Source organism: Xenopus tropicalis, chromosome 3, assembly GCF_000004195.4.
Source record: "Xenopus tropicalis strain Nigerian chromosome 3, UCB_Xtro_10.0, whole genome shotgun sequence".
NCBI lineage: Eukaryota > Metazoa > Chordata > Amphibia > Anura > Pipidae > Xenopus > Xenopus tropicalis.
Window position 1 is genome coordinate 26,836,496 of NC_030679.2, and position 72,089 is coordinate 26,908,584.

General features: G+C 41.5%; 2 protein-coding genes across 2 annotated transcripts; one reads left to right on the plus strand and one right to left on the minus strand.

The window, feature by feature from the left end:
- Positions 1–1,484: 1,484 nt before the first annotated feature.
- Positions 1,485–30,058, minus strand: hars (histidyl-tRNA synthetase). Its single transcript, XM_031898744.1, has 14 exons — positions 29,975–30,058; positions 26,499–26,743; positions 26,162–26,236; positions 25,941–26,060; positions 23,351–23,446; positions 17,492–17,611; positions 16,296–16,403; positions 14,972–15,070; positions 11,568–11,661; positions 10,952–11,079; positions 7,253–7,507; positions 5,132–5,248; positions 2,263–2,409; positions 1,485–1,682 (listed from the first exon to the last, which is right to left on the minus strand). Exons 2-14 carry the CDS (start codon positions 26,607–26,609, stop codon positions 1,605–1,607), a joined length of 1,548 nt encoding a protein of 515 aa, XP_031754604.1. The 5' UTR covers positions 26,610–26,743; positions 29,975–30,058; the 3' UTR covers positions 1,485–1,604.
- Positions 30,059–30,169: 111 nt separating this feature from the next.
- zmat2 (zinc finger matrin-type 2) lies at positions 30,170–48,126 on the plus strand. The gene is given in 6 exon segments (NM_001005119.1): positions 30,170–30,200; positions 35,507–35,600; positions 37,875–37,998; positions 42,262–42,335; positions 45,223–45,368; positions 47,600–48,126. Coding segments are annotated over 6 exon segments (600 nt in total). The 5' UTR covers positions 30,170–30,182; the 3' UTR covers positions 47,744–48,126.
- Positions 48,127–72,089: the final 23,963 nt, after the last annotated feature.

A 72,089-nucleotide genomic window follows, 5' to 3' on the forward strand; every position in this document is an offset into this window, starting at 1 on the left:
TCACTTGTACTGAGAGCTATCTCCCCTACCCCTGTATTCCCTCACTTGTACTGAGAGCTATCTCCCATAACCCTGTATTCCCTCACTTGTACTGAGAGCTATCTCCCATAACCCTGTATTCCCTCACTTGCTAAGAATCCATCCAGCCCCTTCTTAAAGCTATATAATGTATCAGCCAGTACAACTGATTCGGGGAGGGAATTCCACAACTTCACAGCTCTCACAGTAAAAAATTCTCTCTGAATATTTAAACTGAACCTCCCTTCTTCTAAACGGAGTGGGTGCCCTCGTGTCCGTCTGAAGGACCTACTGGTAAATAAAACATTAGAAAGGTTATTATATGATCCCCTTATATATTTATACATAGTTATCATGTCACCCCTTAAGCGCCTCTTCTCCAGCGTAAACAGACCCAACTTGGCCAGTCTTTCTTTTTAACTGAGACTTTCCATACCCTTAACCAGCTTAGTTGCCCTTCTCTGGACCCTCTCTAACTCAATCATGTCCCTTTTGAGCACTGGAGACCAAAACTGAACAGCATATTCTAGATGGGGCCTTACCAGCGCTCTGTAAAGGGGAAGAATAACCCCCTCCTCCCGTGAATCTATACCCCTTTTAATACAGCTCAAAACCTTGTTTGCCCTTGCAGCTGCTGCCTGGCATTGCTTGCTACAGCCAAGTTTATTATCTACAAGGACTCCAAGCTCCTTCTCCATTATGGATTTGCCTAGTGCAGTCCCAGTAAGGGTATAAGTGGCTTGCATATTTTTACATCCCAGGTGCATGACCTTACATTTATCCACATTAAATCTCATCTGCCACTTAGCTGCCCAGATTGCCAGTTGGTCAAGATCCTGCTGCAAGGATGCCACATCCTGGATAGAATTGACTGGTCTGCAGAGTTTTGTGTCATCTGCAAACACTGATACATTACTTATTATACCCTCCCCTAAGTCATTTATGAACAAGTTAAACAAAAGTGGACCCAGTACAGAACCCTGAGGGACCCCACTGAGAACCTTATTCCAAGTAGAGAACGTACCATTAACAACGACCTTCTGTACCCGATCCTGTAGCCAGTTTTCTATCCATGTGCAAATGACTTCACTAAGACCAATATACCTTAGCTTAGAAAGCAGTCGTTTGTGGGGAACGGTATCAAATGCTTTGGCAAAATCCAAATAGATTATATCTACTGCATCCCCACTGTCCAACTTCTTACTTACCTCATCATAAAAAGCAATTAAATTGGTCTGACTGCTGATTACTGCTCATAATGGCATTCTTTCCACTACATAATTTTGTAATGTGCAAAACATAAGATCTGGTGTGCAGAACTGTAAATGGGTGCTTGCTGGTTGTCAGTACTGCCCAACTTTGAGGTCATGGTAATCTATAGATTCATTTTTAGTATTTTGTAGGAACACCTCAGGGTGCAGTCTTAGAGAATCACTTGGCTTTGATTCATAAATAGACACTTAAAATCTGTTACAAAATATTTTATTTTACAATTTTTAAACATATATATATATAAAGAATACTGTGTGTGCATGGAGCTGTTGTTCCCTCAAATTCTTTCTGATTCCAGGAGAAACCCCAGACACTCAAGATGTCACATCTAAGCACTGGTGGCTCGTAAGTTTCCGGATTTCTTCTATAACGTTTTCCTTCGAGACACTGACCTGTCAGATGATCAACAGTTATAGTTAACAGTGTAATCCCCTAGGGCTCGGGCACACGGGGAGATTAGTCGCCCGCAACAAATCTCCCTGTTTGCGGGCGATTAATCTCCCCGAAATGCCATCCCACCGGCGAAAATGTAAATCGCCGGTGGGATGGCATATGCGGCAGCGCAATTTCAGTGAAATCGCAGAAGTTGCCTTGAGAGGAAACTTCCGCAATTTCACTGAAATCGCGTATGCCATCCCACCGGCGACTTACATTTTCGTCGGTGGGATGGCATTTCGGGGAGATTAGTTGCCCGCGAACAGGAAGATTCGTCGTGGGCGACTAATCTCCCCGTGTGCCATAGCCATTATGTGTTGTCAGTGAATGTAGAATATAAGGCTCCACAGATTAGGTTACATAGAGCAAAGTGCCTGGCATAAAGATGGTTAAATTGTTTAGAGAGAAAGAGACATAGGAAGAATGTTTTGCTGTTTTTATGGCTTTTTTATTCCATGTTCCATTCTATAGAATAAATGGTGTCACTAGGGTTTAGGCCCCAGTATGACTGGCAATTTATCACTAATCAGCATTTACCTCTTCCCTGGTTGTTACGATTCTCAGCTTCACCACCCCAGCTTGCAGTTCCTGCTCTCCAACAATCACCACCAGTGGGATTCCTCTCTCTTCACAGTAATGTAACTGGCTCAGAAACTTTGGGTTCTCCTTGTAAAACATTTCAGCCTGGGAGGGGGGGAACATTTGCATAATAATCAGTAATTGCCAAGCAAGAACAGGAGTTATAGCAGGATACTATGCTTGTTCAAGAACTCACCCAATCCCCTCTTCTACCCCCTATCTATCTACAACCCCTAAATTAGTCTAACCACAGTTTAAATCTTCCACCCCCTTTACCAGTTTAGTTACACGTCTGCACTCTCTCCAGCTCATTAATATCCTTCTTAAAGGAGAACTTTACCCCCGGGCGCAGCAGCGTACCTGCTGGACATCATCTTAGCAACTGAAGACACCGCCGACATGGACCCTGCTTGCGCAATTTTTAAGCTGATTTCCTGCTACCTCCAACTGTGCAAGCAGATTCATATCGGCGGAGAGACCCGAAGTGTCTTCATTTGGTAAGAAGATGTCGGCCAGGTACACTGCTGCACTACTCTGCTGTTTTAGTTAGGGATAGGGACAGTTGTTAAACTTAGAAACTATGCAATAAGGAACAGGTGAGGGGGGTCAAGGCAGTGATAGTTAAGGGGGCTTTTGGTGCCCAGGGGTATAGTTCTCTAAGGACTGAAGCCCAAATATGCACCGCATACTCAAGGTGAGGCCTTACCAGGGACCTATAAATAGGCAAAATTACAATCATGGCCAAATTTGTTGGCACCCCAGAAATTTTTACAGAAAATCAAGTATTTCTCACAGAAAAGTATTGCAGTAACACATGTTTTGCTATACACATGTTTATTCCCTTTGTGTGTATTGGGACAGAACAAAAAAGGGAGGAAGAAAAGCAAATTGGACATAATGTCACACAAAACTCCAAAAATGGGCTGGACAAAATTATTGGCACCCTTAACTTAATATTTGTTTGTACACACTTTGGAAAAAATAACTGAGATCAGTCGCTTCCTATAACCATCAATAAGCTTCTTACACCTCTCACCGGGAATTTTGGACCACTCTTCCTTTGCAAACTACTCCAGGTCTCTCTTATTGGAAAGGCGCCTTTTCCCAACAGCAATCTCTCCAAAGATGTTCAATGGGATTTAGATCTGGACTCATTGCTGGCCACTTCAGAACTCTCCAGTGCTTTGTTGCCATCCATTTTTGGGTGCTTTTTGACGTATGTTTGGGGTCATTGTCCTGCTGGAAGAGCCAAAATCTCGGGCGCAAACCAAGCTTTCTGACACTGGGCTCTACAGTGCGACCCAAAATCCTTTGGTAATCCTCAGATTTCATGATGCCTTGCACACATTCACGGCACCCAGTGCCAGAGGCAGCAAAACAACCCCAAAACATCATTGAACCTCCACCATATTTCACTGCAGGTACTGTGTTCTTTTTTTTTTGTAGGCCTCATTCCGTTTTCAGTAAACAGTAGAATGATGTGCTTAACCAAAAAGCTCTATCTTGGTCTCATCTGTCTACAAGACATTTTCCCATAAGGACTGTGGCTTACTCAAGTTTTTTGGCAAACTGTAGTCTTGCTTTTTTTATGTCTCTGTGTCAGCAGTGGGGTCCTCCTGGGTCTCCTGCCATAGCGTTTAATTTAAATGTCGACGGATAGTTAGCGCTGACACTGATGCTCCCTGAGCCTGCAGGACAGCTTGAATTTCTTTGGGGCTGCTTATCCACCATCCGGACTATCCTGCGTTGCAACCTTTCATCAATTTTTCCCTTCTGTCCATGCCCCGGAAGATTAGCTACAGTGCCATGGGTTGCAAACTTCTTGATAATGTTGCGCACTGTGGTCAAAGGCGAATCTAGATCTCTGGAGATGGACTTGTAACCTTGAGATTGTTGATATTTTTCCACAATTTTGGTTCTCTTCTCCTCAGACAATTCTCTTCTCCTCTTTCTGTTGTCCATGCTTAGTGTGGCACACACAGACACACAATGCAAAGACTAAGTGAACTTCTCTCCTTTTTATCTGCTTTCAGGTGTGATTTTTATATTTCCCACGCCTGTTACTTGCCCCAGGTGAGTTTAAAGGAGCATCACATGTTTGAAACAATCTTATTTATCCACAATTTTGAAAGGGTGCCAATAATTTTGTCCAGCCCATTTTTGGAGTTTTGTGTGACATTATGTCGGGTTTGCTTTTTTTCTTCCCTTTTTTGTTCTGTCCCAATACACACAAAGAGAATAAACATGTGTATAGCAAAACATGTGTTACTGCAATAGTTTTCTTGATTTTCTGGAAAAAATTCTGGGGTGCCAACAATTTTAATCATGACTGTATATTTTCATCCCTTGAGTCAATGCCTCTTTTATACAAGACAGTGCTTTATTTGCTTTAGTAGCTACTGAATGCCTGGAATTACACAACTCTTTGTGGTGGTGGAGAGGAGGGTCACTATATGCATAGGACATTTCTACAAATGGGCTGTAAGTATATGTATGTAAGCTAGTTTTTAGTATTTTACATTACACTAGAACATTTTTATTGTCAGCACTTGATATTGCATCTCCAGGCCATGCCCCACTGCAACAACCCAAATGTATACCTTTCTTTTATGTAAATTGAACCTTTCCTTGTGGTTTAAATCAATCAGTTACAAAAATGAAGACTAATTGCAAATTGTCTCAGAATGTCAAAAAAGGTTAATCTTAAATTTAACAACCCCTTTAACTGCTCCCACTGGGCTCCAAACATTGGCATTTTCTATAAAAGGAATGAAGGTAGGTTATGTCACTGAAAGACTAAAGCTTTCACAAGCAGAAATGCACTTACTCTGATCCCAGAATTCCACAGGGCTGCAATGAGCTTCATCTTCTCTTCTAAGAACTTTTTCTGAGCTGAAACCACAAGGACCTGAGTGTCAGTAGTTTGGATTTTCTCCTTGGAATTCTATTGCAATAAAAAAGGAAAGTCTCTGTACATTTCATATAAAATGACATACTGTATTGCTTTTATGAAATGATGATTTTAGAGTGCAGTGCTGTAAGACTGGAATATATGAGCATATATGACAGGAGAGGCAGAGATAATCATTTAGCCAATATACACTTATATTTTTACTAGGAATAGTGTTCATCTGCTTTGAGCAATTTTGGGAGGGTGTTTTTGCTAATAAACATCTTAGAGAATTCCATTATGGTTATGCCCCCAGGATAGAACATTAGGAGAGCTATGGAGGTTAATAAGAATGGCCAAGATAGTGGCAGTGTAGAAAAGACAAATACTTGCAAATATCAACAGCCAACTTGGCCCCTTTCAGACCAAAGTGTCCGCTTAGCGGCTTGTCTGTGGAACACTTTGGAAGGCCTGTGTGTCTGATATCTGGGCAAAAATTGGCCAGTTCCCTTTGGGGTTGGTTTGAAAATCCTGCCACAGTCCTTGCTCAACCGGTTTCCATGGAGTTAGAATATGATGTGATCATTGGCCCCTGGTCCAACAAATCAGATTAGCCCCATTTTGGCCCAGTGCATAGGTAGCCAATTTGAGAAAAGATCCTCTCGTTTGGAAACCTCACAACGAGCAGATCTGGCCAGTATTAGTAAGTCAAGACAAATCAATAAACTAAACTCGAACAATGTGGGTACAGCACTTTTTGCAGTATTTGGAGTTGGCTAAATCTTTGTACAGTACAGGTATTGTTGTTTTAGCGCTTACCCAAACCTGGCACATGCAGAACTACAGCAGGGCTGTATTCTCTATATTAGTGCTGTCCAACTCGACCCCCCTCTGTGTGGCCCCCCACCTGTCTGGCTGCTTTGATGGCTTACCTTTGAGTAAGCATTAAATGGTATCAGTACTGAGATTAACTGGCCCCCTGCATGGTTCTCACCTCAGATTCAGGATGTAATCCCTCTGTATTGTTTAAAAATGTAATCCCCTGTGTTTTTCACACCTTTTTAATACCTGCATTGTTCACCCCCTGCAGTGTTCACACCTCAGGCTCATACTGTAATCACTCCCATTGTTCACTTCTTCACACCTCAGACATAGGTACTGTAGGCAGAGTATGGCACATACAGCCAGCATAGGGCAGGTAGAGTATGGCACACACAGGCAGCATAGGTCAGGGAGGGGATGGCACACACAGGAAGGGTAGGGCAGGCAGAGTATGGCACACACAGGCAGAGTATGGCACACAGAGGCAGCATAGGGAAGGCAGAGTATGGCACACACAGGCAGGGTAGGACAGGCAGAGTATGGCACACACAGACAGCATAGGACAGGCAGAGTGCTGCCTGTGTGTGCCATACTCTGCTTGCCCTATGCTGCTTGTGGGAGGTGAACTTGGCAGGGGTTTGTTGTGGGAGTTTGTTAGCAGTTGGAAATAGCCATTAAATGGTCCCAAAGGTGTGTAATTATGTACTGGGGGTTGCTCTGCTATCCACAGGGGAGGAAGAGGCATATGGAATTTAAGGATATATCTTAATATGACATAATTCTTTCACATATGAATGATGGTTGATATCCCCACAGTAAGGACCAAGCATTTGGGATTTTGCTGTGCTACCACCATTGTGATAAAATAGGTGTTGTTTCAAGTGGGTGTGGTTTCAAAAAGGGGAGTGGTCAAAACTGGCTTCGATTAGCGGCCCTCCACCAAGTATGCTAGAGAAATTCCGGCCCTCGGCACCGTAGAAGTTGGACAGCACTGCTCTATATACTTGCCAAAGGGCATGTCATAGCGCTTTAGGGTGAGTGGCATTTAGGAGCCTATATATGTAAAAAAAATCCCAGCTAAATCCAGAGGCAGGGGGTACCATACTGTGCATTAACCAACTGACGATAAGAGTAGTCGGTCTGAGATTTAATGTCTAGAGCAGCTCCAAACCCAAATACAGCATTGTACTGCAGGGTTTAACAAGCAGAAAAAAAGTTAGATTGAACTAAACATACCTTGTATTTTTTTTCTAAAAGCATAAACATTCTTTCGATGCCTATACTGAGCCCAACACAGGGAACTGCCCGGTCCTTAGGATCAAACATCCCCACCAAGCCATCATAGCGTCCCCCGCCAGCAACACTTCCATACTCTTCTGAATGCCCGTTCTGCCGAACGTGGGGTCCTCCTGGATTCTGGAGCAGCACTGCCTCGTATATCACCCCAGTATAATAATCCAGACCACGGGCCAAACCCAAGTCATAGACAATCTAATGGAAAATAGAAAGATGGTCAGCAATATTATAATACACAAAAGCCATGAATAACCTTGATTATATCTTCTAACATAGTGATTAGTCATGTCAACTATTATAAATGGCGTTTAGTGAGTCACTTTAGCCATCACCCACTAAAACTTGTGTATAGTAAATACTAATATATATTACAATGCAAAATAGTAGAGTATTCAGAGTTTCATTACCTGTATAAAAGCAACAGACCTGTAGCTTTGTGCCTTAACATGGTCAAAGAATTCCTCGGTCACTTCTAATAATATTCTGTTTTGCAACAAGGGGGGAGGTATTTTCCCTGTGTTTATCTGATTATTTTCTATATAGCAAAGTCAAACAAAGCAACATTCTGTATAATGAGCTGCTCTTTATCTTAAAGGATAATAGGCTGTAGCTGGGGAAAGGCAGGGATGTATTTATAAAGGGGGCTTCCCAGTGAGCTGCAGGACTTTGCTCTCTGACATCAGGAAGTAGAATGTGGTTTTAGTTTCATTGTCACGTTTTAACAAGTTTAGAGCAAGAAATAACAAAAATCATTGATATTTCCTAATTAAATAGACTAAAAGTATGTTCAGTGCAAACCATATTCATTGCACTAAGGTTAAAAAATGGGGTATGCTGTCCCTTTAACTTACCTGTGTGCATAGAAGGAATCCCAGAGACAGGGGAAACAAACAACTTGCAGCAAACTACTGAACAACCCACAACTGGGCAAAACCACAACTATTTTCTGCTTTTTGGGAGATATTCGGCAGTACTGGGTACCATTCTTTGCTTCCCGCTGCGGATTATGGGAATGGACCAACGATAAATAGCAGCTAGTTTGCTGCCTTCTGCCCCGTTTTTGTGTGCACTGCATACAGTGTACTCACAGAACAGATTTCGGCACAAATATTTTGGCATTTCCATGCCAAAATCCACATTTTGTGTGCCCTGGCAGTCAGATCCCCTGCCTGTCAGTGCCGACAAATACAGGGAATGGAAGGCAGTTGTTTTCTCTGTTGCTGTAATATTATATATACTTGGCTGCCATCAGGAACTTTGAGGCCCTGTACAAGTTATTTATGTGCCCCCCCACCCCCATAAACACAAGCATGCAGTACCAATATTTTGACCACGCCCCTTTTGTGTGCAATATAAACAGTTAATGTGGCTATTCCATTAATTAATGTACTAATTAATGGTCAGTTCAACGGGGGTCAGTGGAGTTTAAAGCAATGACAGTGCAGAACATGCCTGGGCCCCCATTCCGAAGACAATTTCACCAGGCCCGGTACAATAGTATACCTCCCACTGTATGTATATGTGTGTATATATATATATATACAGTGGTGTGAAAAACTATTTGCCCCCTTCCTGATTTCTTATTCTTTTGCATGTTTGTCACACTTAAATGTTTCTGATCATCAAACACATTTAACTATTAGTCAAAGATAACACAAGTAAACACAAAATGCAGTTTTTAAATGAGGGTTTTTATTATTTAGGGAGAAAAAAAATCCAAACCTACATGGCCCTGTGTGAAAAAGTAATTGCCCCCTGAACCTAATAACTGGTTGGGCCACCCTTAGCAGCAATAACTGCAATCAAGCGTTTGCGATAACTTGCAACAAGTCTTTTACAGCGCTCTGGAGGAATTTTGGCCCACTCATCTTTGCAGAATTGTTGTAATTCAGCTTTATTTGAGGGTTTTCTAGCATGAACCGCCTTTTTAAGGTCATGCCACAACATCTCAATAGGATTCAGGTCAGGACTTTGACTAGGCCACTCCAAAGTCTTCATTTTGTTTTTCTTCAGCCATTCAGAGGTGGATTTGCTGGTGTGTTTTGGGTCATTGTCCTGCTGCAGCACCCAAGATCGCTTCAGCTTGAGTTGACGAACAGATGGCCGGACATTCTCCTTCAGGATTTTTTGGTAGACAGTAGAATTCATGGTTCCATCTATCACAGCAAGCCTTCCAGGTCCTGAAGCAGCAAAACAACCCCAGACCATCACACTACCACCACCATATTTTACTGTTGGTATGATGTTCTTTTTCTGAAATGCTGTGTTACTTTTACGCCAGATGTAACGGGACACGCACCTTCCAAAAAGTTCAACTTTTGTCTCGTCGGTCCACAAGGTATTTTCTCAAAAGTCTTGGAAATCATTGAGATGTTTTTTAGCAAAATTGAGACGAGCCATAATGTTCTTTTTGCTTAAAAGTGGTTTGCGCCTTGGAAATCTGCCATGCAGGCCGTTTTTGCCCAGTCTCTTTCTTATGGTGGAGTCGTGAACACTGACCTTAATTGAGGCAAGTGAGGCCTGCAGTTCTTTAGATGTTGTCCTGGGGTCTTTTGTGGCCCCTCGGATGAGTTGTCTCTGCGCTCTTGGGGTAATTTTGGTCGGCCGGCCACTCCTGGGAAGGTTCACCACTGTTCCATGTTTTTGCCATTTGTGGATAACGGCTCTCACTGTGGTTCGCTGGAGTCCCAAAGCTTTAGAAATGGCTTTATAACCTTTACCAGACTGATAGATCTCAATTACTTTTGTTCTCATTTGTTCCTGAATTTCTTTGGATCTTGGCATGATGTCTAGCTTTCGAGGTGCTTTTGGTCTACTTCTCTGTGTCAGGTAGCTCCTATTTAAGTGATTTCTTGATTGAAACAGGTGTGGCAGTAATCAGGCCTGGGGGTGACTACAGAAATTGATATTGAAATTGAAAATTGAAATTGATAAACCACAGTTAAGTTATTTTTTAACAAGGGGGGCAATCACTTTTTCACACAGGGCCATGTAGATTTGGAGTTTTTTTTCTCCCTTAATAACGTAAACCTTCATTTAAAAACTGCATTTTGTGTTCAATTATGTTATCTTTGACTAATAGTTAACGGTTTTTGATGAGCAGAAACATTTAAGTGTGACAAACATGCAAAAGAATAAGAAATCAGGAAGGGGGCAAATAGTTTTTCACACCACTGTATATATATATATATATATATATATATATATATAGATATACACAGGTATGGGACCCATTATCCAGAATGCTCGGGACCTGAGGTTTTCCAGATAAGAGGTCTTTCCATAATTTGGATCTCCATACCTTAAGTCCACTGAAAAATCATTTAAACATTATTAAACCTAATAGGATTGTTTTGCCCCCATTAGGGATTAATTATATGTTAGTTGGGATCAAGTACAAGGTTCTGTTTTATTATTACAGAGAAAAAGGAAATCATTTTTAAAAATCAAAATTATTTGCTTATAATGGAGTCTATGAGAGAAGGCCTTTCCATAATTCGGAACTTTCTGGATAATGGGTTTCCTGATAACGGGCCCCATACCTGTATCTATATACCATCAGAGATGATAATGTGTATTCATTTCTAGGCTAAATGTAAATACTATAAATAACACATTGTACTAGTCTAATCCACATACCTTGTCTGTCACGCCAAAGATTTCTGAGTACTTATTTAGCAGCTTCAAGTCCCGCAATCCCTCCATTGCCAGGTTGTTCTGGGAAAGCTTAGGGTCATCCCATAAATGTTCTAAGAGAGGTAGCCCACCTACAGAAGTTATAAACACAGGCATATGCCCAATGGAATATGGTAACAGACACACACATACACTGTGCCATACTAAAACAAGTGGTCCAGGACAGAGATGGATGTGATGTCTAAAGACAGAGATAAAATTGGGACTACTGTGCCAGCTGGACACCATGCCAGTTAATAAGAGCCCCTAGAGCTGCGCATTGCTGTTCCCAGTAAAATGCTAGGCTAGCCTTGCTTGTGCATTTTCTAGGTTGTATTTATCTAGCGTGCCATGCTATCTTACACAGTATGGCAACCATATTCAGTTATTGCAACTATAATTTACGGTGCTGCTCCGCCATGCTGGGTTACGTTATTTTTCCCCCCGAGGTTACTCCATAGGCGGAACTACATTTTAATTGCCTTCCAAAAGATGAAGTCCCTATGTTTTACTAGTTCATAAAACCAATTATATGGAGTTGCAATGTAAGCAAAAAAAAATTGTTTTTCATGCTCCCTACCGTTAAGTCTGATGTATTTGCCAATTTGCTCTACAGTCTCAGCTTCCAGCTCCTTGTCTTCAATCAGTTCTCTCCTGACACTGTCCCAAGGAATCTGCAAGTCAGAAATATTACTGAGCTTTAAGTGTGACCCTGTGAAAAAAGGAAAAGGAAGCATTTGGGTAGTACGAGCAAGTCATGTGGAGTCAAGCTGAGTGTCACGGCCCTGAATGGGGTCATACACTGTATAACAACCCTGTTAGGAGGAAACTGCACCGGACCGTGGTACATGTGAGGGAGCAATCCTCTTCTTATTTCTTTAAATTCCCGACGCATGCACAGTAAAGTGAAAAAGACGGCTTTTTTGTTACGTTTTTCAGTCTACACCACAAGCACGCCCAGCAGTAAAAAAAGAAGCAGGAAGAAGATTGCTCACTTACATGTACCCTGGGCCTGCAGGTTCTGTGAACGGGAGCCCAATCTCAGGGTCAGGTAAGTGATTAAACCTTTCCTTCTCCTTTAAATTGAATGTGGCAGAACAAAATTTCAGTCAAGATAAACCAGCGCAGTTGGTGGGATCTTTCAAGATGGGATCTTGAAAGCTTATAATATCATATATATATTCCAGTTTGGCTAGATTCTTTAATAGTTTATATTATGTTAAGTGACCTATCTGTTGGTTAAGTATTCATTCTGGGGGTATAGTTTTCCTTTAAAAAAAAAAAAAAAAAAAAAAAAAAGGATATATGGATGCTTATACATACTGACATTTTCCAGCAATAGACTTGTTTAACGTATCTGAGTAGATTCCTGAGAGTGGTTAAAACCATTCATCTAATATGAAAAACTCATACAAAGACCTGGACTGCTAATAGGCGTATTGCACATTTTTCAATATTCTTCCTTCCCCATCAGATGCTTTCTATTTTGTGAATGGAAAATGTGCTGGCAATAAGGCACTCAACCTACCATCCAGTATTAAAGTCAGCATTGCCAAACAACATGCCCTTAGCCATCAAACCTAAGTGTGCCGCTGACCTTAAAAAACCTTTAGTTTCTCAGCATATGACAGGCTTGATCAGTTGATTGTGACACAAATATTAATATTACGACATTATTCCTGCATAAAAAGTGCTATTCATCACTTCACAACAAGACAGAATTCTGTAGCTCTAGGTGCACATTTTCCATTCTTGAATAAGCTATTTTATCTCGCCTTGCCACTATAACAACTCTTCCTACATTATTTATTCTAAGGGTTATTGAACCGAGCTATGAGTGGTTGTAGACACTTTGACAAATCCGCTCCACGGAATAACAATGTACCAAGAGACATCCTCTGGCAGATAATATCAGCTCTCTGATCAATGAACCACTTGCACTTGGAAGATGGAGGAGACTGCATGGCAAATCAATGAGTTCTTTATCACGGCTCAGGCTCTTGAATATTAGGCATCATGACATGCCAGCACAACTGATATCAACTAGGTGATCAGTCATGAAATAGTAGCCCGTACTGATGATTAATGACGACTTCCCAAGCTTAGTCTATAGCTGGCAACCCAGACAATAATTTGTGACATGCCCGTTTTGAACTGATTGTACTGAGTAATGGTGCAGCCAGTTTATTGTGAATCCTTTATGATTAATGGACTACCCATGTCTTCTTCTCTATCATTTGTATTGCTGAATGCTCTTTAGGTAGTTACTATATACTTGACATGTCTTCTCTTCCTGCCAGGCTACACAAGCATCTCTGTTGTTTAATAGCAAGATGGTACATAAGGCATATTTGCTAAAGAGACCCGCACACCACAGAAACCCTTAATATGTCTATCACTGCAATCTGTTTTTTTTTAAAGTATGAATAAATACTGGTTTGTATGCTGAAATCCAGCTGCAAAACAATTCTTCTCTTTCTGCATCACTGAAATCCTGGCAGTGGAGGAGGGACTAAAACACTGACGTTACAAATTGTAACAACTTCTCAGCTTACAGGCAGCATGCAGGAACTACATAACCCACAATGCATTGCAATGTGAAGTTCCTTTCCTTATTGACACCACATGTGCAGGGAATTGTGAGATTAGGAGAATGCAGGCTGAGGACAGTCGACTACTGTTACATTTTTTTGAGTCTCAAAGTAGTCAGCCAAATTAGGGCTGTTTATTAAAATATGCAGCTTTTTCATGATTGTAATGTAATAATATGGTTTGGAACAGTTACCTAAGCCTGCCCCCTCTGTTCTCCTGCTGATCTGGCTACTTTGAGACCCAAGAAAAATGTAACAGTAGTCGACTGTCCTCAGTCTGCCTTCAGGCTGCATCCTCCAAACCCCACAATTCCCTGCACATGTGATGTCAGTAAGGAAAGGAACATCACAGTGCAATGCATTGTGGGTTATGTAGTTCCTGCATGCTGTCTGTAAGATGTGGAGAAGTTGTTAAAATTTGTAACATCTGTGTTTTAGTCCATCCTCCCTTGGCAGGATAAACTGTTTTGCAGCTGGATTAAGGCAAATAAAATGGTATTTATTAATACTTTTTGAAGAAACAGATTACAGTGTTAAGTATATTAGGGGTTTCAGAAGCCGGAGTTCCCCTTTAAAGTGGACCTGTCACCCAGACATAAAAAGCTGTATAATAAAAGCCCATTTCAAAATTAAATATGTACCCCAAACTCATTTTTTTTTTATTAACACATCCATACCCATTATAAAAGCATTTAAAAATCCCAACTGTCAATCATATGTTGCCTGCCATGCAGGTGGGGCTGGGAGTTTTTTTCACTTTCAATTCAGAACTTCTTACATGTTGCTGCACTCCTCACATTCCCTCTCCCTCCTCACCATCTAATTTTGTAACCAGTGCATAGACATGGGCATCAGGTCCCCCCATACTGGCACAGAAATAAGATTTTGGCAGGATGCACAGTTTGCCTTAATAACAGTGTCCACAAAATGGCGCCTGTCTGCTTACTGCACCTGTGAATTCCAAGGCTGAAGAAAATAAGATTAAAATAATTTATATGGTGCAAGTGAAGTTTATTTTGCTTGACAAACACAACTGAAAACAATCTGGAAATATTGTGGTGACAGGTCCCCTTTAAGAGCCACTCATTTGGTGAGGTCACCAATAAAGTATGTATGTATCTGTAGTCTGTATATATGCTCACCAGTGAATCTTCTGTAATAAGTACCTATAGCTCTACCTGCACATATCCCTTTAAATGCACTTAGAACTTATACCCTTATCCTGTACTTTCTGCTAATTGCACTTCTGGTTAGACCTAAACTGTATTTCGTTGCCTTGTACGTGTACTTGTGTAATGACAATAAAGTTGAATCTATCTATCTATCTATCTATCTAAAGCAAATCTTTCCCCGATATGCCGGGCAATTGTATGGCCTAACTATAATTACTTACCTTATCAAGCTTGTCAATGGAAGTGCACACTGTTCTGAACTTGGCCTCAGGCACCCCACAGACTGTAAGAATTCCAATGAGAAGCCTTCGATCATTCACCTGAAATAATGACACTAGTTAGCCCCCTCTATACATCTTAACACTTACTAAATAACAGGAAAATCCATATGTGACTAATTTGTCACAAAAAAAAAAAAGATATATTGTGTTGCATGCTCCTGAATCAATACATCAGCGAACATCCTATCAGGGTAGAAGCATAAGTACAAGTGGTGCGTACATCCGGCTAGAGAGAAGAGGGTTTGCTGGAATGCATTTGTTCGTAGCAACAGTGATGAAGATCACTCCACTTCCTGAGCTTTAGCTGCCACTAAAGCAATAGTAAAATGTCAGAATGGAAGTCTGCATAGACTGAAATTGAATACACTTTCATACATATACTGTAGCACTGCAGCCTTTATGATCATAGGGGGTAGTGGCACCTTTAGGACGTTGGTACATGCTACTTTGTCACCTGTGCTTAATCTCCTGCATGACAATGCCCCAGTGTCCCAGTACCCAAGGAGAAGCATTTGTGTGGGGTGCGGGATTGGGGTAAGGATGGGCTCTGGTCTAGGGGCACATATTTTGGAATTCTCGGCCTGTGTGAAGGACACAATAAACACTAAACCAGTCAATGCAACTGAGAAATAGGCCAAAACAATTTGAAGAATCAGGTAGGCAGTTTTCAGGTTTTTAGCAGTCAGTGATGATGCCAAGGAGGAAAAGATAAACTGGTAAAAGGGTCTCATTTTGTACTTGCAAGAGATGTTACAGCTGGGGACAGTGTTGTTTGCTTTAAATTTGTGGTCTGTCTGTGACATCTTTTTTTATTATTAAGGCAATACAGAATAGCTGTGCCATACCAGTTCTGCCAAGGATTCATAGAAAAGGAGAAGTTGTTAAAATAGAAGCCACTAGATGGCATAGTTGTACAACAGAAATAATCAGTGTGGAAAATATAACTTAAAAAAAAAAAGAGTTAAAATCATCCTTTGTATTAAATATTTCCAATTTAGCAATCAAGTTTAAAGGGCAAATAAAGTGTAGGGTAAATATAGATTTGGTTATAAATATTATTGTAGGATGTTGTGCTGAAACGCATAGCCTGTATAATCTTCTATGATTTAGTGCATGCACAATGAAAAGAAGCCACAGGGTAATGGGGCACATGTGACTCAAAGGGCAAATTTTGGTTAATTAAATACTTTATCATGATCATTAGATGAAAAACATGGATGTTTCCCATTATAGCAGAGTCCGAAACTCTGAGATGAGAATTTACCTTGATGCGAAAGTTTCCCAGCTCCAGTTCTGTGAGTATCTCATGCAGAATTTTCAAGCACTCGGCATCAGGAATCATGGGGTCATGGTGTCCAGCAATGTCAAAGTCCTGTTATAAATGAGGCAAATACAATTGTAATGCATGTAATGCTGCATTCATTAACTTATTAAATGTGTACAACCTTAATATTGCACAGTTCTGAAGCATTTTCTCCCAAATAATGTTGCTTTTTAAAGAATAAGTAAATCTTTTTTCTTTTTTAAATCTGTAAAATTTCTCTGTATATCTCCCTAAAAAATGTACCCGTCTCCCTGCATCCAGATTTATTTTGTTTCTCTAGTACAAGCAGTGGAAATACAGCTCATTTACTGATGCCCTTGTCTAGCATGAAGCTCCACCCCTTTTGATTTCTGAGCACTCCCCCTCTCTCTATGATGACCTTAAGGACATGCCTAGAGCCCATGCCTGACTGATTTTAATTGGAGCAGAGGCAGTGAGCATGCCCAGTAGGCATCTCTTTGAGTTCTTCATAGTCAGAGAAAGTCGGCTCAAAAAGCAGAAGGGGTGGAAGTTAGTATAAAATACTGCTGTTCATCTGAGAAACAAAGAGAAACCTTTAATATTTAAACAACATTTTGTAATACTATACTTATATATACAATACAGAAAAACATACAAATCTGACATTAGCTCCAAAATGTTACCAACTGTTCCTATTTTAGCACTAATAAACCTCACCTTCTTTGGAAGGAGTACAAGCCTGCACTGAAACCCTAGGGGTACATGGATACTTGGGTGTAATTAGGCTCCCGTGATTTACAGAATATGGATTGATCTTAGGGACCATCAGAACTGTATTCTCTGTACCACAGTCCCAATAATAATATGAAAATACTGTGTGTGTGTGTGTGTGTGTGTGTATATATATATATATATATATATATACACATGTCAGAGTTACAATATTTGTATTTATATACAGTAAGTGAAATCTGCCGTGTAGAATTTGTTCCCCTTTAACCTCTTGAGGTTGACTGGATAGTGGCACTTTACAAGCTCAAATATTTTTGACTGGCCAAACAGCAGTCTCTAAAGATCTCTTTGTTATCCCTGGTAGGAATAAATCAGCATGATTATCCAAGCACCCGCACATAAAGCTCTCATTCATTTAGCTGATGGCACAGGTGGTTACTCACACACTGATAGAATTCTCTGTAGCGGCCTCTGGCCGGCTTGTCCCGCCGATAAACCTTGCCAATGTGATAGCGCTTCATATTGGTGATCTTGTTCATGGCCAGGAAGCGAGCAAATGGCACCTTCAGGTCACTGGGTCAAGGACTGAACACTTAGTACATGGAATGTGTTGCAAATTGGTTTGAAGGACTCTATAGCTTAAATCAGCCTGTTCGTAAATCACTGTTCATACAGTAAATATACAGCTATCGGGACCTGTTATCCAGAATGCTTAAAAGCTGGAGTGTTCTGCAGGCCTGGACTGGCAATCTTTGGATTCTGGCAAATGCCAGAGGGGCTGCTGTAAGATGCCTTGGACAGTCACTATTTAGTGGGATGGCAGGGGAGATTTGGGCCTCTGTGTACATTAAATGCCAGGGCCAATTTTGAATTCCAGTCCAGGGCTGGTTTTCTGGACAAGGGGACATTGCATAATTTGGATCTCGATACTTTACGTCTACTCAAAAGTCATTAAAACATGAATTAAACCCAATAGGATTGTTTTGCCTCCAATAAGGATTATTTATATCTTAGTTGGGATCAAGTACGGGTACTGTTTTATTATTACAGAGAAAAGGGAATCATTTAACCATTAAATAAACCCAATAGGGCTGTTCTGCCCCAATAAGGGGTAATTATATCTTAGTTGGGATCAAGTACAGGTACTGTTTTATTATTACAGAGAAAAGGGAATCATTTAACCATTAAATAAACCCAATAGGGCTGTTCTGCCCCCAATAAGGGGTAATTATATCTTAGTTGGGATCAAGTACAGGTACTGTTTTATTATTACAGAGAAAAGGGAATCATTTAACCATTAAATAAACCCAATAGGGCTGTTCTGCCCCCAATAAGGGGTAATTATATCTTAGTTGGGATCAAGTACAGGTACTGTTTTATTATTACAGAGAAAAGGGAATCATTTAACCATTAAATAAACCCAATAGGGCTGTTCTGCCCCCAATAAGGGGTCATTATATCTTGTATCTGATTACAAAGAAAAAGGTAATATGTTTTAAAATGTTTTTGATTAAAGTCTATAGGAGATGGCCTGTCCATAATTTGAAGTTTTCTGGATAATGGGATTCCTGAGGAGAGATACCCTACCTGTACTTCCCTGTTTTTGTTTAATTTGTGAAGCAGATTCTGGCTGTGAAAAGGTGACAAAAACCTTTTCTGATGCAGAGACTGGCAATAACAAGATTCACAAGGTCAGATAGATGGCAGAAAGGAAAAAAAGCTTACAGTTACCACAGATAGTAAATGAAGCACATACAATACATGTATAATTATAAGTGGCTTTTACCACCAGCTCCTTCCACTGCATGCAAGGATCGTTCTTTCTCGGAATATTTGGGTGCTCTTCATAAACCTATGGAGAATGTCCTTACCTTAATATCCCATTTTCAGATTATCACAATATGTAGCCAGGAAAGAGATGTTTATTCAAACAATCTAGAATTATTATCCCTATTAAGTTTTATTTTAGTTCTCTGTATATCATTTTAGAAAACATATACAGCCTGTGTATAAATAGTACCCATCATCATTTATTTCATGTGAAACAAACACGCAGAGGGCACATATTACTGTGTGGCTCTTACTCTGTGTATATTGTTTATCTAGGGACAAGTAAGGAGAATGCCTTGGTATAGGCAAGTAACACAGTTATTCCTCCTTGAATGCAAATGTGACTGAGAAATGAATGTCAGTTGCTTGAAAGAGACTTGCTGAAGGCTCTTTCTGTACCCACAGCACACCCACATCTTCGCTCTTTCTTTGCCTGCAGGCTCCATATCCTTGCAACCTGATAAATGGGGGCGTCTAAGGATTTTCTGAAAGGATCAGGATTCAGGATAGCTCAGGTGCTAACAGGACATGCCTAGCTTTCACAAATTAAGCAAATAACAGATGTGTGTAAAATGCAATAGATTTAATTCATACACAGGAATCTTTGTTTAATTTACTGTATAACAACTATTATATGTACAACACTGTGGAATATGTGGGTGCTTTATAAAAACTAACTATAACAACAGGAACCATTTGCAACTGCAGTTGAAGTTGCACAAAAACGGACAGAGTTGTTGTGGACATTTATAATATTAAAGATGTTTGGGTCCAAAGATGCTCCTTAAACTTCCCTATAGTTGAACTCGTCACCAGTGTGGCTGCCCAAGCTCATTTTTTTTGCATACAAGTGTGCCTATTGTGCATAGTGGAGCACTATTGTAGGCAGGAGCTATCGCCACCATCAGTAATCTAGGCTTTAGGGTTCTCTTTGCAGGTGCTGTCAACACTTGCTCCCAGTGAATAACACACAATTGTTATATTAAAGGAGAAGGAAAGGTAAAAACTAAGTAAGCTTTATCAGAAAGGTCTATGTAAATACAGCCATAAGCACTCACAGAAACGCTGCACTGACTTCTCTATCAAAAGAAACAGGATTTCTTGTCTCCTTCCTTGTCTCTGTAATTCCTGTGCCAAAGTCTGCACAGCTCTCTCCTCTCTCCTGCCCCCACCTCCCTAAAGAATGCTAAGAACTCCCCCCCCCCCTTAGGAGAGTGGATCTGAGCCAATCAGCAGAAAGCTTCCTCATAGTCTTAGAAACTGCGCATGTACAGGGGTCTTGGTGCAGGAGTGAGGCATTATGGGAACTTTCTTTACAGAGCTCAGTATTTTTTTTTCCTATGAGGCTTCTGATCATCTGAACAGGAAAAATATGGGGAGACCTAAGGGCACTATTGAGACAACTGAAGGTATGCCTACAGCTTGAGGTTAACTCTTTATTAGCCTTTCCTTCTCCTTTAATGACAAGGGCCAGCAATGATGCAGTCCCCAGTTTAACAAACTCTGGGCACAACTGCGGCTCAGCTACATGACACTGGAATTGGAAATAGAAATAAGCACTGCATTGTGGGTACACACATACTGATTGCATCTAAAATAACACTTTGCAGTTGTAAATAAGCCCTGATGTGTTTTGTTGCATAATTGGTTTCACTAGAAATGCTCCAATGGTTTTGCTGTGGGGCTCAGTATGTTCCATTCCCCCTATCTGACTGCATTAGTCATTGTCATAGCAAGTACATTTCCAATTTAAATGACCAGGAAGCAGCTGGACTGGCCAAGGGCACCAACATAGCAACTGTAGAAACAGCCGGAGTACTATGGGCTTAAAGGGACAGTAACACCAAAAAATGAAAGTGTATAAAAGTAATTACTATATAATGTAATGTTGCCCTGTACTGGTACAACTGGTGTGTTTTCCTTAGAAAGACTACTATAGTTTATATAAATAAAGCTTCTGTGTAGCCACGGGGGCAGCCATTTACAGGAGAAAAGGCACAGGTTACTTAGCAGATAACAGATAAAACCCCATTATACTCTACAAAGCTTATCTGTTATCTGCTATGTGCCTGTGCCTTTTCTCCTTTTTCCCAGCTTCAATGGCTGCCCCCGTGGCTACACAGCAGCTTATTTATATAAACTATAGTAGCGTTTCTGTTGCAAACTTACCAGTGCAGGGCAACTATACATTATATTTTAATTACTTTAAAACACTTTAATTTTTTGGTGTTACTGTTCCTTTAAGGCAGACAGCCCCCAACAGTCCAGCCACTGCAAATACCCTAATTAACCCATAAATAAATCCAAACACAAAATACACATGTACATATAGGACTTAATACTGCATTAGACACAAGTGCAAGAACCTTTACGACCCGTGTAGAGAGTACTTGCACTTAGGGCAACAGTCTGTGCAGCACGTGGTCTGCCTCAGGCATATGGTAAGTACAGGGCTCTCCTGCACCTGATGCTCCCTAACCTGTGCAAGTGAATGGCAGCCATTCCAGCAGACATATATGTGTCAACCACTCACTCTAAATGTATTGCCAGCAAATGCAGGCAGCACAAAATTCAGAGCAAGGTGTCACTGTCACCTTAGAGTGCCACCCTTCGGGCAATATGCAATAACAGAGCACTGTGCAGTTAACCTAGATGAAGAGTGGCATGCTCACGTACCTCAGATGTACCATACTAGTAAAGGGAAAGGTGGGTGGGAGGATTACTTGAATCACCAATGTTGTCCACTCTTTAGCATTACTATTTGCAATGAGAAAATAATCCCCCTGTGAGCAGCCAATAAGGACACAGCTTATGATTGCTTAAGAAGAGATTACTTTCTGTGCTATAAATGAAGTGAACAAAGATGCGGAAATAGGTATAATGGAATAAGCCAGGGTCGTCTGCATCACCTACAGTGTGGCACCAGAATCTCTAGTCCTGGTCTACAACCCTATATGCCATTATTATAATCTACCACAGCCTACACTACTACACTATAGCCTACACTTTATAGGGTTTTCTTCAGAAAGATATATCTCTTCCTTGTAAATCTATACACAACCCCCCCAAACATAATTATATAAATGCTTCCTGGAGAAGATAACTATACGACCTGGGGCATGGCCAACAGTAGCTATACTTGATGTAAAAAGCTGAGCTTGGTACTAAAGGTTCCCATACATGGGCCGATCGCCAAGCGAGCGGATCTTCTCCCGATATCCCCCACCTACGGATGAGCGATATCAGGAGAATCCAGGCTAATTCAATCGTTTGGCCCTGGGTATAGGAAAAGTCGGTCCGGCTAGATTTTTTAACCTGCCTGATCAAGATCTGGTAGATTTCATGCCAGATATCGGTCGGGCAGGCCCGTCGGTAGTGCCCATACACGGGGCCGATTAACTGGCGAATCGGTCTAAGGGACCAATATCGGCAGCTAGAATCGGCCTGTGTTAAGACTGAGATGTGCAGCTGCTTTGAATGAGCCTTGAAACACTTCACAGGGAAACTCTGATCTGGATGATAACATACACCCATATGTGTATAACATCACATCAGTGACCTTTACCTGTACAAAAGTGTGAGTAGCAGCTCAGCAGATACAAATGTATTGACAACTCTTAAGACAAAATACTCTCTCTCTTTGGGACACATTTTAAAATTGATTGTTTGGCTTTTCAGACACACACTCAAGACATAATTCATTGGGATACATAAATCCACAGAGGAGAAGTATTTCAGTTCAATGAATAGAGCTTGTGCTGAACATAATTTTTGTCTATTGTTTTTAAAAAAAAGTTTTTATTTTACTTCCTAGGAGCAGAGTCAAAACTAATCAGCAGTCCACTGAGAATCCATCTGAATAAACAAACCCCTTCCTTCCCCAGCTGCTGCCTGTTAGGCCATGACATAAGGAGCAGCTTATTACACAGGGGACTTCTCAGTGGACTTCGGACTTGATATGATTGTGCTTGAGCAAACAGGATGCAGAATGTGACTTACATTTTTACATTTCAGATTTTGCCCTAAAATATGCAAGAAATAACAAAAACCAGGCATATTTCTTCATTAAAACATGAGGTCAAATGTATGTTCAGCACAACCCCTATTCACCAATGTTGAAAAGTTTATACTGCCCCTTTAAATACAGTTTATTAAGGACTGATGTCCAGCTCTATCTATAAGCATTGTAACTTTTTATAAATGCCCAGCAACAGTCGTCAGGGAATGCCAACCCTGCCTTCTCCCTAACAAATGTTATGTTGTCCCTGCTCAGTGTAGCTAGCTCCTTTACAGCAGGTAACATCAGGTTGGGCCAGCCAGTGCTATTTAGTTGCCTATGTGGCACCCAGTACAATGTGATGTTTACTTGGGTTACATTGATTCCTTATTTTCTTTCCTTGACACTCTCTACTACCATTCTTTCTGGCAGGATTATCCTTACTTATAGGGAGAGAAACTTACTGAAAGGATACAGTCAGGTCATAGCGCAATGACAGCAGCTCTCCTCCCTGGTCCTTCAGATCATAGATCAGTTTAGAATCTTCTCCATATTTTCCAGTCAGAGTTTCCTGCAACAGACATGGGATATAAACTGCGCTGCACAATGCAAAGAACAAATCTAAATTATTTACTAAGAAGGCTCCATGAAAAGCTTTGCCATTTTATTGGGAGAACAAACAAGCCAAAATAAAGGCCCTCTCGTATGCATAAGCAACATAGCTCCATCCAGGACTAATACAGCTCCGACCCTCTGAGCTACAAATACATCTTTGGCTTCACGGAATAAAATATTTGTTAATGGCAGCTTTAAAGCTTCCAAGCCAGCAATAAAATGATAAGTAGCAATATCTAGCATGCGCCAACAAGTCTGCAGGGACTAAATAAATAATAAATGATACATGATGAATGAGGCTACAAGGGTGATGGGAACCTCGAGGGACACAACACAGCAAATTAGATTCATAATTATCTATAAACCAGTCCAAGAACGCTCCATGATGGCAAACTATCCTAATGTGATAGGTTTATAAATAATAAATTGTGATATTAAAATGCTTCAAAACCAATTAAAAAGGCTCTTTGTTTTTTTTTTTCTTTCCGAACTGTGCCCAAAATGTGAACCCAATGATATTACACAGTTTAGTTCATTTTACATATGTGTCTATGTAAACACTGCTGGTGTGGAATCTTTGGCAAGTTAAGGATGAGGAACATCTTCATTAACAATTTCAAGCAAGCACTATTCATGTAAATGTTATTAAACAGGTGCAACTCATGGGAGCAGTAGTAAATCACACCTACCGCAACTCTAGTTATACTATACACATTACCTAACCATACATGGTTTGCCAGAAGTAATACTTTAACTGGCTATACCTGGGCAAATTTAAGTTGCCGATCCAGCCCCTTCAGACCAAGTTAATGACTTATCTGCCCATCTGCCTATGTGTGGCCCTTTCCAAGTTCCTCCCTAACAGATATTTGGCTGAAAATTGAAAAACAAAAATCTATATATACCCACTTAAAGGTATGGTGTGCAGCTTTACATGCTCCTGGGGTTCCTGCACAGCATATGTATAACTCACCTCCGTACCGGACTGAGACACAAAATAGGCCCTGACATTTCAAGTACAAAGAGGCCCAAACCCAACCCCACCAGCCCAATATATAGTACAGGTATAGGATTCGTTATCCGGAAACCCGTTATCCAGAAAGTTCGAAATTACAGAAAGGCCATCTCCCATAGACTCCATTATAAACAAATTATTCTAATTTTTAGAAATTATTTTCTTTTTCCACTGTAATATTAAAACAGTACCTTGTACTTGATCCAAACTAAGATGTTATTAATCCTTATTGGAGCCAAAACAATCCTCTTAGGTTTATTTAATGTTTAAATTATTTGTAATCATCATTATCATATCAGTATTCATGGCTGTGCAGAACACAAGACAAAAATATATGTTTTTTAAACCCTAATCTATACAAACAGGATGCTGCGTTTACAGACTTTTTTTTTCTTTTTGTTAGCATTTTTGTAAGATTTAAATCTTGGTTTAGTGTTTAGCTCTCCTGCAGTAGGTGAAAGAGCCATCCACCCACCAGGAATATTCTGAATTCTGAAGTCGCTAGCAAGTACTGAGGCAGAACATGTGTTTGTGAGCATTTTCTGGATATAAGATGGCAGAAGGGGACAAATATCTCTGAACATTTCTCTTCCTGTTCTGATGGTAACTCCAACTTTCTTTTGGTAACAAGAATAGAATGAGTTACACTGGGTCTCAGAGGAGGAAACTTGTCTGTTATTTTTTAAATAGGAGAGAGGTGAAATGGATCTTTACATTGGGGACGAAGCAGCCTGTGGGTCTAAATTCCATTTTTGATGTCTCTTGCTATTATGAATAATGCTCCTGCAATTTTGTGGCAAAATGGTAAAATCATTATTAGGCTCAAATTGTCATCTAGAAGGCAAAATCTGTCAAAAAGACAAATTCACAAAAGTTGAGGTAGAAGTCTGCGAATAAGGATGGAAAATCCAACAAATCTACCTCCACTTTTATTTTGTCTCAATATACCACTTTTGTGAACTCCCCCCAATATATACCAATTGCTAACAGGTTTTTGGTCCCTTTTTATACAACCCAGAAGTTGCTCCACTATGGCTAAACTATGACCCAGATTTCATATACATCTAGATCCCTTGAGAAAAGTCCCTTGAGAATAAAGAGCCATGCTTTACCAATCCAGCAGTGTTCTGTGCTTGGAGCTTATCTCAGAATTACAGAATGAAATATCTCTCTGTCTCAACCAACAATATACTCCTCTGAAACCAAACTGAAACATATATGTTCACATACCAGCAATTTGTATATTACAGGAAGATTAGTAGAAATCATTGGATTTATAGTTCTGCAACATCTACAGTGCTAAAAGTGGTCTGTCCCTGAAGATACTTCAATTATAAATATGTCATATCATGTGCAAACACCTACACGATGAGGCACTTATGGCTGTGACCTGTGATGTAATTACAGACTGATATACATACACTAATGTACTCACTTTCAGTTCAAAGACAGGAGTGTCAATTGTCTCAGCTCCATGACGCTTAAAGCAATTCACAACAGTGCTGAGAACTCTCTCCCGGATCGCCATTTGTTTGGGATGAACATCATGGGTGCCCTATAAATGGAACACAAAGCATATTATCGGAATGTATCAATCATGTAAGCTAGAAGCATTTAGCAAATGCAAACTACAGCTATTCACTAGGGAATATTTACCTTTGGAGTTTTAAGGACAAAATGTTTCTGCACCTCTGGCTGGGCAATTCCATCTTCAACAGCATCTATTGTGGGCTGGAAATATAAACCTGATAACTGACTTGTTCATCTAACCTTAGAAATATGTAAATAAATACCCAAAGTGTTTTCACATTAACAGGACTAAAATATAATTCACATTTCAGCAATGTAAACTGTATTTCTGCAAATTTTTACATACTTATTAATTAACTCGAGATGACTTGTAGACATGCAGTGTAGACGTGATCACTTGTAGTTGGCAGCTTATGTGCAAGTGACAGTCAGTGATGCTACTGAATTAACAGAAAGCACATACCTGATCACTGGGGTGATATGATCTATATGGAACAGATGCCACACAGGCCAAAATCTTCCTGCCAACCAGCAGTGTCCAACATGATGACGACAATGATCTTAGTGATCCCATGACTTCTATTACTAAATCCCAATAACAAATTTCGGATTCATGCGACTATGGGATTGAAATAACAGCCACATGCTCAGATTCACATTTGTGTTCTACTCTTTAGTGCAATCCAAATTCCAAGATCCCAGCTGTAACTGCAAACAGAAAGAAAAAACAAGGATAATTGTATGTATGTATGTATATATAACTTTATTTATAAAGCGCCACAAGGGTACGCAGCGCTGTACAGTCTTACAGAATACAAAATTACACACAGGGAGGACAAGTGATATAATAAATAAATACAATAAATATATATATATATATAAATGCCATGTGGTATGAGACACAGTAGGAAGGAGGTCCCTGCCCTGTAGAGCTTACAATCTAAGTGGTTGGGCAACATACAGGCACAAAGTGGAAGGTAAGAGTGCACCAGGTATGGGCATTTGCCCTTAAGCGCAGGACTAGGCAAGATAATGTCTTAGTGCTCCAGAAGGTAACAGCTGAGCTTTATCTTAAAGAGAGTGGGTGAGTTTTCCCTACGGAGGGATTCAGGGATAGAGTTCCAGAGGTAAAGAGCAGCGAGATAGAAAAGTTTAAGACGAGAGAGCGCAGTGGGTGTGGATGGTGTAAAAAGACGGAGGCTGTGAGAGGAGCGGAGGAGACAACCAGGAACATGTAGGGAGACCAGTGAAGAAATGTAGTGAGGAGCAGAGGAGTGAAGGGCTTTGAATGTTAGTAGAAGGATTTTGTAAGCTATCCTTTGCTTAACAGGCAGCCATGCAAGAGAGTTTAATTGAGGCTGAGCAGGTTCCCTCTTAGGAGAGAGCAGGAGGATCCTGGCAGCAGAGTTTAAAATTGATTGCAGGGGAGAGAGGTGGGAGTCTGGGAGGCCGGTTAGTAGGAGATTGCAGTAATCTAAGCGTAATCTAATTCCCGATTCAACCATTACTTGCCTCAAATGTATTTTGTTAAACTGACATCTATACCAAAAAAAAATTATACGACCATGAAGCTGGTACAGAACTTAAGCTTTCAGCATTTTTCCATGTGCAGGGCCACCATTAGTAATCAGAGGGCCCCATACTACTCTGCCCCAGAGAACCCAACTTATTAGCCAACTGGTCATTTGTGCTCCCTGGGTGGTGGGCCCTACCAACAATCAAGAGCAAGGGCCCCAGATTCACCCTGGCCACTCCCGAATTATGCCCAAACTCTGCCCATGATCCAATCACAGCCCCTTTTCCATAGAGGTTCCCCTCTGCCATTGGGCCCCTGACTGCAGTACCCCCTGATGACAGCCCTGTCAATGAGATGGGCATTATAGTTGAAAAATTCATGTGTTGAAGATCCCTGCTCTGCACAGCATTGTTAATTAGATACTGAACGTCTCAGATACAAAACATAAAAGGGATCATTTAAGAATCAATCCAGTCCAATGTGCAAGATGCAGCCACAATGTTTACCCACAATGCAGTGTTTTCACCTAAAATAACAGGATCATTGCAGGTGTACCATACACTGTGTCTAATGCAGCCTGCCATGATGCTCCATTATCAATAATGCCCAATTCACTGGTGCAAGTCAGTTACAGAGATGTATGCAGCCAACTAAGGGAACCCTAGAATTATTGCTGCGTTCAGGCTGCTTTGGGGAGAAGAGGGGGGGCAGTCGCCCCGGGCCCTGAGGGTTTGGGGCCTTAAAGGGAGTCCTGCTGTCAATGAGCAGCACAATCAGGCAGGGGGGTTAGAGCTCAAGTACCTGCATCTTTTTTCCCAACACAGCCTGGGGTTGGATAGGTTGGAGGGTAAGTTCAAACTCTACCCTCTAGCTTATCCAGTCCCCATGCAACTTAACTTTGTGACAAACAAAGCTGTGTAGGGGAAAAAAGATGCAGAAGTCAAGCAAGTATCAGAGCAGGCAGCAGAAGATAAAATACATACTAAGGCCAAGGAGTTTAGGGCAGGTGGCAAATATTATAATCAGTGTACAGGCAAAGGTTAATACCAGGCAAACAAGTATAGGCAGTGGCAATATTAGGGCCAGAATTAGGGGTAGGCAGAAGATGCACGTGCCTAGGGTAGGGCGACCAGATCAGTTGAAAATTCAGGGACATGTCTAATAAATACATGTTGCAGGGCAGTACTGATTGCATTTAAAATAAACTGCTCAGTTCAGCCCTCACTGGTTTTTTTTTTAGATGTGTCCCACAATTTTCAAGTGATCTGGTCACCCTACCCTAGGGTGCAACAGGGGGGGGGCGCTAGGATAGGGTTATCAGATCACTTGAATATTCAGGCACATCTCTAATAAATACATGTTGCAGGGCAGCATTGATTGTATTTAAAATAAACTGCTTTCAGTTCAGCCCTGTTCACTGGATATTTTTTTTTAGATGTGTCCCTAAATTTTCAAATGATCTGGTCACCCTACCCTAACCTAGGGTGCAACAGTGGGGGTGCTAAGCTAGGGTTATCAGATCACTTTAAAATTCAGGCACGCATCTTATAAATACATGTTGCAGGGCTGTACTGATTGTGTTTACATTAAATTGCAATCACTACAGCCCTTGTAGCAGTTGGATTTTGTAAACTCGTCCCTAAATGTTTTAAGTGATCTGGTCACCGTACACTAGGCACAAACCTATTTTAACGCTTACCCCTAGTCCAGGCCCTTCTCCCCCCCACCATCTGCTCATTTCTAAAAATCCCAGCAAGCAGGGCTGAACTGATAGCAGTTTATTTTCAATCAGTACTGCCCTGAATATTCAGGTGATCTGGTCCCCCTAGCCGGCTTGGCCACTGGCAATAACCAAGGCTTTCAGCTATAAATATATAACATAAATGTCCCAATTCTGCGGCTCGGTGACAGCAGGAGAACCAGGCAAATCTATGTTCCTAGGGGAAAAACCTAGGTATTTGGTTATTAAGGAGAGCACCTTATATGTTAAACAGACTTAGCAACACTTAAAAAGTAACAAAACATATCTACTTAGGGCACTTCCTATTAAGATCAGAATTTACCAATAAGTTGCTCAGTTTTATGTCCATTTTAGCGCTTTGCACTTCCCTCGTAAATGAGCCCTAATAAGTTTCACCTTTGGAATGTAAAAACTCCTATAGAAAAGCCTGTTCTCTCTGGCTCTACAGAGATCACGCCCTATTGCTAGATGCCCACTGTACATACTAATTTACAGGTACCTGACAGTACATACAACATGATCCCTACATGTTTAAATGCACATGTCACCTTCACCATCCATTCAATGGTGTCTGCTCTCCTTTTCAACTCTATGATTCTAAAGGAGGGCTGTCTGTTACCACTCTATCTACTCAATGGTCACTCTGTCTTAATTGCCATTACATACAAAAATAACAATTTACCACTAGCGTGAAGAACCGGCAATGATCTGTAGTTTCACGTTCTCTAGTGTATTTCAGGGAATGTGCCCAAAATAAAGATGGCGCAAGAAGCCGATGACAGAAGGATGGCTCTATCATCTGATTGGTAGAAGGTGTAACTAAGGCGGCTAGTTACAAGGTTCTTCCGCTTGACGTCATTTAGCGCGACAAGAGGTCTAGGCCGGGCAAGATGGCGTCGGGAAGTGGGGTGAGTATGAGGGCTTGGTAAAGAGCCGCTGTTTGTTCTCTGTGGGGTTGAATTCAGACGGATAGTGGAGGCTGGTAGTGCCTCTTTAGTTTAGAATTTTCTAGCTTTTCCCAAAAAAACAGCTTCCAACATCCTTAGGGCGGAAGAGAGCATGTTGTGTCTATAGAGCAACACGAACAATAACAAGAGAGCCGTAGGAAGATGAAGGCTGGGCTATCATTAATTACCACCCGGGCATTAAAGCACTCCCAGTTGGTTCCCTTGTGTAATAAGGAACTTAGGCTGAACTACACCTCGCAGCACCAAATCCAGGGATTTCTAGGCTGCCTGTTGGGTGGGGTACGTTTTGGGTCTGGTGTGTGTAAATGTAAGTGTGGGTGAGTCTCAGGGGAGATCCCTCCATGGCTATTTGATTTCTGAGGGAATTCACATTTTTGATTTTGGATGAATACTGAAAACTCCACAAAAGGACTCCTCTGAATCACACACTGAATCCAGACCCTAATTTTCATGTGCAAATTAGGGAAAAACTATAAACTAAAAAACGAAAAATAAAAACTAAAAATGAAGTATGAAAAAATAAAACCACCTGCCTTTCATTGTCATGTGGTCTAAAATCACAGGATTCTTAAGGGCTTGGGTTTGGCTGAATACAATTCCTGGCAAAAAAGACTGATTTGGTTCATCTTTTTTTCTCGTATAATCTGGTTTTAAGAGGAAAATGCTTTGTCTTCGACTATGCTTCTGTTATAACCCCTACTAGCAGTGAAGACTGTTTTACCTTCCCTTTAAGGGCTCTGGCACACGGGGAGATTAGTCGCCCGCGACAAAACTCCCTGTTCGCGGGCGAATAATCTCCCCGAGTTACCGCCAGTTGCCATCCCACTGGCGACGATGTAAGTCGCCGGTGGGATGGCAAACGCGGTGACGCGATTTCGGGAAATCGCCGAAGTTGCCTCGCGAGGCTTTTTCGGCGATTTCCTGAAATCGCGCCGCTGCGTGTGCCATCCCACCGGCGACTTACATCGTCGCCGGTGGGATGGCAAATGGCGGCAACTTGGGGAGATTAGTCACCCGCGAACAGGGAGTTTTGTCACGGGCGACTAATCTCCCCATGTGCCAGAGCCCTAAAGGAGAAGAAAAGGTATGATCACTTTGGGGGTGCCAAATGATACCCCCAGTGTTTATAATTTCTTACTTTAGACCCTGGCCAGTGCTCCTGTTTGCTGAAAATGGCATAAGGGATGCTAGTCCAAATTGCTTTCCATTTCTTGGGTCTTTGATTCAGCCCTGGGCTTGTGCGCACATGTGTAGTAGAGTGAAAAGCTGTTGCACGGCTGTAAAGAGGGTGTAAAAGAAAGACGGCTGATTTTTTAGAGAGTAGTACTGGGTCAGGGTCTCAGGTAAGCTATTTTAATCTCTGGAAGGGGGCGCCCACCCAGTGATGTGATTTACCATCACATATTGTTTTCTTCTCTATTGATATAGTGCCAACATATTCAAAAGAGCTTTACAGACATTATACATTATTCTCATCAGTGCCTGGACTTAAGTTCCTTATCACATTCGCACAGCATACTAGGGTCCTTTTTTATCAGGAGCCGGTTAACATGCCTGGTTGTTTTCGATGTGTCTAAAGAAACACACTCAGGCATGGTGTGATCATACAGAATTCTTGCAAGTAGTGTCCAGACAGAGATTCTAACTTAGTGGACTTAGATTGTGCTCAGGCCCGGATTTGTGGCGAGGCCACAAAGGGCCGGGCCTAGGGCGGCACAAATTTAGGGGCTGCATGCCGCCCTGCTGCAACGAAAATGTAACATTTTGCTCCCATACGGAGTAATGGGGACTTCTCCCCACTGCTCCGTATGGGAGTTGAAAAGTCCGCACATGCGTGCTTCCGGCTGCACCAAGGGGGAGAGGTTCGTAGGGACGGCCTCGGGGCGCCAGGATTTGGAATCCGGCGCTGATTGTGCTTCTACAGCAGTGATCCCTAACCACTGGCTTGTAAGCAGCCCCTTGGTTGGTGCCCCCAGTGGCTTTAAAGTGGGAATTCCCAAATTGGAGGCAAGTTTTGGTTGCATACAAACCTGGTGTAGTGCCAAACAGAACCTCTTGTAGGCTGCTAGTCCACATAGGGGTTACCAGATATCCAATCATAGCCCTTACTTGGCACCCCAAGTACATTTTTCATGCTTGTGTTCCCTCTTCTGTAGTATTGTTGACTGAGCTGTTTGCAAAAGGGTGCAGAAGTTTTACATTAATACCCAAGCATGGAAGACCATGAATGATTTAATATGGGATTCTAATTTATATAGCGTTATGTTTAGTGGAAAGTAGGAGTGACTTGGCAGATAAAGCCTATCTGCAATAATTAGTTAAAGTCAGTATAATATTCCCTTAAAACCCAGTCTTTTGTTGTTTGTGTTAGGAATCTGATTTCCATTGTCATCTTCATCTTCTGCAGAGCAATGAAAGGGGATATCCTCAATTTTCTTTTTTTTTCACAGTTTCGCACTTTAGGCTGTCATAGAAATGAATTATTGCCCATTCCCAATAGGCTTTATTTTCATATCTATACATCTGATTCCATTACACAATTGGTTATTTCTGCCATGATAACTAAAACATGTGGTCTGTGTAATCACTGGACGTTTTGTCTAGGCAGTCAGATTGAAATCTTTTGGTTCCTTACTAGTTACTTTGAAATGTAAAAAGCTATGCCTCATCTGTGTAAAGGTGGCCATACACGCACCGATATTATCGTACGAAACCTCGTTTCGTACGATAATCGGTGCGTGTATGGCATGTCAGCGAGCCGACCGATATCGCAGGAAGCTGCTGAAATCGGTCGGCTCGCCGATCGGCCAAGTTAGAAAATTTTGATCGGGCGCCATAGAAGGCGCCTGACCAAAATTCTCCCTTCAGAGCTGAATCGGCAGAAGGAGGTAGAAATCCTATTGTTTCTACCTCCTTACCTGCCGATTCAGCCCTGAATGGTGTGTGGCGGATCTGACGATGTTTCGTGCGACCGACGGTCGTACGAAACATCGTGAGATCGCCACGTGTATGGCCAGCTTAATGCACATGTATTTGATTAGTAAATCTTTAACAAAATGAAAGGATGGGGCACTATATTGTGTTAACCCTCACCACGTCCTATCTCTTATAGTAGTACTAATAGTGTGGCATAAATTGTAGTGTGATTGTGACTAAGGCAACAAATGAATTGTGCTGACAATGTGTGGATTTTTGCCACCAAACGTAGACACACTCCTCCTTTATCAGTGTTAAAGTGTTTAAAGGAGAAGAAAAGGTACAATTGATGGGGGGCCAATGTTCCTGTTAGCAGAAAACTGCACCGGCCGGGGTAACTGCAAGCAATCTAATGTTTTCCTTCTTTGCACCACTTGCATGTGTACAGTAGAGTGAAAAGCTGAACTTTAACAGATAAAGCTGTCTTTTTCGCTCTACTGCACATGCGTCAGGTCAGGGATTGTGAAGAAAGAAGATGGAAGGAAGAGGCTTTCTCGCAGGTACCCTGGGCCGGTGCAGTTTTCTGCTAACTGAAGCTCTGGCCGGGGGGTACTTAGCATTTGGCACCTCCTAGTGATTGTACCTTTCCTTCTCCTTTAAGCTTATTAAAGGTCTCATCACTCTTTGCATGTCCATAGCAAGGTTCTAGGTGTATCCACAATATTGACAAATGTCTGTTTGGATTTGTTTAAAACTATCTTAAAGGAGAAGGAAAGGCTAAGTCACTTGGGGGTGCCGAAATGTTAGGCACCCCCAAGTGACTTAGATCGCTTACCTTTTACCCCGGGCTGGTGCCCCTGTACGGAGAGAACAGCACTAGCCTGGGATAGCAGCGAGTACTTCCTATTCGCTTGCATGCGCAGTAGAGTGAAAAGCCGAACTTAAACAAGAAAGTTGGCTTTTCACTCTACTGCGCATGCGCCAGCCCACGGATTTCGCCGGCAGAAGAAAAAGGAAGGAGGAAGCGCTTCCTGCAGCTGCCCTGGGCTGGTGCTTTTTTCTCCAAACAGGGGCACCAGCCCAGGGTACAAGGTAAGTGATCTAAGTCACTTGGGGGTGCCTAACATTTTGGCAACCCCAAGTGACTTAGCCTTTCCTTCTCCTTTAACCAGTTAGATGGGATCCTTGCTGCAAGTAAAATCAGCCGGCTATGATATGCAGATGGGTTTTTTCCCCCCATTTAAAACACAAAAAGAGTTGGCGATATATTAACAATGACTGGTGATAAAAATCTTACATACACTATACTTTATCTGTAAGGTTTAACAAGTTTGAAAGGGATGTGTTACTAAACTGGTCTAGGGGAAGGGGTTGAAATCTACTTGGAAGTTTTTAGAAGTGACAGGTTGTTACCATTTCTCCTTGTATTTTGTTTTCATAATCAGTTTTATTGCTCTCTGCCCACTTTAGAATACTATTTTTATATTTTGCAAGTGGTGCTTCCCCTATACTGTAATGGGCAGCTATATAAAATTAGATTTTTCAAGGAATGCACATAAAGCAGGGTTGGAGAGACTGCAGATTGCATTAGATTGAGATTACCTATATAAAAAGCAGGCTGTAGAGATCTTAGCACAGCTATGCACAGTGCTGTATAAAAAGGAATACTCATCTGATGTGGGCTTCAGAAATTTTGGCACATCCCCTAACATTACCTGTATAAGGGGAAAGAGTTTCCTTTACTAGACGGCAAAATCCTGACCTCAGCCCATCTGAACACATAGGGGATAAATGAAAGCAAATCACACCAACAATGCACAATGTAGTTTGAAGCTTCTCAGTATAGTGAAGGTTGTTAAAGCAGCAAGGTGAGGACCAAGATCATTATTATATCCTTGGTTTTGGAATGAGATTAATAAGCATACTTTTCCTATTATAATGCATTAGGGAATGTTGGAAGGAAATGCATCTAATTTATACAATGTACTGTATCTTGCATCAGTGCAGCCTACGCAATGCAATTACCATAAATCATAGTTACACAAGTATATAATTGGAAGGGAAATTTCTTATGTGAGGCCCTACAGGTTTCAGCAAAGCTGCACCATGTATTTTGCTTACTGGTTGAGAATGCTGGCAGCATTTAAATAAGTCATGGTTTTGTATATGGAGGAGAATTGAAAAACACAAGATGCTTCTATATAGAACAAAATTAGCCACTTTGCAAAAAATAAATTATGAAAGTATTGCAATTTTGAAATAAAAGATCTTGTCAAGTTTGTGTTTTAAGTCTTGTCATGTTCTGACATTTGTATTTTCTTCTTTAACAGTCGAAAAATGCAGACTTCCGTCGGAAGTGGGACAAAGATGAGTATGAGCAACTTGCACAGAAGCGAATTACAGAAGAAAGAGAAAAGAAAGATGGTTTGTATTTGTATATTGTTCCTAATTATAAGTAGAGGAGTAAGCCTCCCCCTTAAAAATGAATGAAAAATTAGAAAGAGAGAGAAAAATGTTCAGAGTAGGTTCCATAGATGACGTAACCCCCGCATGGTGGTGCCAAGCATGATAAAGTATAAAGAGAGCGCTCAGAGCAATTTTAGATTAATGTGTATTTTTTTTTGGAAGGGAGTGTTTTGGTTTACATTACATTTATTGTTTTAAAGCCTATTAAGGATTACTGCAGATGAGCAACATTTTGATATCTATATATGCAGTGTGTTAAATCTAGCAGGCCTTGGGTGTCTGCTACAGAGGTGAATTCCCATGTAAGCTGAGCCAGCAGAGTCACATAAAATAGTATAAGCGTGGAAGGTTGTGTTTTTCTCTGGGATATAGAATTATTATCATAATAGACAAAGAAAAATGCTAATGTAATTCAATACATTGATTAGAAAGGTTAGCGGGGAAAGCACCTCTTCAAAAGAAAGTCCCTTGGACATTTAACCATGTTTGTTGTGTTTTCGTTTGGTGCTTGGGTGTTATCATTACTGTTTTGGCATGTGACAGAATTCAAATGGAAATCCATCTTTGTGCTGTTCTGATGCAAATGTGCGGCCAAAGTCACAGGAGCTGTGAGTGTGACCTTGCCACATACTCAGCAATATAACATTAGGATAATCTGTGGTATCTACTTGGGTGCAGTTAATCCTTATGATAGATTTAGGTGTCAGAATAGACTACACGCAAATAATAAAAATCATAAGGAAGAATGTGTCCCTTCTTATCTGAATGGGTATATGGGTAGCCCAATGTCATTGTTACACTTCACCTTGTTCTGCAGGCAGAATACCAATTATAGTAATCATCAATATATGCTTCTTCCCAATCTAGTGGTCCAGTAAAGTCTGAAAAATCGTATGTTTTATATTTGCATTTTAAAAAGTCTGTGCCCATAGAAATGTTCATTTTTTTCTTATTTTAAATCTCACTTATTTAAGTTATAGTTGGCATGAGGTAGACTTGAGTGCACACCTGTAAATGTATGCACCTGGCCTTATCTGCCTGGCCCTTAGCGGTAAATACTTAAAGGGGTTGTTCACCTTTTTAGAATGTAGTAGAGAGTGCTACTCTGAAACAATCTGCATCTGGTCTTCATTTTTTATTTGTAGTTTTTGTAATTATTTAGCTTTATATCCAGCAACTCTCCAGTTTCAAATTCTAGCAGCTATATGGTTTCTAGGGTCCAAATAACCCTAGAAACCAGGCAGTTGTTCAAATGAGAAGCTGGGATACAAATAGGAGAGGGTCTGGATAGAAAGGTATGTAATAAAAAGTAACGCTAACCGTGAAACTAGCCTCAAAGAGCAATATTTTTTTGGCTGCTGGGCTAAGTGACCCCCATTTAAAAGCTATAAAGGGTCAGAAGAGGAAAGCAAATATTAAAAAAAAAATGAAGACCAAATGAAACGTCGCTGAAACTGTATCATACATACTAAAAGTTAACTTAAAATCCATCAGAGAAAAAGGGATTTAATTGGTGTCATATAAATTATCATGTCAGCAGTGCTAAGATTTGTAGTTTAACAAGGGCTTCAGGTTGTATATCCCTGGTATTCCGACGTCCTTTTAATCTTTGATAAACATAAGCATCTGTTTGCTATAATGGGTACTTAACCACAAGCAGTTAGGATCCATTTAGAGCTGTACTACTATGCTTTGCATTTTATTGGTCTCCAGGAGATCATTTGATTTCATAAAATGTCTAGCCTATCAAAGCTTTGACCGCAAAAAAAGCCTATAAGGCCTATGACAGATGGGGTGCTTTACTGTCTGAGAAATCTCTTCTCCTGAAGTGCCTGAAAATACCTGCCCCTCTGCAACTTGAATTGCCAGGTATTTTTGGGAGCTTTGTTACCTGTGGAGAGAAGATTTCCTGCAGGCGATTATTTGCCTTATCTGTCCGTGCTCTAAGGAAAATTTAAAGCAAAACAACAAGTATTGTATGAGTGGCAGTCTTGTACATGGCAGTGCCCACGGCCTGCAGAGAGAAGACATACAGTATTAAATCAAACAGCTCTGAACTGAATTTCCACACAATAAATAGAATACCAATAAGATAAAATAGGGCTGGCTCGGATCTTTGCACATGATTCTTAACAGGTTAATAGCTCAATGGATTTGTGTAGAAAATAAGCAAATTTCATTTATGCAGTGTAAATTATCCACATCAATAAATGCACATATATTGTGTTCTAGGCAAACCTTTACAGCCCATTAAGAGGGAATTACTCCGACACAGAGACTATAAGGTGGATCTGGAGTCCAAGCTGGGAAAGACCATTGTCATTACAAAGACCACTCCACAGTCTGAAATGGGAGGGTAAGTAGCATATAATGTGCTAAGGACAATGTTGACTCAACTATAAATGTAATCACCATTTAAAAGTTGAGGTACAACCAGGTTATGTCTCATTTGTGGTGATGGAGAGTTGGAGTCAACAAATGCACCAGTTTATAGAGCTACTCATGCGCACTCCTATACCTATGCTTGTGCTTTAATAAACTTTCAGTTTCTTTTTACTGATGCAATGTGAGTTGGAATGATATTATATTATACCCCCCCCCAGCAGCATATCAACAAGTGATGTGAGGCTAGACATGTTTTTACTTTCCCTAGTGCCCCCTTGTGATTTGTGCTCTGATGATGAACTTCAGTCACTCTTTAGGGTAAGAACACATGGAGCGAGTTCGTCTTCCATGATAGATCTCTGCTAACATCGGCAACTAACCACTCCGAAAAGGCTTTCCGCCAGCTGAAAGCCCTTTGCATTGCTTTGGTAATCCGAAGTTGCACTAAGTTTCCTCCTGCAGGCGACTTCGAAAAACAAAGCAATGCAAAGGGCTTTCCAGCAGCAACAATAGAAGTTGCTGGTGGAAAGCCTTTTCTGAGTTAGTTAGTCGCCCTAGATAGCAGCGATTTATTGCGGACGATTAACCGTGGGTTCTTACCGTTACTGCTGCTACTGATGCATAAGTAGAAGTGCCATAAAGGTGGACTTTCACTGCTCCATTTTTGTTACTCTGTGTGCTTTTTATTTAATATTATGTGTTTTAGCTGTGTTGGCCACTGGTATGCCAAGTACCCTGTGTATGGCCTAAATAAATGGGAAATATTACTTGCTTCACCTAAGGCGTTCTCCGTAGACACAGAGAGCTACAATATCTATGAGTGTGTATGTTGCTCTGTTCATCTGAAATCTGGTACATTGCTTAAAAGAATACCCAATTGTAAATGTCTCACACCAATATTTAATCAAAGCAAAGCTCTTATGGCTATGTGACCACTACTACACATTTTGGTACACTTCTTATACCCACAGGTCAATAAGGCAAAACCTCAGAAATCTTTATCAGCGATATCTCCTGTATCAATAATTCTCAAAGAAACAAGAAGATAGGTAGAAGAAGATAGATAGGGCTGCACAAAGTAAGAGCAACATAGACTACACTTGTTAGGTAATGTGGTCACATCAGTATTCTCATGTCGGATACCTTCTCTGTGGTGCCTCAGACCCTTATAATTCTCTGGTACAATGGAATCCACTTTTTCTCTCTTGGGGTGGGTAGGGGGAAACAACTGAGAAGGTGTCTGTGCTGTGAGAGTATTGGTGTTCTCTCTTTCAGTTTACTTAACAATGTACTGTTGTTATGGCATGGAAATTACTATTAATTTGTGGTGCTCTAACCATGCACTGCCTCCTGCTCTTGCTCCTTAGAGATTTATTAGTATGCAAAAAACTGCTATGGGAGGAAGTGAGGAGGAGTGCCCCTTGCATTGTTGTACGGTGGATATTCTGCAGATTTTTAAGAATTTTGCTGTAAGAACTGCACTAAAAGTGCAGTAAATGGTAATAGAACATTCTATGCTCGTTAATCTAAGTACCACTTACTATCTACAGAAGTAAATACATGGGAAAGAACTGATAATCGGAAAAAATCCCTTTTATGGATCTCGCTGCACATTGTGAAATCGTCTGGGCTTATCCCTTTATATAGAAATTGCCTTATATTGAAGATCCCATAAATGAACAGCAATGTATGTGCTATAAAACCAATGTAATGGCTTGTTCCATGACATTTCTGTTGATTTATGGGCCTCTGTTGGACAGCCGTTATAGATTGATTGTTTATTATGTACCGTATCATTAAATATCGATTGTGTCAGCCACAGAGTTTTGACAAGCCTTATGCAGGCTTGTGCTCAATAATTTGCATTCCTCTAGTAAAATCCTTTTAAATGACTCTAAAATGGAAATAAATAGAAATCGGAAGCTTAAGCTTGTTAAGTCCGTAAACCCTTGCATTGGAGAGCCCCAATTTTAGTCATGGCCTCTAGAATACAATAAAATTTTTGTTTGTGTAGAATGTGGATTAGACTGCTCAAGGCTTGTGTGCGCTGCATAGTTGGTCTTTAAAACCTGGTGCTTGACTCTACAGTTGACTCCATTACAGTGCATATATTTAAAAAAAATTTAGAGCAACAACTCTGGTTCAAAACTGGCAACAAATTTAACTGGCTCTATAATCATGAGCAAGAAATGCTGCCCATACTCATTTTAAAGGATGGAAACATTAGAAACCTCAATGAATGCTTTAAAATCTTTCCTAACCAAAAGAAACTCAGCCCTCTTTTTTTTCACCTGACAATTGAAAACTCCAAAACTGGCCAGCAGGTGGCATTGTTGTAACAAAATTCATTCATATTTACACTACACATTCCCCTTAATATCTTTAAATCTTGAAAAAAATGAATTGAAATTGCAAAAGTGCCAAGAATAGCACTCTCATCAATGTTAGGCTCACTTGTTTTAAAGGTTTACTTATCCTTTAAGGGAATGAAGCCCAAAACATTTTGGTTATATATGCTGTTTACGAATGGATAGTCAGTGCACAAATTTAAATGTATACACACTACACATATGTATATACATTACGTGTTTGTTTTATAGCAAACAAATGCAGCCAGATAGTCACAGCAGGGTCGTAAATGGTGTTTTGGTGATACTTTACCTTTACATCCTTCATGTAGTGTTTACTTGGCACTGGGGTTTGTGTATGAAGCCAAGTAAATAGGAGCTAATGAATAATTTAGGTACTTTTTTTTACATCTGGATGTGCGTAGTTTGTGTAATAAAAGAAGCACAGTAAATATAGATGGTCAGAACTTTAAATTCAAATATCATGGAGTTTAGTTTGTAGTATAATAGATTGGATTTAGCTCACTGTATGCAGTGTGCAGGCCTGGACTGGCAATCTGTGGGTTCTGGCAAATGTCAGAGGGGCTGCTGTAAGATGCCATAGACCGTCACTATGTATTGGGCTGGTGGGGGGCTATTTTGGCCTCTGTGTACTTGAAATCCCAGGGCCTATTTTGAATCCAAGTCCGGACATGGCAATGTTATGGGGAGCAGTAACAGAGTTGTTGTCCATTATCTGTTTCAAGGGAAGCGCTCTTTTGATGATCCCTTTGTGTTTAATTGGAAGAGTATAAAATGTTACACATGCAATACTTGGTTGTTCCCTGTATAAAGGTTTGGGAATCATTTATAAAACCACCTTATTGTTCGACATTTTTTACATGCAAAATACATATCCTAGGAAGATCACTTAATGAAGAGGAAACAAAAACAATTTATACCTTTAGGCAATAATTAGGCATATTTAAAGGAGAGACCATGTGCTTACTTCCAGATTTTTTTAAGCATTTATATGTAGCATGAGTTTCCCATTACACGTAGGAGGGGATGAGATCCTATTGCTTACTGCATGCAGTACATTCTTATTCTGAATATTTACATTTATACATGAATGGGACCGTCGCTGCTTGCCTTGAATGTGCTTTTCTCATAAACATTGATTGACTGTGTTAGCCAGTCAAAAATGTTTACAGGGTAACCCTTTTGAAATAAAAAATAACAAAAGTGGTATAAAGGTGATACCTTTATTGGCTAACTAAGATAATCAGCTTGAAAAAGGAACTAAAATGTTCTGAAAGCTTGCTATGATTATCTTAGTATCACCTTTATACCACTTTTGTTATTTTTTATTTCAAAAGGGTTACCCTGTAAACTCATAAACATTAAAGGGCCTTGAATCCCAATCATCTGAAATGACTGTCGACAACACTCAACTATATCTATGCAAGGCTTTCAAGAACTTGTTAGAACCAAAGTTTGAAATGGGTGGGGGTCATATAGCAACCATCTTTTGATCATTACTAGGGCTGTGTAATTGTCTTAAAAAGGCCTGGATTAACTACAGACTGAGTTGGCAGCTTTATTGTCCTATGTGAGGGGCCTTCCAGATATCTGGTAAGAAATGTCTGCCATTTAGGCTTTGCTACAAGGTCTGAGAACGTCTCTGTCTTCAGTCGTTTGGATACCAGCATCACTTGGCAGTTCAACTAAGTCCTTTTATAAACTAGCCACAAAAACCTGTGGTACACACGTCGGCCTTGCACATAATAAATGAACCATAGTGTCTCCATGCGCCTTTTTTCAAAGCATACCAACTGAATGTTGTCAGTAAACAGTACAGAACTAAAATTTAAAAATATAAATTTAAACACTTTTTTTCTCTACAGCTACTATTGCAATGTCTGCGACTGTGTGGTGAAAGATTCAATCAACTTCTTGGACCATATCAATGGCAAAAAACGTAAGTGTTTGTATCTCCCTGTACAAGGCCATCGTCAGAAAGCAGAAAATAAGTATGGAATTAATGTGGATTAGAACTAAAAAGACTAAAGCAGATTCACTAAACCAGCAATAAAATTCTTTTTGGCCATTTTTGTTATAATTGACAATTTTTCATACATGAACACTAGTGAAGTAACAGACTTGCTGCAATCTAGCTTATAATTGGTTCATGAGCTCCACCACATTGTCGCGACTTTTTCATAGCCATTATGACTTTAGTGAATTGTCGCGACTTTTTCATAGCCATTCCGACTTTCGCGAATTGTCGCGACTTTTTCATAGCCATTCCGACTTTTGCGAATTGTCGCGACTTTTTTTCGTATTGCGATTGAAAAATTTGCGACAATTCCCGAAAAAGTCGCAAAATACCGTTCATTACGAAAAAAACGCATTCGGATGCTTTTCGGACGTTCGTGGATTAGTAAATGTGCCCCTAAGTATGTTGCAGATTGGCCAATTCTAAGCACTGACCCAAGCAGTGAAAAAACTATTGCTCTGTGAGGCTACAGTTTTATTGTTGTTGTTACTTTTTGTAACTTTCTTTTTCTATTCAGGCCCTCTCCAATTCATATACCAGCCTCTTATCCAAACCACTCCCTGTTTGCTTAGGTATCTTGGACCGTAGCAACAAAATAACTGCTGAAAATCCACTGGAGAGCTCCTGAACTAATAATAAAAACAACAAATAATAAAAATATAATAAAAAAATAATAAAAAAAAATATTCAAATTGTCTTAGAATATTGCTGTTTAAATGATTTTTTTAAGTAGACTTAAAGTATGATGATCCAAATTACAGAAGGATCCCTTATTTGAAAATCCTCAGGTCCCAAGCATTCTGGATAACAGGTCCCATACCTGTATAACGATAGTAACAGACCTACAGTATACAAGCCCATGCTGCATCAGTAAGCAACTTTGATGTGTGTTGCTGGCTTCACTTATTTCTTTGCAGTCATGCAGTGCACATCTGAATGAATTATTAATTAGGACTTAAACATAGATTTAAATCTAACTTTCCTACAATGGCACTGAATTAGGGTTCAGTAAAGCCATTTAAGCTGTATGCAGCTTCTAATGGAAGTAATTGTTGGTAGATTTATTTGAAACATTCTTAGTAAAGGGTATCAGTGTGTTTTGAACAAAAATGAATCCGCAAATAATGTATATCCTAATATATGACATGGTTTTTACATATCAATAGATCTTACATTTATTTTGCAGGAATTCATAATACCTCCATAAACTAAAAGTTTAGCCATTATTTCAGGTTAGGTTGTACTCTATACCTCCATAAAATATAGCCGCAGTCTTCTTTAGAGCCCGTTATTAAGCGTGGGTGTAGAGGTGGATCTATATATAAAAAAATTTTGTTGAGGAAGGTAATTGCTCAGTAAATCACAATTTTGAAAACTGCTGAATCCCCGGCATGTGTTAGTGTTACGCATGTAATTAACTGCTGATTGTTAAGCGGTGACGTACGTACAAGGAAAAGAGACATTTTGACATTTTGCTTTGAAGGCTATATATTTAAACAAATGTGATGCTCTTTATCAGTGAGAACAGGCGCTGGTGACTCCTCGCTAATCAATTAGCTTTCATTTGAGTGCATTCTCTTTAGTTAGTTGTAAAGTTTTAGCTGCATTGAATAACTGACAGTAAAGGCTTTACTGTGTAATAAAGGGAACGTGCTATGATGAATTATTCTACACTTCTGCACCAGACACAATAGAAGTAGCAGGTAGCAGGAGTCCTTAAACCTAGTCTTTATATCAAATAGGTTTCCAACATTCAGGGCCTGTTTTGGCTAATGCCGATTGTTGCTGATATGAAGTGTTAAGGTTCTGTTGTGTCTGCTACCCATTTCTGGCACAATTTAACTGGCCACATCCCCTATTAAGTCATTGCACCTACTCTGCAGTTGGGCAATGTCCCCATCTCATTTCCCATAATGGGAATCTAAACACAATAGGAGCCCTGTGAGCTTGTGGCCAGTTGCTGCATAGCTAACGATACAAGCTAGAACAGTAACTTCTTTGGAGATGCTTGCGGGAATAAAGCAGACTGCAGTCATCTAAAGCTGGCCATACACGCACTGATAATTTTGTACAAAACCTCGTTTTGTACGGTATTCGGTGCGTGTATGGCAAGTTTGGGAGGCGACAGATATTGCAGAAGGCTACTGATATCGGTCGACTTGTCGATCGGGTGGGTTAAAAGATTTTGATCGGGGGCCATTGAAGGCGCCTGAGCAAAATCTGCCTTTTTAGGCTGAATCGACAGAAGGAGGTAGAAATCCTATTGTTTCTACCTCCAAATCTGACGATTCAGCCCTGAATGACCAATGGTTGCACGAAAGATCGAAAATCGCCAGCTTAACCGTTTCTGTCCCATTTAATCTTGCCATTCAGTGTGATGCCAGTAAGCATGAACCCAGAACAATAGATTCTATGTTACTGTTATGATGGCCCTTTTTTGCTGCCACTGTAGGTTCTGTGATATGTTGCATATGGAAGGGGAGTGTAATCCAGGATCGTGCACAGAAAATGAATAGATAATATAGAATGTGTGGAAAAGGACTGGTTGGTTTGTTTCGTTCTGGTTCTTGGTGTAATGCTGTGCCTTTTGTGGTAGGAGAGAACAGGGCATAACGATGGCTGCTTATAGAACCGTGTATAGTGCAATGTATCCTACTGGCCTGCAGCACTGGAAACTGTACAGGCCAGTGCAAACCCGCAGTGCTGTTCTTCACATAGAGATATGTTTCTAGTCTATATTAAATAATACCAATAAAAAAACTTGTAAATGGCAGTTCTTACTTTAATTTGAAAATGATCTTTATATCAGATCAAAGGAACTTGGGAATGTCAATGAGAGTAGAGCGGTCAACACTCGATCAAGTCAAGAAGAGATTTGAAGTTAATAAGAAGAAAATGGAAGAAAAGCAAAAGGACTACGACTTTGAAGAGCGAATGAAAGAGCTTCGGGAAGAGGTATGACTCTTTAGCCTGGAATTCCAGAAGCAGGTCTTAATTAGAAGCATCAGAGCGCAGATGCAATCAGTGACACTGAGAGTAAAGAAGCCCTTGTGCTGCTGGCCTAATCCTCTTACAGTATTCTGCAGGCAACAAAAATGGGTGCTCTTTACACACCCAGTGCTCTATGTAAAATGAAGATTGCATTTTCAACTATTTTCATGTTGGACTTTTCTAATTTTTAAAGGAGACATATTGCATCATACTCATTTTTTGGTAATATATTCCCCTTTCTCTAAAATGTATAGTGCTTCTATAAAAGAAGGTTTTAAAAACATTTTACCTGTTAAAAATGTAATTATACTAAAGCTGCAGAGAGATCCTTTCTCCTCTGCTGTCTAAGCTGAAATGAGGACTGGGCGTGTCCTCTCATGCTGCCTCAGGAAGTGATCATACTTCTGAGTGACAGTCAGAAAGTCCTGCCCCTGTATTAGTTTTGCTTCACTGACCGTTAGGACGGGCCTTTTTTTCAATGAGAATAACACGAAAGCATGAAAGTTGGATGGCACTCCAGCTGGTAAATAATAACTTTCTTTATAGGAAAGAGGTTTATTCATGGGGGCCTGCTGGAGGGCCCTTTATATCACAGCTGATGGCAATAAATTGTGCATAAAACTCCCTGCAAACTATTAACCTTTTTTTTTTACATAAATAAAGGAAGTTTGTCCTCCTGCCTGCATCCCCCTCAGCTGATTGTGTCCTCCTTTCCCTGACAGCCGTTTTGTCCTTCTCCCCCCCCCCAGAGTCTTTCTGTTTTGCTTCCCCCCGAGAGCCTCCTTCTCCTCCCCCCCCCCCCCCCCGAGAGCCACCCTGTCTGCTTCCCCTGAGAGCCGTTCGTAACTTTTGACAGCTGCCCCTGCGCTTCTTATAAGGGACGTTCGGCTCTGTGCTTCTTTATCTGAAAGGAGCACAGAGCCGAACGTTCCTTATAAGAAGCGCAGGGGCAGCTGTCAAAAGTTACGAACGGCTCTCAGGGGAAGCAGACAGGGTGGCTCTCACGGGGGAGAAGGGTGGAACGGCTCGCAGGGTGGAGGGGGGGGAAGGATGGAATGTCTCTCAGGGGGGAGCAGGGTACGGCACAGCGGTGGGCAGGTAGCTGGCAGGTGGCTGATTAACGGTGCAGATCTATGTGCAAGTACGTGGTGATTGCAAACGGCCAAACTGACGTCACTAGAAGCACCTCCCTCCCTTCACAGTCAAAGCCCTCAGTAATGAAGCTGTGAGAGCCGGCGGCTCTTTAGCAAACTATACAGAGTCTTAAACCGGAAGTCCAGGATAGGAGCATAACAAGAGCAGTTTTTGGCCAATTTCATGAAATTTCACTTGAAATGTACCCAAAAAAAGCCAATTCCTTCTATTTTACATTAAAAAACATCCATTAAAGCACTCTGAAAAATGATGGTATATGTCCCCTTTAAATATACTTCAATACATAATAAGACAAACTTCCCTTTTAAATGAGTACTTTCACTCAGGGCAGGTTTCAAGGCAGAGCAGGATGGACATTTATCTTGCCTATTGGTCACCCAAAATGAATGTAGATAGAAGTACAAAGGGGAAGTTTTATTGTTAAAGCTAACATTATTCAAAGTGTATTCACCCCTGCCATAGAAATGCATGTGGGCACCTATATGGATTGCTGGCTCTTTACAGGGGTGGTTCATCTTTAAGGTATCTCCTAGTAACTTTGCAATTGAGCGTCAATTATTTTTTTTTTCACATGGTTTTAATTATTTGCTTTTCTCTTCTGCCTCTTTTCAGCTTTCAAATGGCAGTCACTGACCCCATCAGCTTAAAAACTATTCCTCTGTGAGGCTACAGTTTTAGTGTTACTGTTTCTTACTTATCTTCCTAGTCAGGCCCTGTCCTAATAATATTCTAGTCTTTTATTTAAAACAGTGCCTGGTTGCTAGGAAAGATAAACCCTAGCAACCAAATAGCTGCTGAAATTTCAACATGGAGAGCTGTTAAGTAAACGTTTACTTAAATAACCAAATAAAACATAAAAAATTAAAAATGAAGACCAGTTGCAAATTGTCTCAGAATATCACTGTCTACGTTATACTAAAAGTTGATGAAAAGATGACCCTACCCCTTTAAATGTTCATGTTCAATTACTTGCCATACTATAGAGCAATGCTGTGCTGCAATTGATCTTTAATTTTGAACTATTCTCGTGGCTCCTTTAGGAAGAAAAAGCACGAGCGTACAAAAAAGAGAAACAGCGGGAGAAAAAACGTAAAGCAGAAGAAGACCTTGGATTTGAAGAGGACGATGAAATGGCTGCTGTCATGGGTTTCTCAGGCTTTGGGTCATCAAAAAAGGGTCACTAGTTCTGCAGAACCATGTGGGCAGCTTTTTTTTTTTTGTATTTCCTAATGAAACCTATCTTTTTATATAGACAAAGCTTTTTTTTTTATAACGATATACCACTTTGACACTGGCTAACCACAGGGAATGATGGGAGTATGCACCCAGCAGCCAAAACACACAATGACTATTACTGTGAAACTTTTTTTTATTTAAAGATCTGCAAACTTTAATGCTGTGGGCTATTGGTCAGACTTTGCCAGTGGCAAGGTGCGCTTTCTTTTTTCTTCCTGTTTGAAATGTGTTACATGTATAGTAGGACAAATCTGCTTGTGAGGCAGCCCTTTCACTCTGATCCAGTAGATTTTCATTGTAGTAAAGTAAAACCTATTGCTTTTAATAATTAGCCCATGTTTGTATTTTGATTTCACTGATCAGAAACTTTGTTGCTAGTAACGTAGCTCTCTATTGGGAGAGGAGGGTTTACTAAGAGGTTATCCTTACTGGTTTAGGCTTTATGATCCAAGAAGGGAAAACCGCTGCCTGTTGGTAGTTAAAGTGGCAACTCATCATTATTCACAGTTCCACAGGGAATGTAGATTTGTTAAGAGGGGTTGGGGGTCAGTGGCAACCTGACATATTTAACCCTTTAAGTGCTGTCAATGTATAATTGTGCTGGCACTGTAGACTCTGCTTTCCAGGTTCCCTTTTGATCTGTACTCTAATACATGCTGGTCATGGCGTGATCAAGAGCCTGATCTTTATTTTGTTTTGTTTTCAAACAGAATACATCACTAATATCCACTTTAACTGTATTTTCTTAAAGGTTTGTTTTAAATGTTTACCCCTGCCCCTTGCTCCCCATTAAGCCTTCTTCCCAACTCACTAAACCCTTACAATTTGATACATTAGTTGCTGGCAAAGCTCCTACTCAGGGTGAAGCTGCTGCTGAGAGGTAAAATTTATGCATCAAATTGTACATCTACTGGAAACCCAGGGCAGGGGAAACAAATTGATTTTGAAAACATACATTTTAGAATAATGATGGTGTACTATTTGCACACCTCACTGGGACTTTCCATGTGTTTAAAGAGTGCTCATGCAGTTTTTTTCCCATTTTCCTTCCACTTTTAAACTAACAGCTGACTGTAATGTTTACTGTGTCAAAAAAAGCTTTGTTTGCTATATAAAAAGACTGGTTGAAGATCCATAAGGACATTGTACCCACTAGGATCTGGGTAATATTGGCCAACAGGACTACTGTGTCTCAATGCTGCTTCATGGACCTCTCTCCTTAGGATGGTGGGAATTCTGTGGTGCCTGCTGGCGAATAGGTTTCCAGTACACAAGCGTTACGAAGACAACCAATGAAGGGCTTACTATTTCTAGATATTTTTTTTATTTGTATATACACAAGATTGAGGACCTTAGTGTCTTTCCTCTCTGCTGCACCAATGATTAGGCGGACACTCCTTTCCTGCAAACTATATCAATAAATGTGCGTTTGTTGCTCTGCTTTCAGTTCGTTTGAGAATCAAGGGGAAGGCAAAGAAACAACCTTAAATTAGTTGGAAATGACCCGTGTCCTCAGCATCTTTGCCCTTACAAACAGACTTTCAAATAAATTCGTTGCCACTGTCACGCCTGCTGATTTTCATTATCGCCATCCATTGTGAGGAGGCCGGAGCTGAACATTTTTTATGAGCAACAATATCCCCTTCCCCCTGTCATGTAAATCTCCAAGCCAGCCCATAAGATTTGTCAGTGTGCGTGTGTGTCGGTGGCCTTCTGCTTAGTACAGTTGATGTGGATAAACATTAATAAAATCTATGAGTGACTATTTTAGTAATGAGTAATGATAGCGATTCGCCTGTGACACAGGATCATTATTCTCTCTCTAGTGCACAGTAGGTCATCATGAAGCACCTAGGCGGAAAATTAAAAAAAAAAAAACTTTTTCCCCCCCCCCCCTACCCCCTCCACTTTCCTTGTTTATGATTCTTCAAGGTTCCTGAAACATTGTCAGGCATTTAAATTCACCGGGTTTGCCCAGTAGCTCTAATGGATTTATATATATCTATATATCCTGTTTACATTTGCACCGGCTCTGTTCCTGTAGCACCGCGGGGAGCTGAGGAGGCTTAAATGCAGTCTGTTGGTTTCTAATGCATTAAAAGGAAATGACAAGTCAGAATGGAAAGATGTTTGTTACTTCTTCTGAACAAGAGAAACGCACGGCCCACTGGAACGTTCTTACCTCCGGTGCATTGAGAGGGAAGTAACCGATATTAACCCCAGTGCTACCGCCATGCACAAAGCAACTTGACATAATGTACACCAGAGCTTCTTAACCATTGGCAGGTCATTATATTTTAGGGGCAGGGTTGTGAGTTTAGAGCTAAATCCATAAAAACTTGCCCACATACTATTTATTCCTATGGGATTTTTATAAACTTTTTTTTTTTTTTTTTGCAATGGGTGAAAATTAGAATCCACCATTTGATAAATATGCTTCTAAAAAAACCCATAGGAATGAATAGAACATTGATGTATTTATGTATAAATCTATGTATGTATGTATAAACTTGAAGGTCAGATTGTTTGTGACCCTGTCTGTGTCTCTTGCATTTAGTCAACCCTTAGGATTTCGAACTCTCAGTTGAGACAAAAGTCTGGTATACGGGGGCGAGTCTGTATGCAATTTCCCTCTCTGCGCTAGGAGAGCAGAAAATCCAAGGTTGACAATAGCAATGAGGAGGACTATATGCACTATAGTTCCTGTTAACCATGGACAGAAAAAGAAATCTGTGGCAAGTTCCTGTGAAAGGCTTTTGGGGAGATGGGGTGGGACTGTCACAGAGGCCTGGGATTTCTGAATTTCAATTTCCAACTATTTCCAACAGTGTGTATGATACCCTATTTAGGCTGTCACCAGATGAGGTATGGTCCCTTTTCAGTACAGTTTGTTAATTGAGACCCCCTTCAGTAAGCATGGGAAGGGCTAGGGCCCAACTGCTCTGTTCTATCACCTGCTTGTCCGGTAATTAACATTGATATCTATGGGGTGCGCTGTTTTTAAGCAAAAAGGTGGACCAATGACATGCTTACCTATGGGGTGAGCTGTTTTTAGGCAAAAAGATGGACCAATGACATGCTTACCTATGGGGTGAGCTGTTTTTAAGCAAAAAGATGGACCAATGACATGCTTACCTTCCAGCATAACGCAGACAATGGCATTATAAGACAATTTGCAATCCTTATGTTTTATTCATTGGCAACTACTTGCCTTTTTTTTTGTAGTGCATATTTAATCAGGTGGTCGCTATGCCTAGGGACCCTATCAACAAGGTATCATGATATCAAAATGGAAGATTGACACGTTATACTTGTTATATAGAAGCAGCTGATATCATCCAGTGCTATATTATACATGCATGCCCATATATAACAGTGACATCCAGCCTAACGCAGCATAAGCCAATGTTTCAGTTTCCATTTAACCTTTGTGTATGTTACATTTTCCTGTTATTTACACTATTTTTTTTAGTCCAATAAACCCAGAACTAATTTAGCATCTTCCTGATTTTCCACCTTCCTACTGTTTCCATCACATTTATCCTGGTCCCTGGAGAAGCGTGAAATGCAGGTTCTGCTGGAAAAGGATTCTCTATGAACTGGAAAGTCAGGTTTCCATCCTGTTTTGCGGTTGCTTATTCAATACTGAAAGCAGGTGGCACTGTTGTGTCAGATTTAATATATTAAACAGATTAACAACTGCTATTATCTTGAAAGTTAATAAAAAATCATGTAAATTGCAAAAAGGATTAGCCGTGCAAAGGGCTTAGCTGGGTTTTGTTACAGGCCTTCTTGACCCATAAGCCATAATATAGTCAGAGATTTTCACAATCGTCATCAAAATGCTGCAGTGAATATGTTTTATTTGTGTTATCCCCCTCTTGTTTTTCTTTCTCCCCTCTCTATTTTCTCTCCACCAACGGGCAGGATTTGTCCCACAGAGAGTCCATGTGTAGCCAAGTCACAGACAAGTATTTGAAGTCCTTGATGTTGCTCCTCCAGGTTGCACAGATCCAGTAGGTCTGCCGGTTCCATTAGGTGGAGTGTTGGTCTCTGTGCCTCTCTTCCATAGTAGAACATGGTTATTTTTTCTAAACTCCAACAATGGTTTCCATGCATGGTGCCAGGCAGTTCTTTGTCTAATGACTTCCAAAAACTACCCAGTTACTCAAAACCCCCTCGGAACCTAAATTGTCTATTGACTTTCCTCATTTCTCCCATTTAGAAAGAAAAGCAATTTCATCCCTTTGTCTGATAATCTTTTAGCAGCAGCAATATCAGTCTACAGTTAATAGAATGCTTAATGGCCATTTTTAGTGATCTTTTTAGTGTTATCTGTTTTAGTGTCACGTCTGTGTGGATATCCATTTCCTGTAGTAATACACTGTCATGTCTGGAGTTTATATGCAGAATATCCATTTTCTGTAGTAATTATACTGGTACACCTTGGGTTAATATGCTGACTATTTTCTGCAATTATATTGGCACTGATTAATATGCAGGTGTCCATTTTCTGAAGTAATTCAACTGGCACGTCTGGAGTTAAAATGCCTGGTTTCTATTTTATTTAGTGATTATATTTGTTTATCTGGGGTGAATATGCAGATTATCCATTATTTGTAGTAATTATATTGGCACATCTGGGGTTAAAATGCCTGTTATCCATTTTATTTAGTGATTATATTGGTTTGTCTGGGGTTAATATGAAGATTATCCATTATCTGTAGTAATTATATTGGCACATCTCAGGTTAATATGCAGATTTTCCAAATTCTGTGGTTATTATACTGGCACATCTGGGGTTAAAATGCCTGTTATCTATTTTATTTAGTGATTATACCTGCTCATCTGGGGTTAATATGCCGATTATGCATTTTCTGTAACAATTATATTGGCAATGAATATGCAGGTGCCTGTTTTTCTGTAGTAATTATATTGGCATGTCTGGTGTTAAAATGCCTGATTTCTATTTTATTTAGTGATTATACTTATCTGGGGTGAATATGCAGATTATCAATTATCTGTAGTAATTATATTGGCACATCTGGGGTTAAAATGCCTGTTATCCATTTTATTTAGTGATTATATTGGTTTGTCTGGGGTTAATATGAAGATTATCCATTATCTGTAGTAATTATATTGGCACATCTCAGGTTAATATGCAGATTTTCCAAATTCTGTGGTAATTATACTGGCACATCTGGGGTTAAAATGTCTGTTACCGATTTTATTTAGTTAATATGCCGATTATCCATTTTCTGTAACAATTATATTGGTAATTAATATGGTTAATATGCAGGAGCCCATTTTTCTGTAGTAATTATATTGGCACATCTGGGGTTAAAATGCCTGTTATCCATTTTATTTAGTGATTATATTGGTTTGTCTGGGGTGAATATGCAGATTATCCATTATCTGTAGTAATTATATTGGCACATCTCAGGTTGCTCATCTGGGCAGATAATCCATTATCTGTAATAATTATACCGGCACATCTTGGGTTAATATGCTGATTAGTCATTTTCTGTAGCAATTTTACTGGCATGTCTCAGGTTAAAGTGCACAACCCCCCCCCCCCCCCTTCAGTTATACAATTATGTAAGTTGTGAGTGACTCTGTGGGCTTTGCCAGTAAATTGGTTTTCTACAAACTTTGCACCCAGTGATTGCATACAGGATTAGTCTAGAAAAAAAAAAGTTGTCTTTCTTGGTGACATTGCCCCCCCCCCCCCACATTTCATTTTCATCTGGAGCCAATTTACCTGGCTGTATTTTGGGATGGGGTACACGGGGTGAACAACATGGGGTGTTGAAATGTCTTTGTCTGGCAGCTATTTGATGGGAGCTGAAAATAATGTTTTTATATTAATGTCACATCTCTAGTGGGAAATCTTGTGTGTTTTATTTGCTTTTCATTTACTGCAAGTCTACAGTTTCTGTTAATGGGGTGGGGGAAGAGACAAATCATGTTACATGTATTTCTGTTGGGTATAATTAGGCAAGGCATTCCCAGTAAAATCCACACATTTCTTATCTCCAGGAGACTGTAAAACAAACAATGTGGCAGTAAATGTAAATTAGACCTTCATATTAAAGGTGACTGATCCTTCAGTGTGTCTTGTGAGACATGTTCTCTCATCCTGAGTGGGTATGTAGAAATCCTGCCATAAAGCAAGCCTGGGATGCTGTTCTTTGCCAGGAGACAAGTGGCATGAATATCAGGAAACACCGGTCCCCATAGCAGCACAGAAAGTGATTATACCATCAGTCAAGGGGAAGTTAAACCAGACTAGATCTTATACTCTGCCGGCAGGATCTCTATCGCCACGACTGCCAGCTTGAATTTATGGTTTCTATAACAGAATCTATGAATTTCAGTATTTTTTTCTGTAATTCCTTGACCTGTTTTTGTCATGCAGATGTTGACGTTTGAGTTGTTTGCGTTTGTTTTCCCTCTTGCGAAACAGTCGTACCTCCTTTGCATCTTCGCTTCAGTGATAATCCTTTCTTAGCTGACCTCGTTTGACAGCTGTCTTGCCAAAGTCATCAGTTCCTCAAGTCTGATCTTAATCCCTGTAAGGGAAGACATTGAAACGATTCAGCCAGTGGCACTGCCATCTGATATGATGTGTCCTTTACTGTCTGACCTCTGTGTTGCCACATTCCCAACTACTTCTCCCTCTTCACTACCAGACATCTGTCATTCCTCTCTTCCCTCCCATTAACTATCTATGCACTCTAAACGCATAATAGACTGTTTGAATCCCATGCGTGTTACTAATCGCTTTTTAATGCATTTTCTGTATTGTTTCCAACAGAGTCCCCATTATCTCGTATAATGAGGTACTCCTCATTAATAAAACAAGGAGTTGTGGGAGCTGTCACTTTATTAAACGTTATCCCTGAGCTTTTGCCATGATTTTTCTTCGCTACTGACTTGCAGGCGGCTTCGAGAAGTCACATTCCCTGCCTTATTTAAAGTGCTCATTAAGCACCATATTCAATAAGGCTATGTGCCACAGGCACTGAATGGAAGACAATCTTAAGTGAATAAGGTCCCAAGTGATTAGTTACAGACTGTACTAATTAAGATAAATTGGGCCTGCCTTTGCTTCTGATGTCACAGTACTCACTCCATTAATCTTCTGCTCTGTTTCCTTCCACGGCGAGATATTTTAAAACTTTTTCTCGAGCAACAGTTTAACCGTTTGCATTCTGCCTGATCAGATTCTATGGCTAAATCTAAAGCAGGGCGCCTGATGCCTCCCCGCGCAGGTGAATGTGACAGGCTATCTATTCTGCTGTTGTTATGCAGTGTACAAACACTGGGTTATGATGTTTTGTGACAGCACAGCTTGTGAAGACAGATCTGCACTTAACTACAGCAAGCGATGGCATAACAATGAGAGGCGTCTTCATGTCGTTAAATAGAAGATTCTGCTGGAAAAAGCAAGGTAGTTATACTCTGTCAGTGTCCTGAAATGCAGAATATCACAAGCGGCCCAGGCAACAGATAGGAAGCTATAATGACGCTTGATTGACATGGGCTCATTTATAAATTGCCATGTAGACATTAACAATTAATGCAGAATTATGTTCCCAGAATTCCAACGTGATTGTGAGTAAATGTTAAGCTCCATCGGCAGGATTGAAAATAAGTTCTGGCCTTTCAAGAACACAGAGGCCCAAACTTCCCCCCTCAAGTCCACTGACACAGCAGCCCCCCTGGCATTTGTCAGAATCCACAGATTGCCAGTCTGGGCCTGATCCACGGCACTAACATGTTTCACCAGGGTTGGACTGGGCTGTGAAGGGCCCACCGGGGCTCCCGTCCCAGGGGCCCTGCAAGTGCACTCTGGCGGGCGCATCCTCAAATTCTCCCCCCCCCGTAGGGGCCCCCTTAACCCCCCTTGCAGGGCCCCCACCCGACGTCCTCCCCCGAGCAATTAAAATTGACGCGTCAGGGGAGGAGTGTTCAGGAGGGGGAGCGCCAGCAAGGGTCGGGTCTGGGCCGCCGGGGCCCACTAGAGCTGGGGGCCCACCGGGCCTAGTCCTATGCCTTGAACACATTGCACATAAGCTGCACCGAATGTTTTCTTCCTGCATTCAGGCCTGGATTTGTGCAAAGGCCACAAAGGCCCAAGGCCTCACTGATAATAAACTGCCCCAGCTTAGTATACATTAGTATACATTTGCAGGCCTAGTGGCACATACATTTGAAATTGTGGCTATTGCTGCGGGGCGCAGGGTACTCTGGAAATACTGTCATTTACAGGTTGATTGTAATTCCAGGGTAATCTTGCATCAAGGCGTTCATCTTATTTATTATAGCAGTCTGAAGGGGAGAATAGGCACCTGGCTCCAGTTGCAAAGGTGCATTTATGGGCAACTTTGTGAATAGCATCTTTTCTCGCTCAACTTTGCATCTATTTAGCTCTTTAGTGCACGAGTTCTACTGCAGATCCTGCAGGTGTTGTTAACAAGGAATGTTTGTATTATAATATTCTTATATTTATTTCTGTCAGTAGTATGCTAAGATCTACTCTTTGATCTTATTCTATTTTGGTATTTTGCCTAAGGTGGAGGTTTTGTTTACAATCACCAGTGCAGAAAGCCACATATGGTTCACTGATCCTCTATCTGGCATTGATAAGAAATATACTACTGACCCGGCTTAATGTGACCTTAATAGGGAATTACTGGAATAGGACATGCCCCTGAGTTTCCACCCATGCTTCACAAACCAAGCTTCATTTTGGGGAGATTAAGGTCTGCACAGAACTATAGCAACTCATAGAGTCAAAGTCATAGAGTCAGGGCCAAGACAGAAGAGAAGAAGGATCTGCAGGCAGATGTTGTAGAATCTAGACAAATGGAGGATGCAGGTTGTAAGGTTCTGTGTCTCTGTTAAGATAATGTTCGGCCCTTACCTCAGTAACTGTATAATGGCCATCCACCGTCCTAGGAAAAGATATTTCCTTTTTGCTAGGATTATGAGAATAGGAATAGGGATGTAGCAAACATCGCCAAAAATGTTCGCGAACCCGTTCGCGGACTTTCGGCAAAACTCGCGAACTTTGCGAACCCCATAGACTTCAATGGGAAGGCGAACTTTAAAACCTAGAAAAGCCATTTCTGGCCAGAAAACTGATTTTAAAGTTGTTTAAAGGGTGCCACGACCTGGACAGTGGCATGCAGGAGGGGGATCAAGGGCAAAAATGTCTCTGAAAAATACTTTGTAAAAAAAACCGCAAAAAAAAAACCCGCAAAAAAAACCGCAAAAAAATAACGCCAAAAAAACCCCGCAAGCTATTCCTATGTATACGCAAAGGCGAAAAACCGAAGCAAAAAAACCGAGGCAAAAAAACGCGGTGAACCCAAAAAGGCGAACATCGCCAAAAGTTTGCGAATTTGCGGACTTGTGAACACCCGATGTTCGCGCGAATTAGTTCGCCGGCGAACAGTTCGCTACATCTCTAAATAGGAATGACTTTAGGAAAGGAACTAGGGACTGGGGAGTAGGGTATGTTCCTGGTAGTATGAACAGAATATAAAGCTGATGTCTATTGATGGCCTGTATAGGATAATCACAAAAGAGACTGTCATACAAAGCCTGGGCTTGTGGAATTTACCAGCATAAGGAGCATACGTTGATCCACAATAGGCATCAGGTATTGAGGTAAACACAGCCAAAGATAAAGATCTGCATTAGACAAGTATAAAATACAAATCCATACATTAACCCTGTAAACTCTCAGTTAAACTGAATGAGATTGCTCCATTCACCTTAAAAGTTAAATATTTAATAGAAATAAATGTGCATAACACAAATAAGATATTTTAGTGAGATAAGGTCTATGCAGCTAGACACAGAAAGACACAGTGAATGCAACCTTCCCTCCCTTAAACAGATCATCCCATAAAATTCCCATGGGACCTTCTCTTCAGCCTTTGGCAACCTGATGTCCCACAACATCTAATGGTGACCTACAAACATAGCTTCACTGCAGTGCAATTTGGCAGAGTACCCAGTGGGACAATTCCTCTACCTCATTTCTACTAGTGCTTTGGGCTGTATTGCATTTCAGATGAAAGTGAGATTAAAATGTTAGGACACTGCTTGTTATTGCACTTTTCCTAAATGTCATATTCCATTATTTGTGCTGCTCCCAGTGCCATACTGGCATCCAGACACACAATAATTTTTGTCAAAGTCATTGCTGGCTTTTGGGGTGTTGGACCTGTGCACAGTGTGCCATCCGGTAGCATAGGTACCAGACTAGCAAATTTTCCTTTTATTGCTGAAAACACACTGATTACAATAGAATGTGTGTATAATTTTTATGGACAAAGTAAGATATTTTATCTGAGCCTGTTTCAAGCAGAAGGTAGATATATTAAACACTAAACCCTATAGACTTTGGATCCTCTGTTCAGGCTCCACTGTATGATTTTGCACAGGGTAACCTATTTTCTATAAGGTGGCTTTAGATAAGGTGCATGCAAGGCTTGGAGTGAATCCTGTAGAATGGCGGTGAGCACCTTAATGTAATCTGGTTTTGTTGGATTAAATCAGATGGGCTCAATTTTCTGACTCCTATACACATTTCATTTCTGAGAACCAATTTCTAGACCAGATATGTTCTGTGCTGCAATTTCTTTCAGCCCTGCAAACCAAATAGCAATCTGACTAGAATAGAGTTCTGTAACCCATCAGACCTTCCAGGTGGCACTGTGATCCAACCAAACCAACCAAAACCCTCTAGAAGAAATCATTCCATGGCTACTAAAGCAAATAAAGTGCTGGCTTGTATAAAAAAGGGCATTGACTCAAGGGATGAAAACATAATTTTGCCCCTTTATAGGTCCCTGGTAAGGCCTCACCTTGAGTATGCAGTGCAGTTTTGGGCTCCAGTCCTTAAGAAGGATATTAATGAGCTGGAGAGAGTGCAGAGACTACAACTAAACTGGTTAAGGGGATGGAAGATTTAAGCTATGAGGTTAGACTGTCAGGGTTGGGGTTGTTTTCTCTGGAAAAGAGGCACTTGCGAGGGGACATGATTACTCTGTACAAGTACATTAGAGGGGATTATAGGCAGTTGGGGGATGTTCTTTTTTCCCATAAAAACAACCAACGCACCAGAGGTCACCCCTTTAGATTAGAGGAACGGAGCTTCCATTTGAAGCAGCGTAGGTGGTTTTTCACGGTGAGGGCAGTGAGATTGGGGAATGCCCTTCCTAGTGATGTGGTAATGGCAGATTCTGTTAATGCCTACAAGGGGAGCTTGGATGATTTTTGGGACAAGCAATTTTGCAATTGGTGGCAGATTTATCAAAATGTGAGTTTAAAGTGTAATAACAACTCACCCATGTTCTATTCTTCCCTATGGGTTTTTCAGAAGTGTATTTATCAATTGGTGAGTTCTAACTTTCATTCAGTGATAAATACGCTACTAAAAATCCCATAGAAATGAATAAAGCATGGATGAGTTTTAACATACTAAGCTCTAAACTCACATTTTAATAAATCTACTCCTTAGTATTGATGTTGTTGAGTCTATAGATTGGTTTATGTGTGTGTGTGCTGGGGTGTGCTTGGAAGGGTTGAACTTGATGTTTTTTCAACCTAACTTAACTATGTAACTATGACATTTAAGGTTACTTTGGCTGCATGAATTTAAGTGATACCCCACATCCTTTTAAAGGGGTTATCCACCTTTAAATCAACTTTTACTATGATGTAGACATTGATATTTTGGGATAATTTGCAGTTGGTCTTTATTTTTATTTTCTGTGGTTTTTAATTTATTTAGCTTTCTATTCAGCAGCACTCAATCTGTTTTTTTTAGCAGCTATCTGGTTGCTAGGGTCTTATTTACCCTAGCACCCAGGCAGTGGTTTGAATGGAAATCTGGAATATGAACAGGTAAGGTACTGAAAAAGTTAAGAATAACAATACAATTGTAGCCTCAAAGAGCAATAGCAGTAGAAGACAGTTCAAAAACTATTTAAAAAATAATGAAGACCAATTGCAAAGTTGCTAGGAGTAGGGCATTCTATAAAATACTCCTATTTTGCCCATTTCCTATTAACCGTTTCACCATCAGGTTGGTAATTTGGCATTATGTGAAAATTTGGACAACAAGAATCTATGCCAAAGGACTCAAAGTTGTATCAAACATTCCCATCAGCCCCACTTCAGTAATGAAATCCCTACCATCCATGTCAGTCTCATTAGTGTTTTTACACTTGTGCACGTGTGGTTACCTTTCTGGTTCTAGTCAACCTTGTCTCTTTATAGCCAACCACCTATCATCTACATGCATCTGGGAAGGTTACAATAGTTCATGGGCACTGCATGACTATATAGATACCACAGCAGCCTGCATTTGAAATCATGTGTACAGTGTGGGGATTTTAGAGGTGCCCAGTCAACTCTATGTCTTCTAACACCTATGACATCAACATGCTTCAAAGATGATCAATGAATTGTCCTTTAAGCCTAATTAGGACACTGGCAGAGGGCTAGGAATGACTTGAATGATCTATCTGGGGGAAATTTCTGAAGTCTCCAGTCTCACAGGAATTTGGTACATCTGATGCAGTAAGGTACATTATGAATCCTTTCTTTGATTTTGCTGTTTTATAACTATGGTGGGTAAAGCCGAACCAGTAATACCAATGAATTTACAATGAGCATAAAACACGCTGCTCACACATGCCGCACACTTCTAGCTTCCCATTGTCTCCAGCAAATTTGCTGTCATGTTTTGGTGCCTGCAGAGGAGCTATACCATCATTCTTAAATATTATATCCTCCCTCAGACACAGAAAGGATATTCCAGCAGAGAAATAAATCCAGGAGCCCACGACTCACATTGCTCAGGAGCAGGTTTACCGGTTTGTGCAGCAAATTAAATATATAATGGATTAGCTTTCTTAGAAGGAGACTTTATTTGATGTTTCTTTCCTCCCGGTTGTTAACTCCTTATATAAAGCACTGGTCCCAGTGGCCCTTGAGCATGCTCAGTGGCTTGTTGTATGTGCTTCTGGCCTGGAGAATGACACAAATAGCATGCAAAGCAGAAAATGCCTTGTATTTGAGGGTTTATGGCAGGTGTACTAGTTTCTGTGAGGCTAGTACAGGTATCAGACCCCTGATCTGGAAACCCATTATCCACTAAGTTGTGAATTAGGGAAATGGCATCTCCCATAAACTCGATTCTAATCAAATAATTCACATTTTTAAAAATTGTTGTATTTTTCTCTGTAATAATAAAACAGAACCTTGTACTTGATCCCAACTAAGATATAATTACCCCTTATTGGGGCAGAACAGCCCTATTGGGTTTATTTAATGGTTAAATGATTCCCTTTTCTCTGTAATAATAAAACAGTACCTGTACTTGATCCCAACTAAGATATAATTACCCCTTATTGGGGGCAGAACAGCCCTATTGGGTTTATTTAATGGTTAAATGATTCCCTTTTCTCTGTAATAATAAAACAGTACCTGTACTTGATCCCAACTAAGATATAATTACCCCTTATTGGGGCAGAACAGCCCTATTGGGTTTATTTAATGGTTAAATGATTCCCTTTTCTCTGTAATAATAAAACAGTACCTGTACTTGATCCCAACTAAGATATCATCCTTATTGGAGGCAGAACAGTCCTATTGGGTTTATGTAATATTTAAATAATGTTTTTAGCAGACTTTAGGTATGAGATCCGAATTACGGACCCCTTACCTGGAAAACTCCAGGTCCCGAGCATTCAGGATAATGGGTCCCATACCTGTATATTAAAATCAATAGCTACTCAGACCTGCAGTATGAGGATTATATAGGTGTTATTTGATTTTAAACAAAATGAAGTTGTATAGCAGATTAGTCATATGCCAATTCAGTCTACAACATTCTTCTGAAAAAGAAATGCACCAAATCTTTGACCGAATTGGAGCCTTTGTTAACAGGATTTGGCTGAATCCAAGAGAATGGCTGAACCGTATACAAACCCTACATGAAGTAAAAAAATGCTTGATTTTTAGTTTGTGAATTTGAGCATGCAAGGTTCAAATTTGGTTTGGTATTTGCCCGAATCCCTTGAGGATGATCCGTGTAATGGGCCAAACACCAAGTCGAAGGGTTTGGTGCATCCCTATTCTGAACACATTAATAGCATTCATTTAGAAAACGGGACCCTGACAGCAAGGGGGCACTCAGTAACACAAGGGGAAAAGGATGATTTAGTCATGGGGAAGTGCAAATGACATTGAAGTGGGTGTGGGTGGAATTGCCTTAAGGGGGCAAGATAATAGGAAGGCAGATTGGTCATGCCAAGAGTTTTGTCCAGGTTGTAGAACTTTAAAACCCAGACAGTCAATTTTGTACTGGGTTGCGACTGGGTTGTCTGGTTCCAGACTGGACAGCTGGCAACTATAGATCTAGGTTAAATTGGATGGAGCCTTCATTGAGTTTTGTTGAGGCCTAAAGTTTTCTAATTTTCTTTTTTGTAGTGGTGGAAAGTTCATTGCAAACGCAATCCAAATTAGTAACCAAGGCTCTCATTACTCTAATTGGATTAGGCTAGGCAGTGTTAATTGTTGTGTATCACTTGTGGAAGACTGAACTATCTAAAGTACCCAGTAATTTCCCTCACTGCAGTAGGTTAAAGCAATCAGACTTCTGTCAAATGTCTAACTTTCAGTAGACTAATTGGTTGCTATGGGTTACAACCTGTTGCCCTATTTAGTATGTAATTTGCCTCTGTTTTAAGTCAGTTAGAGTGCTAATGTTAATCCTACATTAGTTAAGGAAGAGTATTTACATTAGGAGAAGATTTTCTTACATTTGGAGTATGTAGTTTACCCTATAGCTCAGTGATTGTCACATAGTGGTTGTTTTCATTCCAAGCCCCTCCTTGCAAGTTCAGTCTTTAGTCAAGTCCCCCCTTCAGGTGCCCAAGGCTACAGGTATAGGGAAACATTGATGTCAATCATGGGCCCTATGGGAGACTTTCATTGGGCCAGGTTGGAGCTGCAGAGTGCCATTGAGCCCTATGGGAGGCTTTCCTTGGGCCAGGTTGGAGCTGCAGAGTGCCATTGAGCCCTATGGGAGACTTTCCTTGGGCCAGGTTGGAGCTGCAGAATGCCATTGAGCCCTATGGGAGACTTTCCTTGGGCCAGGTTGGAGCTGCAGAGTGCCATTGAGCCCTATGGGAGACTTTCCTTGGGCCAGGTTGGAGCTGCAGAGTGCCATTGAGCCCTATGGGAGGCTTTCCTTGGGCAGGGTTGGAGCTGCAGAGTGCCATTGAGCCCTATGGGAGACTTTCCTTGGGCCGGGTTGGAGCTGCAGAGTGCCATTGAGCCCTATGGGAGACTTTCCTTGGGCAGGGTTGGAGCTGCAGAGTGCCATTGAGCCCTATGGGAGACTTTCCTTGGGCCAGGTTGGAGCTGCAGAGTGCCATTGAGCCCTATGGGAGACTTTCCTTGGGCCGGGTTGGAGCTGCAGAGTGCCATTGAGCCCTATGGGAGGCTTTCCTTGGGCCAGGTTGGAGCTGCAGAGTGCCATTGAGTCCTATGGGAGGCTTCCAAAGTCATGCATTGAAGTTTCAAAGTGAGAAAGGTTTTTGCGCCGTTTTCGATCGCATGGATACGAATATTTTGTAACTTTTGGATCGTAACCATGATATTTTCGTACGTCCAAGTAATAAATTTTGTGACATTTTCGAACATCAGAAATTATCATGGTTACTCCGAATTTTTTCCAATCGTACTTTCCAATCGAACAATCCGAAATTCGTGCTTTAATGAATGGGCCCCATAGTGTCTAGAACATAATGATAGTGGGGGGGGGGCACTAGGTCCAAACCTGTTCTGTCTCCCTGCCTGTCTGCGAGGCGGCCAGCAGGGTTGCTCTGGGCAGGGTTGGACTGGGATGATGTGACACCAGGAAAAAACCAAGCAGGTCGGGTCCTCCGGCCCCCTGTGGGCACTCCCTCCACCCTTGATCGTCATAGCCACATGGAGGATGGTACATGGGGTATGTGGCTTTGGGCTGGCATAAGCTGGCAGCCCCTGGTGGGCCCTGGACACCTCAATCTAACACTGGCCTAGGGTACATGGCCAGGCCTGGCACTGCCTCCTCTTGCCTCTGCTCAAAGCCACTCAAGGGGTGCCAGCGTTCAGAAACCACTGCTAAAGAACCTGGTATGTAAGGAGGAACTGACACTGCCATTCAGTATCTTAACTAACCTAAGCAGGGCACTCAAGTGAGTAAGCAGTGGCCTACACTCTCGTTTACATTTACGGTATAATTAGTGCACTTACAGTCTATACTTGTAGTGGCAATTTTTCCAGAGAAAGAACAAGGAGGGGGACTAGGGATGTCGCCACAAAACACAGGCCGAAAAATTCTAGGTAATTAAAGTACATTTCATCTTCTTTCAACCGGAATATGAGATGAAAGCAAAATTTGCGCCTTTGACGGCAGTACGATATGTGATCTATCTGTCAAACGCATAAAGACAAGTATAACTAAAATACATCCTGATTTTTTTCCCCATATGATTTCCAAAGTGATACATCTGCTATCGGTTATTTTTACTGCCATAAACGGAAATAAATACATTTATTGAAAATGTCACCGTTTGGAGGCCAAGCTGTATATGAATGAATGTGTACATCTGTCTAATGCTGATTTCTGAAAATCTTCATCCGCCCCCCCCCTACCTCCGATGCAGTCATTTAAAATCCTGTAATTTATGTTTTTTAGCCACAGCAGTGGAGATGAGCAGCTGGAATGCATTAGATGGAGAAAGCGGTGGCCTTATCACATAAATGAAGGACACTATGTTCACAAGCATCCTACAAATTGTTTTCATTTATGCTCTCTCTTAACTAAATCCATATCCTCAGCCTCCTATTTGCCCAAGGTCATAACAGGACATTTGAAATTAAATTTCCTTTGTTCTGACAGCCTGAAATGCAATTGTTGTTTTCCCCCCTTTATTCTCCCTCTCTCTTTCTCTGTATAAACAAATATATCTCCTAAAGACAAACTGTGTTTGTGACATGTTCATGGGAAGCACTTTTTTTTTTTTGGAATCCGCCTTTGGTGGTACATCCACGGGCAGGAATACATCAGCCACCCATCCTGCTTGGAATAATGTTTGTTGGAAACATGACAAACGCTGTTCTGAATGAACCGCTGTGCTGCCAGGATATCTAAATTGTCATCTAGGGATTTTTTTTTTTTGTAATATTTATAATAGCGTTTTCTTTCTTCCGCTATAATGGATATAATTTCTCTCTAGAGGTTATTTTTTTCCCTCCCTTTGACATAGCAACATCACTGGCTTCTGTTTCACGGCTATCGTCATTGCTGGGAGCAACTAGATTTTAATAGCAGAAAAGGTAGTTATTGCAGAAACGCTTCACAATTCCCATCAGGAACAAAATAGCTATTGGATATCTGACTATAAGAGCAGTGAAGGAGAGACAGAATTGCGCCTTAAGGTTGCACGCAATAAACACCCAAGTGGACGCTTTCTGACTGATATCTTCTATTGAAGCCAGAACGGAAGCCGTCCTTGATTATTTCCAGATAGCACAGCTTCGCCAAGAGAGCTGCTGGATCAGTCTTAGCAACATATAGTCAAGTTAACCCCTTGCATCCCGTAGCCAGCTTTATCACTAATGTAATCTGTTATTTTAAACTGGTGAAACAGCTATGAGCTTCTCTCTTTGCCTGTAAATAAGCCGCTGATTTTCTTGGATTTACAAACACAGCTTACTGCCGGCTCAAAGCCTCCTTTCCTTTCATCAATACAGTTTATCTCCTATTTGTTTTGCCTTAACTAGAGGGAACGGGATGAAGGGTATAGCTGATCTTGTACAAAGATCAATCTCTTACAAATATGAATTTATACATAAGAAGAGTAGATGCCATATTGCTTTTATGTATTGAGGCATTCATCATACATTATTATAGAGTGCATGTAGTGACCTGTTTCATATCTGCCCCGGCCAAAAGACAGCTTTTTTCCTCCTGCCCTTTATTTGTTGATGTATTTAATACCTACTTGCATTATTATTCTTATTGTCTGTTCTTTGACTTAGGCCAGTGGCACACTAGGCTTTTTCTCCAACTGTGTTTTTACCCACGCATAGAAAAAGCCAGTACCCTCCATTTCGCAAACACAGGAAAAATGTTGGCAAAAATTCATATTTTCCATGCCAAAATCTGCTCCCTTCATCCGCAGCCTTGTGCGCCACACGTCACAACAGTTGGGCAAGTTAGTAGTCCTTGGCAAACACAGTTTACTGCAAGTTTTATTCACAACCACATAGCACAGTGCAATGGCTGGCATCTGCCCATGAGCATTTAGCTAAGATTTGTAGTTTAAATGTCAGTGGTTATTGTGGGCAGAGATCATGGGGCCCAATGAACCGGAACGCAGTATAGGGAAGCAGGGCATGACGGGGCTAGGAGGGCAGCCCTTCCCCCCTCCTGTTTGGGTTTTTGTTTGATCTGGCCAATGAGACTACTGGATGTTTCCCGGGCTTAGCAAGGGGAGGAGCGAGCGAGGACAGCTTACCTGCCATTCGGTTCCAGGCAGCAGGAGGATCAACAGCTCGCAACGTCCCACCCTCCCTCCCTTTAATAGGGGGTTGTTGTCGTCGCAGTTAGCGGAGGGTACCTTACTCCGTGCCCCCAGGGGGAAGTTTAAAGGGGGGTACTTGTCAAGCAAGGAGAGTGTAGCCCGGTTGGCCTGGGGTCCTGAGCGGCAGTTAGCCTCGGTTTAGGTCGGGCGAAAAGGAGGCAGGAACCAGGCGTTAAATTCGGGCGCAGGGCCAGCCCCTTGGAGGCGAGTAAGGGATTGTTGTTTATGTAAATTGTTGGTTACTTAAAATGTTTGTTATACAAACGGTTTTGTCAAGTTAATAATGTTACAAATGTTAACTAATGTTAAGTTATTGTTAATAAATAAATAACTGCGGCCTTCTCTTCCCAGCTACGGTGTCCGAGTGTGTTGTTCGGGGAAAAGGTTAGGGGGTTAAGACGGGGGGAGGGGTAAGGGTTGCAGACTCGACGCTGCACCTGTCATGTGTCGTACCTGTTGAGTTCTCAGTTATTTATTGTGGGAATGGTTTAATTTTCTGTTTAGGGGTTACTAATAATGAGGGGAGTGGGGCGGCCAGTGTTTGCAACACTCTAGGCTTTATGCAGGCAAACAAAATTAACAGGAGGTCGGCGGCCAGATCAACATTACTGGGGTGAGGAAATTAAATTGTTACCAACATGTGAAAGCAATGTTCCATTACCTAGGAAGAATGTAGAATATAAAAAACTTCATATACTAGGATCAATCAATACTTCCTTGCACTATTAGAAGTGGAGAAAGTGTTCAGGGAATGCTTAGGAGGAGAAGGACAAGGGCAATTTATTATTGACATTGCATAGTTCCCGAGGGGTTAATTTTCTTCTCTAACATCAATTAATGTTTTTCGGTGCATTATTTTTTTCGTATTTACATATATATGTATATACACATTTTTTAACACTCTTTTATTCCTTCCCTTTCCTTGGCAGCGACTCCCTATGCAGAATGTATACATGTTAAACCAATCATAAGCTTTAATGCTTGCTTAATAGGAAACAGCAGCCCTGTTCTGCCTTTATAGTTGAGCTGTCACTGCTCGCGGCTTTTATCTGCACCGTAGGACTGGTACTGTGTGTCTTTTCTATCCTTCATATTCTCTTAGTTTTACTTTAAAAGAGCCGAAACTGTCCATCATCTTTCCTGTGAGCACAAATGTGAATGTACAGGTATTAAGGATAACTGGCTGGCTGCTACACAGCAGATGTTGGACAGGTTCCTTATCTAGCTGTAATTCTGTAATTCTGTGAGAGGGTGAGATTGCCTGTTCCTGTTTCATTTTTATAAATGCCCAAACTGTATCTAAGGCACGTAAGCATCTGGTTTGCATAGAGATGGGGCTATGCAGGATCATAAGGAATCATACGCCAGTGTTTTCCCACAACTGACATGGTACAGACACACAGATTGCAGTCAGTTTGATCAGAAGCCAGCATGTGGAACGTGGGAGAAGATGAGAGGACACCCACACAAACTCCGTGTAGAGAGCGTGCTTATAGAGCCAAACCCCAGTCCCCAAGGCAGCAAGGGGGCAGTGCTAACCCCCCCCCCCCCATTTGCAGTCATCTTGATTCAGAATAATATATAATCACAAAATCTAGGCATATGCAGGAGGTAAAAATGCAAAATACCTAATTAAATCAACTGTTGATGTGGGACACTGTATTGTTACAAGCCCAAGACAACAGTAATATTCATCAATATATGTAGATAATAGCCTCTGGGAAGGGACTGGGGCTGTGGAATAGCAGGTATAGTAGGGAGAGATGGTGCCTATAGTAGCAGTGGGGGGATAATAGCCTCTGGGAAGGGACTGGGGCTGTGGAATAGCAGGTATAGTAGGGAGAGATGGTGCCTATAGTAGCAGTGGGGGGATAATAGCCTTTGGGAAGGGACTGGGGCTGTGGGATAGCAGGTATAGTGGAGAGAGATGGTGCATATAGTAGCAGTGGGGGATAATAGCCTCTGGGAAGGGACTGGGGCTGTGGGATAGCAGGTATAGTGGAGAGAGATGGTGCCTATAGTAGCAGTGGGGGGATAATAGCCTCTGGGAAGGGACTGGGGCTGTGGGATAGCAGGTATAGTAGGGAGAGATGGTGCCTATAGTAGCAGTGGGGGGATAATAGCCTCTGGGAAGGGACTGGGGCTGTGGGATAGCAGGTATAGTAGGGAGAGATGGTGCCTATAGTAGCAGTGGGGGATAATAGCCTCTGGGAAGGGACTGGGGCTGTGGAATAGAAGGTATAGTAGGGAGAGATGGTGCCTATAGTAGCAGTGGGGGGATAATAGCCTCTGGGAAGGGACTGTGGCTGTGGGATAGCAGGTATAGTGGAGAGAGATGGTGCATATAGTAGCAGTGGGGGGATAATAGCCTCTGGGAAGGGACTGGGGCTGTGGGATAGCAGGTATAGTGGAGAGAGATGGTGCCTATAGTAGCAGTGGGGGGATAATAGCCTCTGGGAAGGGACTGGGGCTGTGGGATAGCAGGTATAGTAGGGAGAGATGGTGCCTACAGTAGCAGTGGGGGGATAATAGCCTCTGGGAAGGGACTGTGGCTGTGGGATAGCAGGTATAGTAGGGAGAGATGGTGCCTACAGTAGCAGTGGGGGGATAATAGCCTCTGGGAAGGGACTGTGGCTGTGGGATAGCAGGTATAGTAGGGAGAGATGGTGCCTATAGTAGCAGTGGGGGTATAATAGCCTCTGGGAAGGGACTGGGGCTGTGGGATAACAGGTATAGTAGGGAGATATGGTGCCTATAGTATAAGTGGGGGGATAATAGCCTCTGGGAAGGGACTGGGGCTGTGGGATAGATGGTATAGTGGAGAGAGATGGTGCCTATAGTAGCAGTGGGGGGATAATAGCCTCTGGGAAGGGACTGGGGCTGTGGGATAGCAGGTATAGTAGGGAGAGATGGTGCCTATAGTAGCAGTGGGATAATAGCCTCTGGGAAGGGACTGGGGCTGTGGGATAGCAGGTATAGTAGGGAGAGATGGTGCCTATAGTAGCAGTGGGGGTATAATAGCCTCTGGGAAGTGACTGGGCCTGTGGGATAGCAGGTATAGTGGAGAGAGATGGTGCCTATAGTAGCAGTGGGGGGATAATAGCCTCTGGGAAGGGACTGGGTCTATGGGATAGCAGGTATAGTAGGGAGAGATGGTGCCTATAGTAGCAGTGGGGGGATAATAGCCTCTGGGAAGGGACTGTGGCTGTGGGATAGCAGGTATAGTAGGGAGAGATGGTGCCTATAGTAGCAGTGGGGGGATAATAGCCTCTGGGAAGGGACTGGGGCTGTGGGATAGCAGGTATAGTAGGGAGAGATGGTGCCTATAGTAGCAGTGGGGGTATAATAGCCTCTGGGAAGGGACTGGGGCTGTGGGATAGCAGGTATAGTGGAGAGAGATGGTGCCTATAGTAGCAGTGGGGGGATAATAGCCTCTGGGAAGGGACTGGGTCTGTGGGATAGCAGGTATAGTAGGGAGAGATGGTGCCTATAGTAGCAGTGGGGGGATAATAGCCTCTGGGAAGGGACTGGGGCTGTGGGATAGCAGGTATAGTAGGGAGAGATGGTGCCTATAGTAGCAGTGGGATAATAGCCTCTGGGAAGGGACTGTGGCTGTGGGATAGCAGATATAGTAGGGAGAGATGGTGCCTATAGTAGCAGTGGGGGGATAATAGCCTCTGGGAAGGGACTGGGGCTGTGGGATAGCAGGTATAGTAGGGAGAGATGGTGCCTACAGTAACAGTGGGGGATAATAGCCTCTGGGAAGGGACTCTGGCTGTGGGATAGCAGGTATAGTAGGGAGAGATGGTGCCTATAGTAGCAGTGGGGGGATAATAGCCTCTGGGAAGGGACTGTGGCTGTGGGATAGCAGGTATAATAAGGAGAGATGGTGCCTACAGTAACAGTGGGGGGATAATAGCCTCTGGGAAGGGACTGTGGCTGTGGGATAGCAGGTATAGTAGGGAGAGATGGTGCCTATAGTAGCAGTGGGATAATAGCCTCTGGGAAGGGACTGTGGCTGTGGGATAGCAGGTATAGTAGGGAGAGATGGTGCCTATAGTAGCAGTGGGATAATAGCCTCTGGGAAGGGACTGTGGCTGTGGGATAGCAGGTATAGTAGGGAGAGATGGTGCCTATAGTAGCAGTGGGGGTATAATAGCCTCTGGGAAGGGAATGGGGCTGTGGGATAGCAGGTATAGTAGGGAGAGATGGTGCCTATAGTAGCAGTGGGGGTATAATAGCCTCTGGGAAGGGACTGGGCCTGTGGGATAGCAGGTATAGTAGGGAGAGATGGTGCCTATAGTAGCAGTGGGGGGATAATAGCCTCTGGGAAGGGAATGGGGCTGTGGGATAGCAGGTATAGTAGGGAGAGATGGTGCCTATAGTAGCAGTGGGGGGATAATAGCCTCTGGGAAGGGACTGGGGCTGTGGGATAGCAGGTATAGTAGGGAGAGATGGTGCCTATAGTAGCAGTGGGGGGATAATAGCCTCTGGGAAGGGACTGTGGCTGTGGGATAGCAGGTATAGTAGGGAGAGATGGTGCCTATAGTAGCAGTGGGATAATAGCCTCTGGGAAGGGACTGGGGCTGTGGGATAGCAGGTATAGTAGGGAGAGATGGTGCCTATAGTAGCAGTGGGATAATAGCCTCTGGGAAGGGACTGTGGCTGTGGGATAGCAGGTATAGTAGGGAGAGATGGTGCCTATAGTAGCAGTGGGATAATAGCCTCTGGGAAGGGACTGTGGCTGTGGGATAGCAGGTATAGTAGGGAGAGATGGTGCCTATAGTAGCAGTGGGATAATAGCCTCTGGGAAGGGACTGTGGCTGTGGGATAGCAGGTATAGTAGGGAGAGATGGTGCCTATAGTAGCAGTGGGGGTATAATAGCCTCTGGGAAGGGAATGGGGCTGTGGGATAGCAGGTATAGTAGGGAGAGATGGTGCCTATAGTAGCAGTGGGGGTATAATAGCCTCTGGGAAGGGACTGGGCCTGTGGGATAGCAGGTATAGTAGGGAGAGATGGTGCCTATAGTAGCAGTGGGGGGATAATAGCCTCTGGGAAGGGAATGGGGCTGTGGGATAGCAGGTATAGTAGGGAGAGATGGTGCCTATAGTAGCAGTGGGGGGATAATAGCCTCTGGGAAGGGACTGGGGCTGTGGGATAGCAGGTATAGTAGGGAGAGATGGTGCCTATAGTAGCAGTGGGGGGATAATAGCCTCTGGGAAGGGACTGTGGCTGTGGGATAGCAGGTATAGTAGGGAGAGATGGTGCCTATAGTAGCAGTGGGATAATAGCCTCTGGGAAGGGACTGGGGCTGTGGGATAGCAGGTATAGTAGGGAGAGATGTTGCCTATAGTAGCAGTGGGGGGATAATAGCCTCTGGGAAGGGACTGGGGCTGTGGGATAGCAGGTATAGTAGGGAGAGATGGTGCCTATAGTAGCAGTGGGATAATAGCCTCTGGGAAGGGACTGTGGCTGTGGGATAGCAGGTATAGTAGGGAGAGATGGTGCCTATAGTAGCAGTGGGGGGATAATAGCCTCTGGGAAGGGACTGTGGCTGTGGGATAGCAGGTATAATAAGGAGAGATGGTGCCTACAGTAACAGTGGGGGGATAATAGCCTCTGGGAAGG

Bases quoted from the DNA above. Each gene is read 5' to 3' on its own strand.
- hars (XM_031898744.1), bottom strand. From the start codon at position 26,609: ATGGGATCACTAAGATCATTGTCGTCATCATGTTGGACACTGCTGGTT. The intron at 2,410-5,131 runs GTAAGTGCATTT...CCCCCCTCCCAG, and splicing joins TGTGGAATTCTGGGATCAGA to GCTGAAATGTTTTACAAGGA. The intron at 1,683-2,262 runs GTAAATGCTGAT...ATCATCTGACAG, and splicing joins TCGTAACAACCAGGGAAGAG to GTCAGTGTCTCGAAGGAAAA.